General features: G+C 38.9%; 1 protein-coding gene and 1 pseudogene across 1 annotated transcript; both read right to left on the minus strand.

Annotated features, from left to right (window-relative positions):
• Nucleotides 1-3,225: 3,225 nt before the first annotated feature.
• LOC121508874 (LITAF domain-containing protein-like) lies at nt 3,226-19,001 on the minus strand. Its single transcript, XM_041785998.1, has 5 exons — nt 18,960-19,001; nt 6,067-6,162; nt 5,868-5,942; nt 5,561-5,708; nt 3,226-3,829 (listed from the first exon to the last, which is right to left on the minus strand). The coding sequence occupies exons 2-5, from the start codon at nt 6,152-6,154 to the stop codon at nt 3,724-3,726; spliced, it is 417 nt and encodes a 138-aa protein (XP_041641932.1). The 5' UTR covers nt 6,155-6,162; nt 18,960-19,001; the 3' UTR covers nt 3,226-3,723.
• Nucleotides 19,002-21,057: 2,056 nt separating this feature from the next.
• Nucleotides 21,058-24,143, minus strand: LOC121508849 (annotated as a pseudogene).
• Between the last annotated feature and the right edge of the window lie 34,232 nt (nt 24,144-58,375).

Below are 58,375 nucleotides of genomic sequence, written 5' to 3' on the forward strand. Positions count from 1 at the left end.
TCAATAAACCTATCAAAGGCTTCGAAAGACATGACATCGTCATCTGGGCTTTCCCAGATTGTTTAAAGGCATAGTAATCTTAGTGTATGTAAACTTCTGACTCTCAAGAAAATAATAAAAAATTGTCTAAAAAATGATCTCTCTCATTATTCTGGCATTTAGCAAATAGAAATAATTTTGGTAATCCTAATTGACCAAAAACAGGAAAAGTTTAATCTGATTTAATGTTAGACGGTGAGAAAAAAAGTTTATGTGCCTTTTTATATAGTGTATGTAAACTTCTGGTTTCAGCTGTATATCATACCACTCTCATTGGACCATTTTTGCAATCCCCTGTATTTGTCTTACCACTGCTCTGTATATAATTTGTTGTTAATAAGTTTACCATGTCACTTTACACAAACACATGTCACTTTAATTGCTATTGTCTGCACAGAATGTAAATGATATAAACCCCCTGTCCTTTTGTATTTAATTTTTGTTTAGTTTTTATTTATGTTGCTTATTCTTATTCAGTTCTATTGTATTTGACCACCTTTCTCCTTTGTTGTGTTGCTGCAATGACGGAATTTCCACTCTTGGGATCAATGAAGTATTATCTTACCTTACAATATAAGTTATCTGGTTAAAGTAATAAACATTTTTCATGATATGGGAGAAATGCAATGAAAAGTGCACTTTCACATTCATGCCGGAAGAGATCCCAGAATGCGCATGTGCCCTGGGATCAAAGGGTGTGCATGCACAGAGTCCTCAATTCAAAACAAGAAGGTATTGAGAAGAAGGCCGCAGAGGTGGGTGGCACAGAGCAATGCTGGTCTCAACTTGCTGGAGATGCCTTGTGTGGGGGGTTTCCATGTTACAGAGGTGAGTTTGTGTGATTGAACCTTTGGCAGCCACCATGACATGTCTACTTACAATTGTAGAAATTAATAATTTCTTGTTTTTTTGAAAACTTAAGGAGATATCTGAGAAAACTGTAAGACCTCAATCAAAAATAATATAACGTAGAACCAGTCATTTAAAAAATGTATATAGATATTTGAGTGCAAAGTCATTAGAGCAGGGGTGTCAAACTCAAGGCACGGGGGCCAAATCCAGCCCGTGGTACAGTTATACCTGGCCTACAAGATCATACGATCTTTCTGTTATAACTGGCCTGGTCTGCAGATTTCCTCAAGGATAAACTCTTAAACTTAACCTTGATGATTTAAAATATCCTTGTTAAGGTATAAAAATCTGGAAAAGTAAGGAGAAAAGTAATTAGATCAAAAGTCAGGAAGGTGGGGAAATAAATTAATGTTGTCATTTCATATTTTCAGTTTTGCATCTCAAATTCTGACTTAAACTTATGATGTTGACTTTTTTCATGTTTTGACTTTTTGCTGTCACATTTTGACCTTCAAGATTCACAAACCTTCAACTTGGGATTTTGACTTTCTATCTCATGTATTTGCTCTTAAAAATCATTATTTTGCCCTTAAAATTCGTGTTTTGACCTTTTGGAAAAATTAGTTTGACTTTTTATCTCAGACTTTGAGCCTTCAAACTTATCATTTTGACTTTTTTTCATCTCAGAATGATTTATTATCAGTTTTATTCATGTTTTTTCATATTTAACAAATGGTGACAGTTGACAGTTTATGTTTAGATTTTGACCAAGTTAGGCTCTTAGGTTAGGCATAAATTCAAAATCTGCGATTGACTTTAACACTCCTGGCCTAAATAGTCCGGCCCTCAGGACATCTCATTGGAGCAAATCTGGCCCCGGACTCAATATGAGTTTGATGCTCTTTTATTAGAGTGTATGAACATGTATGTCTTCTTCTCCCATTTCCTCCAGATGGCACTGTGTCTTTCTGTAAGGTTATTTATCCCATATCAAATATGAAGCCTTTGTCAGGGATCTGCTGCAGCTGTTTGAATCCAATAGTTCAGGTTTTAAGATCAGAGATAAGGTATTTATTTGTGTATTTTTTTGCACATAGGCTGGATGTAAAATGCTACTACTGGACTTTTTCCCTCTAAAAATGTCACAGCTTACAATTCTTTGATGAAGTCTGTTAAAAAAGTCAGAAGGAAAGAAAGAAAAGGTAATGACTATTATGAGATGTAAAATTTCAAAACAAATATGCTGGTGTTCATCTTTTTCTGTGTTGATTGAAATCAAAAGAGGTCATTATTTTTTCCTAGTCTGACCTGCCAGTAATAATGTTTGGTTAATATGTTTTTCTTTCTTTAAAGTTTTATTTTAGCTCTTATTTTTGTTTAATGGAAATAAATTTTATGCCAGTAATAAAACACTGACTTGATTATCTATTTATTAAGTAATCTTCAAAACAGTGTTGGGTTACGCAACCATCTTTCATTCTCACTTAGTAAATCTCCACCAGAAAATGTTGACCATCAAATCCCTCGTTTCCCGTATTCCCCTTTACATGTGTGAGATAAAAACTTTAAATGTAATAAATTATATTTTAAAGTAAAAGATGAGTTGAAGTTGCTCCATTAAGTGAGCATTTTGAAATGATTTCAACAGCTTGTCTTTAACACTTGTTGACCCCCTGGTTGATTAATGATGCTGTAATGAATAAAATCACAGGAAAAGAAGTTTAATACTTAACTTTATTCAGCTGAATTCTTCCTAAATCCTGAGGAAATGATCTTTAAACACTCTTACCTCATTTTCTTCCTGTCCTGGTGAACAGGGAAGTTGCAGAGTTGTTATCTTATTTTAAATTAGGGGTGCGGTACAGAAAAATTTTGATTCGTTACCCCAATTTTGAAATCACTAACTTGATTTATTAATGTTAATAATAAGATAAGGAAATATTTCCCCTTTAAAAGCAATAATCTCATTGCCAACAGCATTTAATTCACAAACACTGTCACTAAGAGCCGAGCACAAATAGAGTGAAGCATACATTATTAAGTTGGCACATTAAAGCACAGCTGGATACACAGAAAATTCAACCTGCTCAAGTGGCCAGTGGGGGTCACTGTGGTACCTGCCACAGCAGTAATCCACCTGCAGCTGGCAGGCGTTCATGTCCAACCCTCAATACTGTAAAGATTTAGTCGTTTAAATGTGTCTAAACAATACATAACATCAAATGGTCCTATTATAGTTAAGTCATGCAGTTATGAAGTTATGATTCATAAAAATCTGGTTTCTAGAACAACATAAAGACAGCAACTGTATGTCATTTTTCATCATACCTAACTATGTTTTGTGTTCATTGTACATTATGTTATGTAAGCAAATATGTGAACTAAAATATTGAAAAAAACATTCAACATGCAGTATAAATCCTACCAAAGCTTTTAATTCAATAAATGACAAACAGGTTCATTTGAATTTATTTGCAGTAACATTATGTAAACTAAAGTTATTGGAACATGTGTCATTTTTAAACTCAATTTATCTCCAAGGTATTTTTTTTTTATCACTCAGGTCAGAAGAAAATAGTGTATTTTTCACATTTTTGCACTAGTCTTTAAAATTAATCATCAGATCAAAAAACCTGAAATAAAAACTTCTACTATCTTTTATACACAGTGTAATCAGTACAGAGTAAAGCAGAGACTGCACTCATTTGACAAAGCAAACACAGGGATGACATCTGACGTATTTGCATAGAAAGGTTTGCACATGTTTGTTGAGTCATGGATGATTAATTCCTTCTCTTGTCATGTGAGCAGAGTTTATCCTGCAGCTCTGTTTCACCTGCGTTTGTGGATGTGCAGGACTTGGTCACAGTTTGGACAGGAGTGTTCCACATCCTTACAAGAATCCACGCAGAAGGGGATCAAACAGCAAGGCCAGCAACTGGTGTGAGGTATCAGAAAAAAAAAGTCCACTTCATCAGTGTGTACTCTGAAAATCACTCTAAGTGTTCAATAGTCCCCAGGCCAAGCCCTGATGGATTAATGGTTGACAGTACCTGAGCAAATTGGGTGGGGACTGAATTCTGTTTTAGCCTTCAGATCAGTTTACATTGTTATTCTTATGAAATAAATTAACTATAAAAACAAGAGCTACTAAGGATGTTAGAAAAAGTTTCTAGGAAGTAGTTCTATTCAAATGACAAAACAAGATATATATCTGAGAATTAAAAGCTAGCAAGGAGCCCTGTGTTTATATTTCCAGTGGCATATTGTACCACTGTGAAAATTTTAAGCTTCTCTAATGGTAAAAAATTAGAGAACAAGTTTATCAAACAGATTCCTTTCAGGTTGTGACCTTTATCTGGGCATCAAGAAATGGATTGCAAACATATTCTACTAATGAAGACATATATTTGCTACAGCAAGGTAATAATGGCTCTCTATTAATCATTTTCCTGTTTTGGCTGATAACTGTGCACAACATGGAAAAAGGAGGTGAGGCCTTGATTCTCTACATTCTCTGCTCCTGAGACATGTATCAGGCATGTGTGATGCACTGCTCACACAGGCAGTCTGAAAGCCCTGAACTGTTAATATGCAAACAAACTAAAAAATCAAGCCGTGTTGTGGCCGAGAAGAGCGGCTCAGGTGCGAAGAATTTAGAGAATCAAGGTCATGCCTATTTTTTACTGTAAATAATCACATATCAGTAATTACAGTAGCTACATGTACCTAGTTGGACATTTAACCTGTAAATTTAATTTTCAAGTTACAAATTTACTAACTCACAAAAACTTTAAAAATTCAAGCACCTTCCCTCGAGTCTTAAGACATAGGTGTTTAAAAATCCCATTTTACAAGAAGTAGGTCAGACCAAGCATGATGGTCCAGCTCGATGTGCAAGTGCAAGCACAGCCAGCAGAGTGCACATCCCTACAAGCATTTCTTTTTTTTTTTTTCTTTTTATAAAATGCTTCAAATCTTATGCATTTGGGTCTAATTTCTACTGCAGCCTGTCCCTTCCTTTTTAAAATATATTTTCTTTGTTGTATGTGGAAAAAGTGGTACCTCTGACTGTCACTGTGATTTTTTGCTTTGGAAAATGCAAATGAAGCATCACTTCATCTGACACCTACCCGTTTTAGACATTTAAAATAACAATAGAGATAATCAGTTTTGGCACTGATAGTCTTGTTTGTTTGTTTTGTTTATTTTTAGGTCATAAAGAGGTACCATTAATAATTTCAGTCTGTTTCATACTCAGCTAAAACTCCTTACAGGAGCTTTAAAGGGATATTCCTGGATTTTTTAAGTTGTGTCATATGAGGTGCTTGGCTATAGTAGTGGCATTAGCCTCAGGTGATTTCTGTGAAAGTTGAGAAACTTCATTTGAAAGTTTTGAGCTTGAGAGATTCCAAGCTACCTGGTGGTGTAGAAAATGCTGACCCATGCTCGGGATCTCTCCTGCTAAAAACGTTCAAATGAAGTTGCCCTGCTCTCCCTTTCAGCCCGCTGACACTCAATCTGTGTAAGTTATTCTTTGATATACTCTGGTTCATACAAATACCCTCTTGTGTCCACAGTAAACAGCACATCATCAAAAATCCTGAAATATCCTTTTAATTTCTGAATGTTATAAATTTACAGGACATCCACGCTTGTGTATACTCACATGAAGACTCCCAGTATTCCACAGATTAACCAGGTGAGCAAGCCATTTACATACTTCACTTTGGTTACAACAGTGTTGTGGCAGTGAGGACACACCATCTGTCCTGGGACATCTTTGGGCAGCTGCTGCACCACCACCACCTGGCTCACTGTAAGAAACACACAACAAACTGAAACCTTTACCCCATGATTAACTCCAGCACATCAACCCAACACTGAACTTAGAGTCCCCTGACTCTGGCTTCAAAGCCTATTTATGCAAACTTAGTAACTGATATTGTGAGAAACCCTTAGAGAGAGACCCTCACCAGGCTGGACCATCTGAGGCTGTTGTGGATTGTACTGGTATCCAGGTTGTGGAGCTGGACCAGGGTAGGAGGTACCTTTAAAGAACAGAATGAAAAATAAACTGCTAAAGCTTCTATAGCTTGAAGTTATTAAGAGAAACATTGCATTTCAAGAGAAAAATATCCCCATCAACAGATAGATAATGATTTTTTTAGTTACCAGGCTGTGGTTGGTAGATTCCAATGTTGGGGGGCCCAGGGTACGGCGGTGCTGCCATCTCTGGTGGAGGGAACTGACCTTTTTCCATGATGTTTGCTAAAAGAGAAGAAAAAAGTTTGTAAGAAAGAGAAAATACAGATACAGTCAAAATAGGCAGGAACCTCATTTATAGCTTCTCATGAATACAAATATCTAATTAGCTTATTACATAAAATCAACCAATGCGTTAAGGCAGGCAGACTTGTTCAAGACAACGGGCTGAAGTTTAGAGTATCAGAACAGAGAAGAAAGGGGATTCAAGTGAGACTTTAAATGTGCTGAGGTTGTCGGTGCAGATTCACTTGGCTCTTTTACAAATTAACTCAAGAGATATATATATATATATATATATATATATATATATTTTTTTTTTATTTTTTTTTTGTTTAATATGGCCTCTTGATTGCTCTCAAAGTGCACAGAATCAAAGCATTTTCCTAAAAAATGTCTATATTCTTCTCCTGGGGAAACATGACAACAGACTCCTGGGACAGTTCAGAGCCCCCAAACCATAGTCTCTGAAAATCCCATGGGAAATACTGTAGCTATTAAAATAAAGTTATTATCATTATCACTGTCATTATTATTATTACTATTGTTGTAGGGACTTTCATGCACAACAATCACTGGGGTTAACAGAGAACGGTCTGAAAAGAAAAAACAGCAACAGTTCTTTGGGCTTAAATGCCTTGTTGATGTCAGAGGTTAGAGGAAAAGCTGAGTGAAAGGCAACGATAACTTCATTACCCACTCATTCCAACCAAGCTATGCGGTTGAGCATCTCTGACATGTCATACCTTGAGACAGATGGTCTACAGCAGAAACCTATCCAGGTGCCACACCTGTCAGCTGAGAACAGAAAACTAAGGCTAAAGCTCACACAGGTTCACCAAAACAAGAAAACAAGAAAAATGGAAGGATGCTGCTCAATTTGATGAGTCTTGATTTCTGCAGCAACATTCAGATGGTAGGGTCAGAATGTAGCATAAAAACACAACAGCCTGCCACACCACTAACAACCAACGCACATTCAAAGTCAGTTAAACATACCAACCTTCCCTGTTCTGATGCTCACTTTCAATGGCATCAGATCATTATGGCCTTGTCTGCATGCCTAAATGCTTCTGTTGCTGCCAGGGCCGTTTCTTGTGGTATGTGGACTATGCAAATGCATAGAGCCCCACTAGGGGGCCCCAAAGCTGAATGTTCAGCTTCATCCAAGGAGAATTAAAATGTCTTTATCCCTTATATGTTTAAAAACAAATGTAGGGTGCAAGAATTAAATAAGCTTCAATGATAAGCTGTGTTGTTGTGCTGATACAGCGCCTGCTATGTTATCGTCCAGTGGAAAATGTTTCTCATATATTTGCCACTAAACATTACTTTGGGATTAATTCTGATTAATTGATTGAGTTTAGTGTGTATTTTATATGCTATATATGACTGTTAGGTCTGTCCACAGAAAAACAAAAAAACAAGTTAAGACCATAAATCAGGGGTCATCAACTATATTTGCCAAATGGCCAGCTTTATTCTTAGCACACATTTAAGGGCCGGACTTTCAGAGGAACGAATATGAACATTTTGGTCTAACTGATAAATTATTGGCAAAATATTTTTATATTTTTGTTAATTAAGCCTTTAACTTGGAGATCGCATATACTGCAGCCTGCCACAAGGGGGCAATTAAGATATTTTTTCCACATTTTTGGGGTTGTTTTGCTGCTCATGACTACGTTTGCTGCTAAAATGCTGTGTGTTGATTAGTGGAAAATCTGTGCAGGAAACAGATTTTGGGGCGTCAATTCTTATGCATGGATGTTGCACCCCCCCCCCCCCCCAAAAAGGGAAAAATGACAAAAAAAAATTATGAAAAACAAAACAAAAATGACAAAAAAAATTATGAATGAATTATGAAAAAAAAAGAACGTTAAATTTAAATTTAATGCGCTTTGGTAATACTGAATTGGGGATATGTGCCTAAAAAATCTCTATTTTCTGAATAACTGGTGGCAAATTTTGCAAAAAAAAGGTTTAAAACCATTTGAACCCTTGTAATAGCATAGTTCTTTCTATGCTATATTCATTTTTCTGTATATTTTAATATTTTGATGAAAAACAGTGGTTACACCAACTGATACAGGGCGGTTACACCACCTGACCATGGTGTTCTTCTATGGTTAAAGGCCACGTTTGTTTAAGAATATGATACTGACATCACACAGCATATTCAGAAAGATCAACTGAACTGATTTTATATATTTATTTATTCATTTATTTAATTATTGACAAACTTATCTGACAACAAAAATAGTTGGACTGAACTCACATCTTCTGGTGTGATCAATGAAAATCACATACAGAATCACTGACATGGGACAGCCCTGGCAGGGCCAACATGCACCAGGAATGTGTCTGACATTGTACCGAGGATGTAGACATAGGGTGTGTCCGAAACCACTCACTCATTCCTTACTCCCTATTCACTCTATAGTGGGCAGCATAGAGTGGACTAGTGGGCGATCACGTCATCACCGTCTCACAATTAAAACGTTTAGCACCAGCGGCTTGTAGATTTCCATGACAATGGCTGAGGATCGAAATTAAAGACAGAATTTCACTGAAAACTGATACTGAACGTAACACATTTTCACAAAAATAAAAATACTAATAGAAAAAAAGGTTTTGTGACTTTGGTGGCAAAAAAGATTTTTTGTGTGTATTATAACTTACTTCTGCATAAAGATGATGGTCTCATGTCTTATAATCCCCATAGGGGGGAAAAATTACTTCATTTTATATCCTTAACATTTTCTTACAGATTAAATACTTTGGTTAAAACCAACAAACAAAAAAGTATAAACAAAGTTTTTATATGTGTTCCTGTGCTCCTCTCATTTGTCCGTCATGTTTAAGAGCAGCAACTGCGATGCATGATGGGTAATATTTGCTGGGCTAGTGACCATCAGCTATTCACTATTTTTCACAATGCATTGTGGGACAGAATGAGTGTACTATGTAGTGAATAACAATGCTCACTCAGAATTCAGACACCAACACAAAATGGTGTTTTCACTATATAGGTAGTGCACTATATAGTGAATACGGAGTGATTTCGAACACAGCCATAACTTTGACTACGAGAGACAGGATGGCTCACAGCAACAGCCCCAGGGTCCATATTCCCAAGGTACTCCTCACATGATCCCTTGAGGGACATGATTGTAGGATTTCTTCAGGTAGATTAATGAGTTCCTCAAAGTGATCTTTGGGTCAACAGTCCAGACCAGCACTTCTCCACTCCTGCTGAGAACATGTTTATGTTGTATATGAACATGTTCTCTCAGACAATGAGATTTCCAGAACATCCTTGGAGAACCCTAAAAGTTCTCCCAATAAAATTAATCACACACCAGGCTTTTTGTTTCTACAACTGCCATTGTAGCCATTACATCCTGTTTGCTGCTTTCAGAGACACCAGAGTAGGCCAAACCCAGAAGGCCTCCTTCTTCAGCCTGATGACCTCCACCAGTGGGTTTTCAGGCTACTATCATGACAGGCACCAATGGTCTTCTCTATGCAACCACTCCCAATATGGAAGCTTTAAATATCACTTGGACTCCATGTCCCCAACCTCCCCCAGGTAACACCAAACTTCTTATAGATGGAGGTTGAAAAATCTTCTACAAGGGACCTCCACCTGAAGTTTTCAGTTCATTTCATAGCCTGTTTAGGATTACCAGATCTGTCTGATGGCCTACTCCACCATCTGATCCAACTGGTAGAAATCAGCTATCAGCCCTTCTCCCTTCTTCACCTCAGCCTCCAAGACATACGGGGGGCAGATCTGATAAGACAACTACAAACTGTATCATCAGTCTCTGGACTAGTATGGTCAAATATAGCGTTAGTATGGGCAGTGGACAGTTAGCAGAAAAGTCTGATAACAGAACACCACTCAGGCATTCCTCCAAAACGCCCCACACAGTTTCTTTATCATTGCCCACATGAGGGTTAACACCCACCAGTAGGACTGTCTGATCCAGTGGCTGGACTTACTCCAGGACCCCATCCAGACTCCAAGAAGGTTGTGTACCCAAACTGCTGTTTGGTGTGTAAGGAAAACCAACAGTCAGGGCCCTGCTCCCTGCTTCTTTCAGTCAGAGACACCCTCTCATTTCTTTCAGAGAAGGAAATTTAATACCGAACATTTCCCAGACAAATCATTTTATCCTAGTCTAACAGAAATCACATAAAGATGTGAATAAATCCCATATTTAAAAGATATTCAGTGATTAACTCTTGAGTTAATAGTTCTAAACAGCAAGTTTCTTCTTACTACATCTTTAATCAGCATCACAAAGTTCTGATTATTGATAAAATATGGATTTTGTAATAGGTGTCAAATGGTGTAACTGGTTACACCATTTGACATTTCACTCTAAAATCTAATTTAACAGGCATTATCACAGACACCTATGGAAGCTCATGGTCTTAGTATAAAGATTTCAAAAAGTACTTTAATGTAAATAATGTGTTTTTTTTTTTTTACAAAGATCATGAAATGCAAATGTTTTTCTTGGGTCATACCATTTGACATATGATCATTGACATTCCTAACCATGCCCTAGCAATGTCCAATTATATAAGCTTTTAATCACAGATACCAACCTTGAGATGTACCAGTTATGACCATCAGATGTTCATCTCTGTGACATCATTTCCTTTAAAAATGTCTTTTGAAAAATATTAGCAAAATGGCCCCTTGAATGGTGGTTACACCACGCTGACATTTTAGGAAGTCAACCGGAGTCCAAAGATTCCCTAAACTTAAAAAATACACAAAACAATAATTGTTCAAGACATTCATCTAATAGTCCACAGTGCTACTGTAAAATTATACCAGACTAGTTCATAGAGTGTTTTGTTGGGATTTTCACCTTTTTCAAAAAAGTTGAATTTTTTTGTACCAATTTTTTTCTGTTACACCACATTGACATTTTTGCCTAAATTGCCCGACTATTCTCTCAAAGTTTTCTCAAAGTCTCGAAGTTGATTGAAACCTGAAAATTTAGACTAGGGCAGTAAAAGGGGCATAAGTGAAAGGAATTAGTATGAATCTTAATAATATTCACTCCTTTTAGATATTATTAAAACTTTCAAACTTTCAATGGCTCACGTCATTGACCCCTGTGCATCTGGCAATGATGCTGCCCAAGTAAAACTCTGAGAGATCCCCCAGTCTTCTTGTGTCTGTGACATTTCTGAATCTTCCTCTCGTGCTGATACATTTATTTCTGCATAACGCTTAAAGCCTTGACTGAATGGGTTTTGAAGTGCTTGATGACGTTTTCAGAAATGGCAGAGCCCTTGGATTTCAGTTTAAGCCACGGTCTTAACTGTCACCTTTGTCATCTTGTCTCTCATTTCTCCATGGGATATTTAAACTCAGACATAAATCCAAACCTGTCTCGAACATGACTTGATGACAGGATCTGATGGATTTACGAGTTCCTTTTAAAGGTAAAGTTTATTTCAGCAGGGTTGTCTAACACTAAAAGAATGAACCAACTGTGAGCCATAGCTTCAATTATTTTCCTTTTATTAAAAGGTGTGTTTCACTGTTTTAGATATTACTGTGCTGTAAGAAGCACAAAGTAAAGGAAGACACAGTGGTCCCATTTCACAATCCCATGTCCTCATGTAGTACCCACATAGAACTTGGAGACTGAGATGGATGTTGTGCATTTTGCTCCATCAAGCCCTACCTAACACCCAGGTAAGTCCTGTGGGAAACCGATATGGGTATTTGGCATGGGGCCGTTATGGAATCTGCTGACAATCCCACATAAAACACATTTTGCAATCTCATGTAGTACCCACATAGCACTTGGAGACTGAGATGGATGTTATGCATTGTAAAATCCTGTTTGAAACCCATGTGGCTAGTTGGCACAGGGCCATTATGTAAGTCAGACAATTCCACATAGAAAACATTTTACATTCCCAAACAGGACCCACTTTTTGGCTCCAATTACAAACGTTGGCTGGGGTTGATGCCCCTGCATGTATTTATTGTATAATAAAAGTGTGTGTAAAGTGTGTAAGTGTGTAAATGAGGCTTGAACAGCTCACCTCACATAAAATTATTTGCATCAACAGTCATTGCGCTAAGTTTTCCAATATAAAATAAAACAGCACAGTAACAACCAGATGACAGACAATTGACTCTGTAAAGCAGTAATTTTTTTTTTTCTAAATTTGCCTTATACTTTAAAATTAATCTGCTAATTGAACAAATTGTTTAACTGCAGAATGGCTCGATGAGACAAGCTTGACACATGCTTGAAATACTGGGGAAAAAAAATTTCAAAGGTGAAAGCTCCCCCACCCAATACTGATGATAAACTTTGTCAGCATAAATCTGCTTATACAGATAATGCTACAATTACAGCATACAGTAGCTACCTGAATGTGGGCGTGTAAAAGGAGGAATATGAGGCGGATCCATGTGCAAACATTTCCATGTGGATTGGGATTTAGACGGGGAACATTGTGTGTAGGTGTGTGTACTCAGGGTTCATAAATCCAAATTGTTTTTGGTTCAAGCTGTTTTCAGCATTTTGTTAAAAAATACATTTTAGTCTGGATATATGGAGTCATTATTGCAAAAAAATTATATTGCATTTTAATGTATTGAAAGCCTAAGTTGTCATAGTTTTGTTTTTTTTTTCATTTGTTTTAAATTTCAGTTTAGTTTTATTTAGTTTTTACCACTCGTTAGTTTTGTTTTAGTTTGCAAAAATGTTTAAGTTTCTATTAGTTTTAGTGTTAATTTAAGTTTTTGGCAATATGGGATACCTGCCAGAGTGAGTCCCAGACTTTCCATTAAAACCTGCCTTTATGCTCCAAACCAGCTCACCTTATCTAGCACCAGGACCCATAGCCACCTTCTCATAAACTGTGACCAAAAAATCTAAAGGGCACATATTATGGGGTTTCTAGACATGCAAAAATCCAATACTGGAGTGTTTTTTCAGCAGCAAACTTCACAGGCATGTTTTGGTGACCTCTGAGACCAATATAAACCTGTCTTAAAAGGGTAAAATATGCCTCCTTTAAATTTTTCAGTCATTAACTGACTGTTTTAATCAGGGCTGTGTCTGTTTGGACTTAAAATGGAACTTCAACTCTGATAGAACAAAGACATGGAGACATGTCCTTCATTAAAAAAGCACACCATAAACTTTTGTGACACATATATATTTTTCCAGGCACACACCTTAGACCCACTTTAATAGCTCTAAGCTGTCTCCTTGTGCTTGGATTTTCTCTGTTTATGCTCAAAATCTCTACTTGCTCTTGAATCTTTTGTTGCTTGCTCAAATTCCATGTGTTCATTTTCAAACTATTCTCCTGTCATGCTTTTGCTTCGCTTGTTTGTGAAACTGGCACTGATTTTTCTCTGTGTACTCAAATCTTCCTCTGCACACTTACAAACCTTTCTCTGCCAGTGGTTTTATTGTGATTTTTGGCTCTCAGACTTTTACAATGTGTAAACAGCACAGCGACAACTGGCAGAACAAACATGATTATTTGATCCTATTCCTGTTTCCTGTTGGTTGGCTCTTCAGGAAATCTAAGAGCAGGAATGTGTTTCAAACGCTCAAAGAAAGCTTTAAGCACATGTAGAGAAAGTTTTGAAAAATCAGTGGCAGTTTAACAAACAAGCAGAAGCAGCCTGCATGAGAGAGTGGTTTGAGCATGACAATGACATTTGAGCAAGCACCTAAAAATCTGAGCAGACATAGCAGACGTACTGAGTACAACAAAAATCTAAGCATAAAGAGGGAGATCTGAGCACAAAGGCAGGTTTAAACGGAAAGTTTGAATAAAAGTCCAAGCCATGCTCTCAAAATGTTAAAATGGAGTTTTGCAACAATAATGACTCCATAGAATTCTGTGCTGTTTTGTAAACAAGACTGCTGTTTTGATGGTTAAGTGTGAGGTGGTTTGTTAAAAGATCAAACCCTCACAGACTTTTTCTTTGCACCATCACACCTCTCTAAAGTGTGAAACTTGCTAATCGAGATGAAGAGAATTTTAGAAATACTCTGCATACAAGCTAGCTGGTTTGGTTGCATTTCATTTTGGCATTTTAAACACACTAGAAAGACTGTTTAAAGTGAAACTCCTAAAAGCTGTAACTGTAAGAGTGCTGCCTCTTAGATGGTGGGCAATCCCATCTGTCTTATCAGCTTAAATCACGGTTGGTTAAAAGGGGCCAGATAAAGGCAGATGTCTACTGCTTGCAGGCTGTTGAATGATGTGTCTACTCCCATTGCTGTCTCAAACTGGGTGTGCTGGTGTTTGATTGTATGTTGTGTAATGTTTCAAGCCAAGTATCAGCCTAAGCCCTGTGTATGGAGAGATGAATGCTCCACGCCTTAAGAAAACACGAGCAAATACACAAATTTCAAGTAAATGAAGAGAACAATGAATGCATCATCAGGATGCCTGTCACAGAGAGAGGGAAAAAACAAATATACAAAGGACACAAGTCACAAACGAATGAACAAAGCAAAACAGAAAAAAGAAATTACTGAATTCTGATTGGCTGAAGAAGATTCAGCACCTATTTTTTAAAGGCAGACATCCTGACTTGCCCTAAAGGGAATAGAAAGGTCAGAAAATGTAAGCTTGTGCTGTAAGAAAATAGGTGATTGGTTTGTTGGAAATACCAAGAAGATGAAGTTTTATAGTGATATTAAATCCTGAAAACAGTTTCAGGAAATGAGAAAGTCCTTGTATTTTTACTGACATAATGCCTTCCTTTTTCTATTTGTCACTGACATTGTATTTCTGCTATTTTTAACTGTAACACAACAAGAAAATTCATCAGGAAAATAAATAAGATGTTTTTCTTGACTTGCCAGGTAAATGTGGTTTAAAGTAAGAGTAACCAGAAGTGTTTGGCAGGAAATCAGACAAATACACATGGTAAGATGGAAGTTTGGTAAAGATCTTCAGAGTTTTTTTCAGTTGGTAATGAAAAAGATTTTGGACACACATACAGAACAAAATGAAACTGACAGAGAGATTTGAGGAAAGCCCTCTGATTGACTGACAACCAGTCCAGGGTGTACCCTGCCTCTCATCCAGTGACAGGTAGGATAGGCTTCGGCTCCTCTGCAACCCTCTGGATGAACGGTGAAGAAAATGGTTGATGGATGGATTTGAGGACGCACCAGAATCAGTGCTAGGCCAAAGTTTCTTGCAGGAGCTCTAAGATGTCTTTCTCCCATTGAGTTACATTTCAAAAAGCTCAGTCAGTAATGAGGCTTTTAACAGTCGAGAGATTTAGGAAACTAATGATGCAAAATGACTTATAAAGGTACCAAACGACATGCAGAGGGAGCAAAAATGACTGCTGACATGGGGTATTAAAATCTCCAAACCCTGCTGGATCGCCAGTGATTCCTGGTGGTAGTGCATGCGTTGTTTACAATATGTAGGAACCACAAGACCAATCTCTCTGGAGTCAATTGTGATCAGAAGCTTTTCTTTTTGCTGATCTATGGAGTGCTCCTGGTGTTTACTGTGTACCTCTACAAAACTGTGTTTGACTATGACTACAGATGTTTGTCGACAGCCTTTTTTCCATCAGAAAGACTAGACTAAGATGACTAGGCCAAAACTGTCCAGTATGGGATTGGTTCAGTGATCCAAAAAATTTGAAGTCCCAGATTTATGATTCTATCCTTCTCTGATTATTTTTCTTTTACTAACATTAATGCAGCTAATACTTTTTTACATGTTTGAAATATACATTTGAATCAATCAATTCTTCTTTCCATCCAGTGTTATTAAGAACTACGAGTAATATTTGGTCCAGTCTGTGATATATTAAATATTAGATTAAAAAAAAGAGAAAAACAAAAAATATTCAAAATGAAAAGCAAAAGAAAAAAGCCCATGCCGTCTAATTTGATAAACGGATTTAACCACGCTCCAATTTCTTTTTATATTGTTTTCTTTGTGGTAGCCACAAATTTGGGCCAGCCAAAGGTCAACAAGAGACAAGATGGCTATTTGCCAGTTTAGAAAGTTACAAAAATACAGTCATCTATGGCCCAAATAATGAAATGTGGTTGTCAGTGCTCCTTAAATGGGACTCATTCATGTTTACACTCTTGAATACCCCATATGTGCAAAATCTGGATAGGCTTCATGGGTAAATTTATTGATCATTTCAGTTGTGTGTTGTAAGTATTTTTCCCCCTAAAGACAAAGCCTTAAGGAACTAAATGCAGATGAGAAAAAGCTTGTTCATTACGGATCTGGGTGTGGTCAGAATAACACTACTAGTGCCTTTCTCAGCTTAAAACTGCAACTCTACGTCTGCTTCTGGCATTTTCTGGCAGTTTTCGGGGCTTGCCATGAATTCCTGTGAAAAGTTGGAACGTGTGAAGTTCCCTGGAAATTTTCAGGGCCGAGAATTGTTGGGAATCTCTGTTTTCATGCAGTGACTTGTGTTAGGCCTATTATTCAATTGCACAAGAAGTTTTCATCAACTGCTACTGGATCACAGCTGTGATATTAAAGGACAGAGGTAAAGCCAATTATAAGTCCTATAACTGATTAGAATTCATGTTCTGTTACACTGTTTTAAATGCTGGTAAATTAAAAGAACAGTTTTGGTATTTGAATATGTAGATATCAGTGTTTATATCTATTTTGCTGTATTTTGCTCATGATTTTCCACCCTGTTAGATTCAGGTTCCACCCTGTTGGGACTAAAATCTAACAGGTGTAAGTTTTTACACCAAATCAGCAATTTCAGTGGCAGAGAGCAAAGTTATGTTGGCTAACTTTGCAAAGATAAACAATATTTTAATGTAATGATCAAACATTTTGTAATTTTTACTTCTGCCAAGGAGGTTATGTGATCGGCAGGATTTGTTAGTTAGTTTGTTTGTTAGCAACATAACTCAAAAAGTTATGGACAGATTTTGATGAAATTTTCAGGAAATGTCAGAAATGGCATAAGGAAGAACTGATTAGATTTTGGGAATGAATCTGGATCACCGTCTGGATACAGGAATTTTTTAAGGGATTCTGTACTATTTGGAGATAGGGTTAATGCTGGAGGTCTGCGCTCTCCGAGTGCTTTTCCAGTTGAAAAATGTGGTTTAATTCTGTCATAATTGAGCTTAACAGGGTCACTTCCTGAAAGTGGATTCATGGGAACTGTATGGGGGTTTTGTACAGTAGGTGAATAACCATAAGCTGACAGGGTGGAACTTGATTTTAGGTACAATTTATGTCTTATGATACTGCAAAGGTGTCTCACTGAAACTAAAAAATATGTACTGGGGACATCATGAAGCTGAGCATATATGTGGAAAAAAGTTAACCAAAATGATTTTAGAATTAATTTACATACATTTTCGTGGATAGTTATACCGAAGACAGTGATCTTTTAAAAAGTCTTTGGAAAAGTACGCTTTATTTACTATGAGTTAAAATACTGTACTATGAGTTTAAACCTGGGGACAGAAAAGTCACCAATAGCAAGGCATGACCTTATAACTGGCTTGGGGCTCCAAAGGTGAAAGGTTAAGGTTATTTCTAAATGTTCTTGCTCTGCAAATATTCAAGCCATCATGACCTTATTGATGAACGCAAGTATCCATGATTATTATGTAGGTGGAGCACGCAAGATAAGTGTATTTAGGGCAGTATGATAGATGAACTTTGCCTCCTCATTTCATGATAACCTTTTTATCACATTGTAAACAAAAAAAAAGCAAATAGGTTCAGTCAAGTGGTTTATGATGCTCCTTGTTTTGATGAATACTTATGAATTGCTGAAACATTGTCTTATCATTACCTGTGTTAAATCAGAACTTTATGATAAGAATGGCTAATTAGAGCAAGGAAAGTTTAACAGACAGTTGTTCTGTCTTTAAGAGATGTCTTCAGATCCTGTTGTTCTCTTGTGTGTCTGTCTTGTTTCCACATCCAAACTGAGGTTGGGGTTTGTTCGTCAAACCTCAGTTTCTGCGGTCATAAACAAACTTCCACACCACATAACCAGTGACATGTGATCATGTATTCATCCTTTCTTCAATAGAATATTTGTTCTTTTGTGTTCAGCCTGTGATGTTGTGTGTTTTCTTAAGTGTGCTCCGAGCTCTCTGAGTAAAAACTTGTGAACACAGGGTGTTACAGGTGGCTTACTGGCAGGAGCAGATCTTGTCTGACCTGTTTTCTGAATCAAAATACATTGTCACACAAACACTTGTGCTTTCAGACTTCTGTTTTATGTTCCTTGTCCAAACCCCAAGTAATGATTGATGGTTGTACTGGGTATCAGGTTATGTAATGAGCTGAGTCAGATTTGACAATCATTTAACATGTTTGATATGTGACGGGCCAAAGTCTTCTCATTAAGTAATATCCACATGAAAGATGACCAGTCATGCTAATATTAACATGATATCTGGTCTTTAGGAGTGCAAATCATTATACAACATAATTTTGTACCTGGTGTTGTGAAGTGTCTTTCATGTTAAGAATTCTTGCACTAGTTCAGCTGATGAAATTCAGTTATTTATTCATTCCACTTAAAAGACAAATTATGTTTTTATTTTCCTTTAAAGAGCAAAGTAGTATCTGAGTTTAAGAGGCATTAACTAGATAGATGACACATTTTAAACTAAGGAATAAACTTACTAAACAAAAATGTGATTCTCTGATTTTAAAAAGCAGAATCACAAAACTAGAAAATTTAAGATTCAGTAGGCAAGTATATTTTTTTCTCAACCCAGGATTAAAGTAAAGCTGCCTACCTTGATGAAGGCTCAGAAAACGTGAGTGGTAGTCTGCTTCTTTGTCTGATGTATGAGAGAAATGAGGAAGACAACCGGCACTGTAGCTGTAATGTGCCTGAAAGGTGGGGCAACATTGCGAAAGGCTGCAGAAGCAGGGGTGGATCACACTATGCTGAAGAATTCAGATAAAGTTAAATGGCCTGTTGTTACTATTGTTTCATGCCACCTTATCTTGTTTAAATAAGGTGCACATAAAAATGTTTATTTTATGTGCACAGTGGAGTATTAATTTATGTTCCTCAGAGTAAATAAAAACTGTTTTTATGCTGCAAGAGGAAATATTTTTATTTGCAGTTCAGGAAAGGCTACCTCCAGGTGTAGTGCAGGGTTATGGAATGTAGGTTGTTTCAGTCATGTGACCCCATGTCCATTGGGATTGGAGGAAAGTTAGTACTTAACATCTGTAAACGGACATTTACAGTGCAGTTATAATCAGAACACTTCTACATAAATTGAATTTGATTCCTACATTTCACAAAAAAAGTGATTTTTACCACCGTTTAAGATTTACCTGGCATATACCTGGCAAATACTTGGTCCAGCAGACCTTGCATTGTCTAGCCCAGTGGTTCTCAACTGGTGACTTGAGACCCAAAAGTGGGTCGCAGAGCCCTTTTCAGTGGGCTATGAATGTGTTCCTGAAAGCAAAAGTTGCACCAAAAAGTCCATGGAACTCATTTAAACATGCTTGTTTTGCCCTGTCTCTTTGATTTGTCGCTTGTTGTACTGTATTAGGTCCAAACTGTTCAATTTTTATCAAATAAATTCAACTGATCGAAAAATGTTCAACATTTCAGTTGCAGTGTCTCAATAAAGAGTTGATGGTGTGCTCTGAGGTTTGACCAGTTGAGAACGGATGGTTACACTGTAACCTAGGTTCTCTGAGTGGAGAGACTATCTCTCCACCCTACATATTCCATATGTACGGGGACTGACCCCACGAGGGCAGTTGGCGTGGATACTCTTTAAGACACACCACCTGTGGTGGCCATGCACTGATTAGCTAACCGTGGCTATATAAGCCACACGCATGCGTGGCCTCTTTGTTTAACTTTGATTGGAACACGTTTCTGAGCGGCCTCTTAGCTGGAGAGATAGTCTCACCACTCAGAGAACCTAGGTTACAATGTAACCATTCGTTCTCTTTTGTGTCAAGACTATCTCTCCATCCTACATATTCCATATGTACAAAGACTCTGTAAGACACACTGCGAGGAAACCCAGCAGACGCCGCTGCTCCTGCGGTAGTTTGAATTCGAATGAGACGTCACCACCACCAGAATAATCACCCATTTGTTCAGAAAAAGGAACTATTTACAAATATACACTATTCACACACCCATCGCCTTGGCGCAAGATGCCACCAAGGCTCAACTTGCCCTGCCAGACACTAATGCCAGACATAAATGGGTGGAAGGCCACCTAGCCCAACTGTTACAAGGCTAGCTTTTAAAAAGGGACATCACTCCAAACCACTGATGCTTCTGTGAGAGCTGTGGTTAAGGAGGCTTGGTAATTTCATGTCCTGTCCTGCTGCACTGAGCCAAGCACCCTCTCAGTGAATTGTGTGCCAGCTGCAACATTCATGCAGTAGAACCTGATAAAAGTGGATTGGGTCGACCAAGAGGCTGCTGTACAAATCTTTGATAGAGAGGCACCCCGCCATGGGGCCCATGAGGTAGCCATGCCTTGGGTAGAGTGGGCACATACCCCTTCTGGGGTTGACCTGCCTGCCTTCTCATATGCTTGTTGGATTGTGTACCACCCAGTGTGAGAGTCTCGTCTTGGAGACTGGCTGCCCAAGACAATCCGGTCTGTAGCAGACGAAGAGCTGGTCTGTCTTCCTATAGACACCTATCCGCTGTAAATAAACCGTTAGTGCCCTGACAGGGCACAACAGCGACCCTGCCTCACCATCCTGAGAAGGGCGGAAAGGGTGCAGTTCAGGGGACTGACTGTCCTGGGTTTTTGACCTCACCTTGGGGTTGAACGTCGAGTTTGGACGCAGTACCACTCCGGCGCCCCCTGGCAAAAAGCGGCAGCACTCCTCATGCACTTAAAAAGCATGGAGTTCTCCGATTCTCTTTGCAGACACGATTGCCATCAAAAACGCTGTCTTCAGGGAAAGCCATTTAAGCCCAACTGTTTCTAGAGGCTCAAATGGGTCATTCTGTAAGGCCAACAACACCACCCCCAAATCCCACGAGGGGACAGCTGTCCTTCTGCGGCGTGGTGTAACCCTACAAGCACCCTTAAGAAACTGAGCAATGAGGTCACAGCAACCTTCTGCCAGTTTCCGAGAACCCACTCGAACTTCCTTTATGGCTGCCACCATTCCCTTCATAGTTGATAAGGACTTGTCCACCTCCAGCATGTCCTGAAGGAATTGCAGGATTATAGGGGCCATGCAGGAGAGAGGATCCACCTGCCTCGACCTGCACCATGACTGGAACACTCCCCAACGATAAGAGTACAGAGCTCTGGTTGATGGAGCCCGAGCTCCTTGCAAGGTGCTAACAACAGACTGTGGCAACCCCATAGCCAAAAACTTGGCCCTTTCAGGGGCCAGGCCCAAAGCTTGAGCCCCTGTGGAAAAGGATGAAGAAGAGTCCCGTGGGCCTGGGACAGGAGGTCCCACCGGATAGGGAGCTCCCATGGATGCCCCTGAAGCAGAGGAGCAATTGCGGAAAACCAGATCATCTGAGGCCAGTTGGGGGCCACCAGGATGAGTGTGCTGTCTGTTTGGACAAGTACGTGGTGATCTTCCAGCTCTGGCAGGAAGTATAGAAGGGCCAGCTGAATGGCACGTAGTTCCAAAAGATTGATGTGTTGGGTCCCTGCCATTGGCCTCCGATGCCTTGCCCCTCGTGCACGGCTCCCCAGCCTATGAGGGAGGCGTCGGATGACACCGTCTGGCGACGCAATACTGGTCCCAGTGGGCTGCCCTCTGCTAAGTTGGCTGGCTCCTCCCACCAGCGGAGAGCCAAGCACAAACGGCGTGTCACCAACACCCTGGCATGCAGGTCTCTGTGGGGACAAAGTCCTAGGCTCAGAAGGCACCGCTGCACTGGACGCATATTCAGAAGGACCAGGGGCACAATGTGCACTGTGGCTGCCATCAACCCCATGAGTCGGAGGCACAACCTCCAGGTCACCCTTGCCTCTAGGCGAAACTGGGGGAGGGACTCCCTGAGGGTGGTCTGTCTTCTCAGTGTCAAGAAAAGAGTGCCCGCCCTGGCATCCAGGCACATGCCCAGGAACTCTATTGACTGTGAGGGCTGCAGCCTGCTTTTCTTCCTGTTGAGGCACAGGCCCAGGTGCTCCAAGTGCCGCAGGGTTTGGGCCACATCACTGTGCCACTGCTCCTCTGGGTGAGCACATATCAGCCAGTCGTCTAACTCATTGGGGATGCGAAGACCTTCCTGCCTCGAGGGGCTCAGGACCGCATCCATGCACCTTGTAAATGTTTGAGGGGCCAGCGATATCCCGAATGGAAGGACACAGAACTCGAAGGTTTTCCCACCAAAAGCGAACCTGAGGAAACGCCTGTGTCCCTCCCAAATTGGGATCTGGAAATACGCATCCTCTAGGTCGATTGTTGCAAACCAATCACCATGGAGGATGGCCTGCCTGACCCTTGGCACAGTTAGCATCTTGCATGGTAAGGGCCTCAAAAACTTGTTGAGTCCCCTTAAATCCAGAATTGGTCTGACTTTCCCATCCTTTTTTGGAATGAGGAAGTAGCGTGAGTAGAACCCAGCCTGCTGATCACCCTGCTTCACCTCCTTGATGGCTTTCTTCGCAAGGAGAGTCTGAATCTCCCCCACCAGAATCTGCCGGCGTTGTGGGTCTGTTACCACTGAAAATGTTGCAGACCTCGTCACAGGGGGTGTTTGCAGAAATTGCAGATGATAACCCTGAGCCATGGTGAAAATCACCCAGGGATCCCCCCTGAGGGACTCCCATGACACGTGCTGTCCAGAAAGGTGGCGTGGGGAGGCTGGGTTCTGAAGACTGTCAGGAGTGAGGGGGGCCTTGGGGGGCCCCCGGCCCCGGCCTCACCCCTTTGACTGACTACGTCTGGCCCACCGTCGCCAATTGCCTTCCAACTGAACCCTCAGGTCCCCTAAAGGTGCCAGGGTTGATTGGGGCGGCCCAGCCTGTGGTGCTGCAGAGGTATGTCGCTCATGGCCCTTATGGAGCATCCCTGACATCTCCTGAGCACACCTGCGTGCATCTTAGGCCTGCTGGATCATCTTGCTTGCATCCGGCCCAAACATGGCAGATGGCACATGGAACTACTGGAGGCCTGAGCAGACAGGCACGGTCCTCCCCCTGTAGCTGTGACTGGCATAGCCAGAGGTGACGCCTCACTTATGAAGGAGCAGCCACCGCCTGCTCCTTCATGAGTTTTTGCAAGGAGAGAAGACCCTGCATTTCATCAGCAATATCAGAGCCTCCCTGTTCCGACTGTTTGGACATCTGGCGCTGATACAGGGATAGAATAGCTCCTGTATTATCAGCTGCCCTTGGATTGCCATCACTCCATGCAGCCTACAGAGCATGGCATCCATCATTTTTGTATTTTGGCTTGGACAGCTCAGTGTCCCCAACATTGACCTTGTTGGAGACACCAAGGCTCCCAAGGATTGGTCCATGGGAGGTTGTGGTCCACAGCCGACCCTCTCACGACCATCCACACATGCCAGGCGCTTACACAGACCTGACCAGCGGTGGGCCTCAGATGGTTTGGCAAATTGTTTAACAATCAGCTCCTCCAAATCAGGGAGCAGTGGTACTGAAAAGGAGTACAGCTCAACTGCCTCCTCCTCATCAAACTGTGAGGTTATATGGCCCTGCCCAGCTGGCATTTCAATGTCCAAAGCTTGAGCAGCCTGACTAACAACTTGCTGAAGGGGGGGCGTGTTCATGCTCCTCCTCTACCTGCTGCACAGCCATCTGACCAGGGGGGAGATCCTCCCCCTCTGAACTAAATCCCAGAATGTCCACCTCCACCTCCTCCTGCTCTTCCAAAGCGGGGTTAGGGGGTTGGGTTGGAGGCGGTGCAACTGCAGCCGTGGGATTTACACCTTCTGCTGCCTTTCCTGTGGCATGAGCAAGTGAAACAGGCCCACTCCCCATGAGGTCACTCCAGACCACTACCCTAGGCTGCTTTGCCTGTCGCTGCTGCTCAGTGGCAGTGGCTGGGCGTTTGTGGGAAACTGCTAGAACCCTAGCCTCTCTAACTCTAGCAGGCAGTATAAAATAGTTCATGCAGAAGCTGGATCCTGACTGGCTATGCGTGCATGGTCCAATCCTAAACAGTGCACACACTGATCATGACCATCTTCCATAGGCATTTTTATCCCATAGGCATTTTTATCCCACATTTTTATCCCACAGGTCAAACATCTTCACACAAAAACCCTTTCTTAGCTATTTATTTGCTTATTTATTTATTTATTTATTTATTTATTATTTTCTACCTGCCAGGGCTGACGTGCTTGGTACTAGTCACCCTGCTTACTCCAAGCAGCTGCTATGTCGGGTGCACTAATCACCCTCTATACTCTGAGCCGCCTGATTGCACAGGTGGTGAGGGAGAACCAAAGGAAGCAGTATCCTTCCACTCTCTCCTTCTCCTTCTTTTTATTTTATTTTATTTTATTTACTAGTTTCTATTGTGTCGGAAAGCACGCTCTCTTGCTTTCTGCGATGAGGTCAGGTTTCGCGAGGAACTATGCTCGCGGAATCAACAGCGCTACTACCGATCCCATGCAAATACGCCTCTGCCACAGTTCAGCAGTAAACTGTGAGGCCAGACCAGAGAACCACTGGTCTAGAGGAGTCTGCCACTGAGCTAAGAGGCTACACTGTTAACCTGAAAGTTGTTTGTGATCAAATAATTGAAGTAAATATTACTTTAAAAAAATATATATTTTTTGCATTAGTTAAGTCATTTTGGTGTATTCTGGTATTATAATGTGACCGTAGAGTGTACTTGTTGCTTTGAATTGAATAAATTTAAAATTTAATTTTTTTTAACTTAAACTTTGGGTTTATTTATAAAATCAAATGCTTCAAGGTGTTGAATTCTGATTAGCTGGTTGAATTCAAACTTGTCTTGGCTTGTTTGAAACAAAATTGCACAATTTCCTTGTAAGACAGAAGCTAAGAAGACCAGTTTCTCTCTCACTTGGTTCGAAGCATCTTACACCGTAAAACGCAACATCATATGACAAATCTGCAGTTTTCCCAGAATGCCATTGGGCACTTAACCTTTATGCACTCTGTTTGCTGCTGCTGTCTTGGCCGGAACACTTTTGAAAAAGAGATTTTTAATCTCAAAGAGGCTTTCTCCTGGTTAAATAAAGGTTAAATAAAATGAATAAGTAAAATGCACCATGAGTGAAGTTGCTGCCTCAGTTACATAGAAGCTGATGTTAATGTTACTACAGTCTATGGGGGGGTTGGAGTTGGGCGGAAGGCGGAAGACGTAGACCTGGTTGGCGGTAGGATTGAAAATTGTTTGGCGGTTTTGCATAAACTGTACTTTGACTGTAGCGTTATGTCCTCATCCTCAGGGGGAAACTGTGAGAATGAAATGGAGTGAATGATTTCTAGATCTGCTAGAATGAAAAGAGGGCAGGAAAGAGCGAGGAGTGGGTCAGAAGAAAGTGAAAATTCGAAAAGGCATAACAAGAAGACATGGACTTCTCCAAAAAAGCCAGTGCATGAGGAGCAAAAACAGACAGATGAGATGAAAGTAATGATTGAATTTGATCAGGAGGGGGGTCACTTCCACCTGATCAAACTAACAAGGGCAATTGAACAGGAAATAGGTAAGATCAAGTTAGCAAAACTGCTGAATAAAAAGAGAGTGCTAATTCATGCAGTGAGCAAACAACAGCAGGAGAAGATCATTAAAATGACATCGCTTGTAGGGGAAAAGATGACGGCCAATATACCTAGAGCACTTGCCAGGTTGAAGGGAGTAATCTCAGGGATACCACTGAGCGTGTCTATGGATGGCATTAAAAAAGAAGTCAAAGGAGGGAAAGTGATTGATGCGACCAGGATTAAGAGCAAAAGGGATGGTATTCTGAAAGACTCAATGTCAGTGATTCTGCAGTTTGAGAACAGCATCCCAAAATCAGTGCAAATTGGATACCTAAACCAATCAGGTGTTTTGTATGTCAAAGAATGGGACATATTGCTAAAGAATGCAAAGGGAAACTACGGTGTGCCCAATGTGGAGGGCAGCACGAGTATGGAAAATGTGGAAAAGATGCTCAAGTGAAATGCTGTAACTGTGGAGGAGATCATAGGGCTGCATACTCTAAAGAGAGTAAGAAAGGAGGGAGCACACAGTATGGATGTCAGTGAAAAGGGACAGAGGGATACAGTGCAGAGAGCAAGCACTCAAGAAAATCAGACCCAAATGCGAGTGCCCTCTGTACTGGGGCAAAGGACATGTACACATAAATGTAAAGTGGATGACAGTACCATGGTAGTGAAAAAAGAGAACTTTGTGGCTTTTATCTGCTATGCCATCAGTGTAGCAGGAAACATGAACAAGAAAAGTGACAAAATTAAGACAATTGTAGAGGCAGCAGGAAAATTCCTTGACATGAAAAAATTAAAGCAGATCAGATACATACACTGTTGACAGTAGCAGAAGCAGCAGAAAACACAAAAGATGTGGCTTGATGCACTAATCATGGTTATACACATTCTTCAGTGGAATGCCAGAAGTTTGCTAGCTAATGGTCAGGAGCTTAAAAGATATATTTATGATCTGGAAGTAGTTCCACATGTTATCTGTGTTCAGGAAACTTGGTTGAGACCTCAGATAGGATCCCTGGATTCAGCGCAGTTAGACATGACAGAGATGATAACCATAGTGGAGGAGGTTGTGCCACATTTATCAAAGATGGGTTGGCCTACAGAGAGATCACCTCGCCTAAAGAGATAGAGTGTGTTGTAGTAGAGCTCTGTTGCTCACAGAAAGAAAGAAATTTGAAGATAATAAACTTCTATAATCCATGCAGGAACTTATCATGTGACATGTTTAAAGAAATAGCAGGTACAGTATGCAAGAGAAAAATTTGGTGTGGGGATTTCAATGCACATAACAGCTTAGGGGGCAGTAAACTTACAGACAATAACGGGAGTGTAGTTGAGAAAATGATGGATGAAAGAAATCTGGTTTGTATTAACGATGGAAAAGGAACCAGAATAAATGTAAACAGAGGATCAGTATCAATACTAGATCTTACTCTGGTGTCAGATAAAATGGTGAATATTTGTGAATGGAGTGTTAAGGATGATACTACACTAGGGAGTGATCACTTCCCAATTATTACCACAATAAATGATCATGTGTGTAAGCAAGAAGGGTAGGAAGTCACCAGATGGTGCTTTAGTAAAGATAACTGGGAACATTTTAGATTGTACTGTAAGGAGACTGCACACATGGTAACACTTGAATGAAACATAGAGGAATGCACTAGTGAAGATACGGAGCATATCTTAAATGCTGCAAATCTTTGTATTCCAAAAAGAACAACAAAAGGCGTGGTAAGAGTAGTTCCGTGAATGACGAATGCAGCAGAGCAATAAAAGAAAGAAACAAGGCTCTTAGGATGTTAAGAAAGAGCATGTCAATAGAGAACCTTGTAGACTACAAAAAGAAAAGGGCTGTGGCCCGAAGGATAATAAAGAAAGCAAAAAAGGAAACATGGAGGAACTATTGTTCAGCTATAGGAAAAGAAATAAAATTACAAAATGTTTGGGCAATGTTTAAGAAAATGAGTGGGAAAAGAAGCTCTGTTAAAATCCCAGCGCTGGTCAGTGGTCAGAGATTAGCTATAGCAAACAAAGAAAAGGCAGATGTGTTAGGTGAGACATTTGCTGCTGTGCATAGTGGTGAACACCTCGGTGCTAAGCATAGGCAGCAAAAGGAGAGAACACTCAGAGAACTTGGAGAGGTAAGGAAGAAGAAAGAAAGCTTTACAACAACACTAGACATGGAATTAACAATGAAAGAACTTAAAGTAGTGCTTAAAGGTACTGGGTACACAGCCCCAGGGGAAGATCAGCTCTGTTATGCCATGTTCCGGCAGCTCCCTGAAGTGTCATTAAATAAAGTGTTGAAATTCTTTAATAAAATCTGGAGAGATGGAGTTGTTCCAAGTAGTTGGAAAAGGGCAATTATATTGCCATTTAACAAGCCAGGGAAAGACCACACTAACCCTAGTAACTACAGACCGATAGCACTCATGTCACACCTGTGTAAATGGATGGAAAAGATTCTTGTACACAGACTTTCATATGCATTAGAACAGAGAGGGTTAATAAATGATATTCAGTGTGGGTTTAGAAAGAGTCAATCCACTACTGAAGCACTAGTTAGGGTAAGTAATGATATTGAAAAGGCATTAAAGATGAAAGAAACAATGGTAATTGTATTATTCGACATAGAAAAAGCATATGATTCAATGTGGAGGGAAGGTTTACTGATTAAGTTAAATCAAATGGGCATTAATGGGAGAATGTATAATTGGATAATGAGTTTTCTCTCAGACAGGAGAATAAGAGAGAAATAAGAGTGCTAAGAGTGAAAGTTGGGGCAGAGCTGTACCCCATGGTACCCCACAAGGGAGTGTTATCAGCCTAGTGTTGTTCAACATAATGATAAATGATATTTTTGCAAATGTAGAGGAGGTATTAGATCAGCTTTGTATGCAGATGATAGGGCCATCTGGATGAGGGGGAGAAATGTTTCTCATGTGACGGAAAAAATAGCAGTTGAGAAAGTAGAGAAATGGTCATACAAATGGGGTTTTAAGATGTCAGTATATAAGTCCTGTTATATGATGATCACTAGTAAGAGAAAGATTGAGGTGGAGAATATAACAATGTATGGTCAGCCATTAGAGATGGTGGCTGAATTTAAGTATCTGGGCCTATGGCTAGACAGTAAATATTCATGGAAAAAACAATTTGAGTTCATGCAGAAATCACCTCTTGCCCCACATGGGGAGTTGGAATAGAAAAGTATGGGATATAGCAGTGGTTACCAACCTGAGGTCCAGGTTGGGACGTCAGGGGGCATGGGGTTCTGTCTGCTCTGATGTTTTCAAAAATAGATGTACATATATTCAAAAATCCTGATTAGAAACATAATATAAGATGCTGTATTAGATAAAACAAAGATAAAAAATAAAGATCAGGTTTAAAATTGGAGGAAAAATGACACAACATTTTTTAGGGATTTTTTTTTTAGATTGAAAAGTTGTAATTTAAGAAGGAAAAACTAAAGATTTCAGAATTTAAAAGTTGTTAATTTTGACATTAGAAAATCAAAAATGTGATTTTTTTTAGCATCATAAATGTACAACTGTGTAAGGTTAAATATTTAAAAAAAAAATCTAAAACAGTTGTTGGATTTTCAACTTTTTGACCTTATAATCTCAACAATTTTTTTCTCTCATAAATCAATTACTTTTTAACTTGAGAATTTCAAGTTTTTTTTGAAAATCATCAGATCCTCTTTATCTATCTATCTATCTATCTATCTATCTATCTATCTATATATTTCTTCAAGGCTGGACCCTTATATGCTGCCATAATAATAGTTAGTTTATACATTGATGTTTCCTCAAGAACACGTGTATGTAGGCATATTATGTTGGGATGTTCTCAATCGAAACAGTTAAAATGGGTGTAAATTTTGTCCATGTGGGTCCCAGGGGGTCTTAGCTCATCTTCAATACGAGTAGAGGACCCTAAGGAAAAAAGGTTTGGAGACACTGGAATATAGAATGCGCTGCAGCAAACACAGATGTCAGGGTAATTCATGAACTATCAGAGGTTACCAGGTAGTATGGATCACGTGCAAAAAGTACTTTAGTCAAAAAAGATTTGGTGATTCCAGGAGGCTTTAGAGTTGAGGAGATGGACACAAAAATGACATGGATAAGACAAGCATTCCACATTGAGAAACTAGAATGGCCGTCTGAGGCGGCAGACCCACGCCTGAGCAGCGCCACAGAGGAACTCATGCTCCCATTGATTACTATAGTGTTCAAAATGTCGAAGTCCAAGGAAAACCGAACGGGTGCGCGGATCATCACCAAAATCTAATCGATTCTTCCCTGTCACTATCCCAATATTCCCTGAAAGTTTGGTGAAGATCCAACGGCCCATTCTTGAATTATCTTGTACACATACAAACAAACAAACAAACAAAGATAGGGAACCCTTTACATAACCCCCTGCCGATTTCATCGGCGTGGGTAATAAAAATAGCTTGACTGACTAAGCCAAAAACATCTGGTTTCTGTTTTTGGATTAAAATAGAATAGTGAGAAGAAACATCATGACCTGTAGTACTATTTTTATTCAACAGTTCAACAACAAGCATATGGAAGTTAATTGTTAAAAATAGCATTGTTTCTAACCATGACCATGCTCTGAATAAGGTCCTGTGTTTTCATAAGGTCAGAGTGAAGCCCTATTTTGTCAGTCCTAAAATGAATATGAAGCTTAATCCCAGATTGCAATACGTTAAAGGACTTCAAATATTTATTTGGTGTTTGAAACTTTTTGTCAAAAGCATTTTTGTATCTTGTCTTTATATTTTTTTCTGGTTGTGTGACGCAAGATAAATTACAACCCATCAGTTTTTGATTTTTAGCCGGTCAGTCAGCGTACTGAGAAGAGTTTTTGCACACAAATGTAAATTTTCTCACGAGTTAAACAAAAATAAACATGTACAGCAACAAAGTGCACATGCATCCATTGATGGTCAGAATATACTTGTTTGCAGGATAAATCTTTATTTGAACCTGACCTAACACAGGCTCCTGTCGACTTCTGGTGGTGGTAAATGCTGTTAAAAATGTGTGAAGCAGTTCTTTAGCATACACATTTAAGTTCCAAACACATTTTTAAAGAGCTGTAATGCATTTGAAGTTTCCTTCCACGCGCTGTTCTCCAACACACATCAAATGTCCAACAGAGAATCACCTTTTTCAGGAAAAATTTCTTGCAACAGTACAACACTGCCAGCAGAGGGTGCAGCCAAGCACCGGAAGGGGACTTGATGAGGATCACTGAGGTGCTGCTGAGCTGGAAAAAGAAGCAGGCAGAAAATGAAAACCACAGAGTCAAAACAGTTTTAGTGAAAATCTGACTTTCTAGGACCTCTGTTGTATTGTTTTCACCTTTTTGTCTTTTGCTGAATTTCTGCTTCATTCTCCATCACATGGGGGTGGAAAATACTTTCTTACTCTTACAGATGAGGACGAAATTATTAGCCCCCTTCCAGTTTTTCCAAAGTATTTCCCAAGTGCGGTTAAAAAGAGCAAGGAACTGTTAACACAGCTTTCCAAACATTTTATTTTGGATGCTAACATTATTTTATTTTGCTCACAGAAACAAAATTCTTTCACAAAAACCAAACACTACCATGGCCTATATCAGTAGCCCCCTTTAGAACAGACCTTTTGGTTTAGCCATAGCACAAACCACTATTGTATACTGATGTGCTTTAACTTTGTAATGCTCATAGCTTGTAACATCAGGTTTAAACTGAGGTTCATCTTCCAATTTACACACAGTGTAACTTAAAACAGTGTAACAGTGTAAACTTAAAAAGTAAGGCAATTTGTGTTTGGTACATTATTTCTTTGTTGTAACAATGCTTCTTGGTAATAAATCTTATACCGTTGGAAAACCTGTTTATTACCCTTTTAAATGATGCCACATTTGTAAGGATCATGCTTTTGTGGGATGAGCAGCAGATCAGAGTATGTGGGTTGCGCCCCTGAAAAATGTGCCAAATCTTCTCTGCCAATGCCAAACAGCTTATTTTGCTGTTGCTACTGACTCTTGTTTTGAGCTTCTGGTACCCCCTGATTGGCAGCACCTGTGAATATGGGCCCTGCTACAGTGGTCAGTAGATGTCTGCTTCAAGAATCGGCATGCCACGTTTGACTGATCTGGATAGGGCCCGTCGGTTGGGCAACTTCAAGCTGGTGTTCAGCAAAACCGAGTTGCGGCATTGTTTGGAGTGAACCCTAGTACCATCTCCAAACTGAAGGCCAAGTTTCATATAATGGGGAATGTCAGAGACAGGCTGCGAAGTGGGCGTCCCAAGAAGACAACACCCTAAGAATACTTTTTTCTCACCCTGTCAGCAAGAACTCTATCCTCCAAGATGACAACACTCGCCCCCGCAGAGCGGGGTTTATCAGAGACTACCTTCAGAATTTGGGAGTGGAGAGGATGAAATGGCCTGCCAGCAGTCCTGACCTTAACCCCATTGAACACTTGTGGGATCAGCTTGGGCGTGCTGTTCGTGCCAGAGTGACCAACACAACCACGTTGGCTGACTTCCGACAAATGCTGGTTGAAGAATGGGATTCCATCCCACAGCAGTGTGTGACCAGGCTGGTGACCGGCATGAGGAGGAAGTGCCAGGCTGTTGTGGCTGTGTATGGTGCTTCCACACGCTACTGAGGCTCCTGTTAGTTAAATTAATAAATTGTTAAATTGTCAATTGTCTTGTTTCTTCAAACTTCAATCATCCAATCCACCAAACACCCAACAAGAATCAATGGCAGAATCAGCTGTTTGGCATTGGCAGAGAAGATTTGGCACATTTTTCATGGCTGTAAACCACATACTCAGCTCTGCTGCTCATCCCACAAATGCATGATCCTTACAAATGTGGCATAATTTAAAAGGGTAATAAACAGGCTTTCCAGCGGTATAAAATTTATTGCCAAGAAGCATTGTTACAACAAAGAAATAATGTACGAAACACAAATTGCCTTACTTTTTGTTTTAAGTTTATATGCCTTCTCCTTCTCCAGTCTAAGACTTGCGTCACTTATGCAGCTTGAAACATGACCCGCACTTGCCTGTAAAAGCCTATAGACTCTGATTCAGGACACTAATGAATAACTTAGCCAAGTCCAGAGTTGTAGTCTCAAAGAAGGTAATCAGAATGGACCAAGAAAAAGTCCACTTCTGCAGAAGAGACACCTTCAGCCAGACTGAGGTGTGCTAATTCAATTCAGTTCAATTCAATTCAAAACTTTATTACAGACTCTAGGTCCAGAGAATAAAAAAGAACAAAAAACAAACAAAACAATACAAAACACATAAAAAGGACAGAACAATACATGCATGTTACCGTGACAGCACAATAAGTTAATGAATCAGATTCAATATAAGCACAAAAAATAAAATTACATTAAAAACAGGCATCTGTACCAGTGTTTCCATAGTGGAGACATGTATTTAACAGCACTATGTTTGATGTTCGTTAAGGCCAAAATAATTTCATTCCCCGGAATCAAGTCGACACATGAATTTATACACAAGATTTCTTAATACAGCATGTAGAGTATTAACTCCTGCACCTACAAACATCTCACTTGCACTGCACCATCTTGGTCTTTTCAGTAGTAATCTCAGAGCATCATTGTAGGCTACTTGTAGCCTCTGCATACTTGATTTCTTATTGTCTAATGACAACCTAGAGAAAGATTATGCAAACTGGAAGCATGTTCTTTGGTCAGATGAAACTAAACTTTCTGCTGTAAGAGAGAGGCATTTAGAGACTGTAGGAAAGTGAAACTCCAGAGAGAACTGCATGCTGATGACTTAAAACTTCCAAATATTTATACCTGAAGGTCGCGAAATACTGTAGTCATTTTATACATATCCCATGGCAAAACCTGTGATATATCAGGTATATTTGATATATTGCCTGATCCTATTTTAAACTATAGCCAACCAGCCAAAGTCAGTTGCTCCAACTTCAGATTATAAATATTAAACATATTCAGAATTAACAATCCAAAATTCTATTGGGAGACACAGAGAACAGCTGAGCTGGCAGGACCGGGATTATTAGGCTTTGTGGAATGGTGCAATAGCCGATAAGGAAGCAAGTGCAGTGAAGGAGGAAGCATGACAAGTGAAACGGACAACAAATTGATGGCAACAATAGTAAACATGAAGCGTACAGGTACAGTAGATCAACATCAGAAATGGTGGGACCAACTTGTTGATTTGTGGAAACAGACTGAGGGTTTATGCAGTGTGTCCTTTAGAACATAACTCAATCAAATAGACAAGGAGGGAGCTGGGTCAAAACTGCCAGTGCTGTGGATGTAGCAGGTGGTTAACAGCTACCAGCATTTAGGTTGTTTATTGTCAAGTTGCATTTGACCTTGTGAGTTCTGAGAGTGGAGACTTGTTGGTGAATAAACTTTTTAGTGAGTGGTGAACATTATAATCATCTTGTTGCAAACCACACACTATAAGAACAAAACTGTTAAATCTGTCATTGTTGTCACCATTTGTGGGGGTTCTAATATAAAAAGTTGGTAACGATTCTAAAATATTTCAGTGTGGGAAAGTCTGCAGGAGCTCTCTTAAAGTGATGATGATCTGTGCATAGCTTTTTACTCTACTTGTGTTTGTGGATGACTTCACCTCCCATGGCAGCCTTATAAGTAAGAACAGTGGTACCCAGGAAAACCTCAATGCAAGGCTGGGAAAGGCCCAGTGTGCCTCTTCCGTACTCTGTTCCATCTGTAAGTCGAAACAATGCAGCCTTGAAACAGAGATGCTCATCTATATCAGCCACGTCAAGGTTGTCCTGTATGGTTCAGAGAGCTGTTGAGAAGTGAAAACAGACATAAGGAGACTGTAAGTTTTTCACAAAGGATGGCTACTGTACAAGAAATCAGGTAGCCGGAGCATCATCGAGGAATTTACACACAGATGGTTGAGATGGCTGAGAATGGAGCATGACTGGATTACAGAAGCTGCCTAAAGATGGACACAATCAGAAGCAAAAGAAAACTGGGGAGGCCCAAAATTAGGTTTGGTCAGACATGGGAGCACATGCCAACCTTGGTTCGGTAATGCTCTGACCTCCTGATGGCTGTCCTCTGGGCCTTTGCCAGGCCCATGCCCCATCTCTCCAGGTATGCCCTCCCAACTGCCTCATCCATGGCGCACCCGGTCACCCCCAGTAAACAAGATTGACCAAGGCATCCCCTCTGGGGACTGAATCCACCACTGAGTTGAGTATGGTACAGAATGCTTCATTTGCGGAGAATTCACCCATCCCTGTTGAAGCATAGTCTGTAACAAAGGAGACCGAGCCCAATGAAGGGGTCAGTCTGACAGGCCTTACCTCTGATATCAAGGTGGCCAGTTGGCTAGCAACTGCCAGCGCCACCCCCTCAGTGTGGCGTCCATAAGTGCAGCCAGACCAGTAGTAGGTGTATCCACCCACACTAGCCTTGCCAGTGCCAGGGTGCCTCACCTCAGACAAGGCAGCGACAGCAATCCCAAGCCTAGCCAGCTCCCTTGACAGGGCAGGCATAAGAGAGTCCTCCTGAAGAGAAGCCACATCTCAGGTACTGACCCAGAAAGACTGCCTCAAGTTGAGCCAAAGCAGTTGAGATCCACCAGCAACAACCAACCTGATCGACGCTTGTTGCACACGGATTTTCTCCTCATCTGGCAGCGAGGGTCCCAAGGGCTTTGCCCCCCCCGCCTTCATGAGATGTGGGGATGTAAACCCCCAAGCCTCGAGGCCCCATAGGAAGGGACACCAACCCTGTTTCAGCTGTATTATCTTGACCAAGACCACCTGGAACAGGACTGTGACACGTAAACTAGAACAGATGAATCTGTCATGGATAGGGGCAAAACATGCAAAGGATCAATTACAATGAAGAACGCTCATTGAAGCCACATGTCCCATAGGGGATGAAGAGGTGTAATAAATGTTTTTTTTCTTTTTCAGCAAGGTTTAAGCCTTACCTTTAAAGGTACATTTTTTATCAACATGTAGTTCAGACATTTAGTAGAATTTTGTCATAAAGAACAACTAATTGCATGAGGAAGCAAATAACACCCCAGTATTTTTACTTTTAATATAGTAAATTGTATTCAAAGTAACTAGTTTTGATTGCATACAATATCCTTCTCTCTACCACTTGGGTTTTTCAAGGATTAATTGCATCCTCCCCTGACAGTTAGACAGCATGGCCTCTGCTTTATATGCAGTGTTATTTACTGGATATTGGTGCATGCAGTCATCTGGGGATATGCTGATATTCATGCTGATTAAATGTGGCAACTGCTCACTCGATTAGCTCTGCTTTCAAGGAGGTTACCGTTTTACTAGTACCAGAGCTATTTAAGTGTTAAAAGGAGATCTTTGTTTAGCAGCAGGGTTATATTCTCAGACATTGCATAGCATGGATTTCAATTTGCTCAGGGGAAATTAGATTTGGTTACATCAGAAAAGGTCAGCTACAGAAGTACCTGCACTTCACTGGGGTTATATCCAAATTATAAAGACGTACAGGTCAAGAAGAGCTGATCCTACCTAAAGTCCTCCTGATCATTGAAAAAGATTAGCATTTCCTTAATGACTGAAAAGAAAAAGCAAGTTGAGTATATGTATTTATATACTTGATGTTTTTTTGGTGAGGACTATTTTTCATTTCTTCACAGTTGAAACAATTGTTGTCTGTCTTTTTCTGCAGGTAAATATTTTTTTAAGACAAACCTCAAAGGATACTGTTCCTGTGTTTATGTCTTTCATATAAAAACAGCAGAATTATAATAGAGTCATCATCTCCATTGAGCTCTGGGGCATCTTTTCTCTCTTCTTTGTGCTCCCACTGGTCATGCCCAGGACCTCTCCACAATGTTGAGAATGATCGAGGTGATAACTTAGAATAGAAAAAGAATAACATTTAAGTGACATCAGGTTAGAGAGGAAAGACTCAGTTCCATTTACATGAAAAGTATGCATTTTTTGTGTCTAATCAAAATGATTTAACCACTTCAATTATATTGCTGGATTATTCAGTGCTTACATAAACTGGTTGTTTGTTCTATAATAGTTTCGTTATTACAATTGTGGGGCCATAGGAATGTGAAGCATGGTAATGGACACTTGTGCATTTAAATGGATGCAAGGAACACCCTCCTTTAATATATTTCTATTTTTCTATTACTTTGTAAATTAGTTAAGTTCCCATCTGATATATTCATGCACAACGACACTGGTAGAGTTTTATTACAGGATTATTTAGGGTAAAAGCAAGTAAAGGTTACACAGGCACTGTTTGGGGCAGCTAAGTGGTCTTGCTGAAGCACAGTTGCGCATGTGTTGTTCAGTAGACCAAGATAACCTGCTGGTGTGATGCCACGCTAAGCTGATGTGCTTGTGTTCTTGTATTTACAGGTGAGCAAAGGGATAAACTGTGATAAAACTATGTGTAAACATAACGAAACAGATGTGTAATGAGTGTGTGTGGAAACAGACGCCTGTGAGTGAAATTAAGTTATGTTATGTTGAAGTTTTCAACTTATTTGATAGTCTTTGAAGTGCCGCACCTGGTGTATTTTGCCTGCAAAGATGCCAGTAGTTTATCAGACTTCCTGCTTTAATTTGTACTGATGAAAATTTTCAGTGTGTGTGAATGACAAGCTACGGACATTCATCAGCAGTATGTGTCAGCGAGCAAGTAAGTGCACGCATTGTTCAGTAGACTGAGATACCCGCTGGTATGATGCCATGCTAAGCTGATGTGCTTGTCTTCTAGCACTTACAGTCAAAAGTTTATTAAACAAACCCATGCACGTCTGGAAGGCCCTGTTTTTGTCCAAGTGTGCAACACAGTCAATAGCTGGGTTTCCATTACACTTGGAAATGCGCAAAATCTAAATAGCGCAATAAAAAACTGGAAATGGAAACATCTGAATTTCTAAGAAACCCTAAAATATTGCTAAAAAGTTTTTACGCTTTCATGAGGAGGTTTTCAGACATTTTGATACAGAAATATATCACAAAAGTATAATGGAAACAGTTTTTCCACATTTACAAGTCATGGGACGTGACGTACGGTGTCACGTGACCAGTCACTGCGAGACTACATGGCGGGGTACGTGTGGGCAGAAGAGACAAGACTTTTCTGAACATCATTCTCATACCCTTATTTATGGCTTTTGCCATAATACGGACTTCACCTCTGAACTATAATCCGTTGCCTTCGTCTTTTATTCAAAATTATCAAGGCAACCGCCGTAGATGTAACCAAAACTGTACCAACACGCAACGGGTTTTTTAGTGTCAAGCTTCCCTGCAGCGGATTCACGCAAGAAGAGATTTTACTAAATTTGCAAGGCCTATGCCCAAAACTCCCTTTAATGGAAATGCAGTCAAGGCACAATTGTACTTATTGATTTTAAGAAATATCGCCTTTATCTTGTGAAAAACTGTAATGGAAACCCAGCTACTGGCCAATCACATCATTCAGGAACACTGTAATACCTGGTCATTGCATTGATGGTTGACTGATTGTAGTTAATAGTTATTTTACTGTTAAAAATGAAAAAATAATAATTTAGTGATTAATTAAACTATCATTAATTGCAGTTTTTAGGATACTAATGTAACATTTTCCCCCTTTAATGTGACTGACCTTATTCAACAGTGATCCAGCCAATTGCCAACAGTTGGTGAAATATTGATCACCTGAGTGCAGTGAATGTGTCTCAAGTGATTGCAGTATAATGACACCTTTGTCTGGAAGGTCCAGTCACTGGTTAAGCAGTATTCCTGGCTTCCATTACACCATGAAGACACAAGAACACTCCAAGCAAGAAAAAGTTACTGAAAAGTATAAGTCAGGAGACGGATACAAAAATAGATACACACAAACTTTCTAGCGATTAGGAAACAGCTCCCCCTCTGAATGTCTTGATGATTAATAAGGTAGGTAAATATTATTTTGACATTGCTATCAGTAAGCCATAACCAGACTTAGTGATAGCAACCCAGGTCCTCTTTTATCCATGTGTGGCACTGTTATGCATGACGAGGATGTGAAGGTTGACGGTGCTGTCTTATAGTTTCCATGTCTTAGAGTGGTACATTTCCATGCTTACTGGAGACTTCACCAATCATGTCATGTCATAAAAACCAAAGCTACAAATAAGGTGGGACAAATAAAACAATGTGCGGGGGAAAGCTGAAGGTGTGTGTGCAGGGGTGGTTTCAGTCATTTGGAGGCCCCAGGCAAAAACCATTGTAAGGCCCCTCCCCCCTTTGAGTAAAAGAGAGATCACAGTGAATGGAAAAATTATTTCAAAGCATTGCTTTTCCAGCAACTGACAGAAAACTACAGGACATACCTAAATGGGAAATACAAATACCCAAACAGTCAACAGCACTAAAAGAGCATCACGTTAGAATAAGCACATCATAGTATTTTGACATGTGTGTTGCAAGGTGGAACTTTAAAAATAAGAAAATACATGCTCATTATTGGTGACACATCCATTCTTCTGCCACAAATCATACATTTTTGTTTTTTCATGCCATTTTACCTCATAGTAATCCACCAATGTGACATCAGTGGGCTTTATGAGGTATCTGGACCTTGCTGTTCAGGCCTGGTCTCCTCCTCAGTGAGTTTTCTAGATAATGAAATTGGTCCTTGGGTTGAGCGGCACTGTTCTAAACCTTTTTCTTCTCTTATTCTTCTTTATTCTGAATGCCCGTGACTCTTAGAAACTTTTTACTCCATCAGGCACAGTAGCCTTTTTTAAAATGGTAAAAAGTATGATATTTCTTTTTCAATCCAAAAAATGTAAAGCTGGAGGAACCTCAAACAAAAGATTTACATATAGTATTCTGAAATGCTCTTGAAATCAGTTCAGTTGTTGGTGTTGTTTGTTATTATATACAACATTTGCTGTGATCACCAGATTTAATAAGTCCTGGTGACAACTGCTTTAGTTTGGTTACTTCAGTTTAGTTTGGTACAAACAACAGGCTGACAACCAATCCATGGCTGAAACAAACCTGCTGACCCTGGACCTCTATTCTTTCTACCATTGCTATGGGTAAGAAATCTAAATGCACTTTCCACCCCATAGATTTGGCCGTGCATCCCACTGTGCAGTGCCAGTAAAAGGTTAACACCCCACTCAGTTAAAGGAAGCCGTAGAGAGCTGTTCTTTGTGTTTCGAACCAGCTTGATTCTTTCTCTCTTTTTATCCACTTATGTTTGAACACACCACCCTGATGTGTGAGCTTCCTCCCAGGAAGTCATTGATTTCTTTGAATGCTGGGTAAAAATGTTCCCTTCACTCTATTCTGAAAATGAACTAGAGTTTGTATTATTATTGGCTTCATTTCATAAAGAGCATGATGTGTTCTTGCCTTTAATTTCATGAGATTATATGCACAGTTAAAACTATGAGAGTATGATAATTGTTGGTAATGTAAAAAATTACATAATTTCATTATTTTGATAATAATTATTAACCTATAAAATCCAATTAAAGTGTTGGTTACCTCCTCAGAAGACTACACACTGTGAAACAGTAGGTGGTGTTGTAGTAGGTAACTCACCATTAAACCCCAGAGAAGAAGAAGCCTCTAAGTGGAAAGTTACTAATTACATTCACTCAGATTTTTGTGTACTTTTACTTTTTGAAATCAGGATTTTTACTTCTACTTAAATAAGTTTCAACCAGAGTAACTGTACTTTTACTTGAGTGTAATACTTTTTTTCCATCTCTTTTGACCACCCAGTCTTTATGGTCATGTTTTCAGTGGATTGTTGCTGATTTTGTTGTTAGTCATATTTGCACTGTGAGTGAAGTTATCCCCTGAGTTAGAGCTCCTGCCTGTGAACTAAGATGCTCCTGGTAGAGACATTGTGCATCATTGTGCATTGCCTTGCTATTAAGTTGACTATCTGCTTTGTTCTTGCCAGAGGAGACCCACCTTGCCGCAGATTTTCCAGAGTTTAGGTATCTCTGTCATACTGTAAAACATTTATCACTTTGAAAGTGTAGTTTATATGCACTGTGGACCAACATAGATATTTTTTAAGTGTTAAATTTAATCCTGCACAGGTTTAATAAATACTGCAAATTTTTCTGTGTATTTGACTTTATTGTAGAGGTCTGAATTTACCTGAACTACTTGGTTGGAGATCTGTTCTCTTGGTGTTCTTGCCAATAAGAGAAGATCATATTTTACTGTGCAACTCTGAAGCTACTCAGTACGTAGAAATTTAAGTAAACTTTAAATTAAATACTTTTTAATTGAGTAGATTTATAGACAGTACTTTTACTTTAAAATGATGTGTAGTTTAACCAGAGTAACTGTACTTGCATACAATACTCTTGCACTTTTTCCACCTCTGGCACAGACTAAATAAAGCATTGTTACTTAAGTAGACCATAGCATTAATAGTGCGGCTGCGTATCTTCTCTATATCGGTGCTAACTCCAAACTTTTAAAACAGTACTGGTGCCAGAAGGATGCCTGAATTTATACTTTCAGGAGAAAAAAATATAATTTTGACCCAGGTAAAAGACGAACAACCTTTTTATTCTCCATTGATCATTGAGCGGCTCCTGAGAGTCTCTGTCTGTTGTCATACCTTTAAAAAGTCATACTAAGACCTAAAAATCCCAGATCAAACTTAGAAAGGACAAGAGGAAGTGCTTAAAGTTCCTGGTGGTCTGATCATTTATGAAATACATTTTCTGCTGAGACGAGCCATAGAGAGAGCCACGTTCATCGATGACCTCTCCCTCCCACTGCTATAAACATACACAAATAATGATCCATCGAAAAACAAATCATGATGATCGGCACCATAAATACTATTCTTTGCACTGTAATAGCAATACACTATAGTGTGCTCATGTGAATCAATTAGTGGGACATGGGATAAGAAGAATAAATTTTGACTTATCTGTGTAAAGATTCAGACAAAATTCCTGCATTGGTGCCGTGTCAGAGACAAGTCATGAAGTAAATAAAATACAGAGGCCCATGAACAGAGCAGAGGCCATCATGCAACCACCTGCTTTTCTTTCTTTCCATGCAATCCTCTTTAAAATCATTCATCTACCAAAGAATAGCAGACCATGCCTATGCTGCATTTGGCCAATCAGTGTCAAGTAATTAAGCCAGCTGTGTAATTATAAAGCAGTAGCAGTTGAGCAGTATACTGAATAACAGCACTACTGTGGTGATCTTTGGCCTGCTGTGTGCCAATAACTGGATCTAAGCAGTACAGAACAATTCACTCCCTTTCCTGTCATATTAAATTTATTTTCATGCTTTTTGCTGAATATTCAACTCTCCCTACTTGAATGTCCATCAGTAACTGAAGGACAATCAAGCATGTAACACCTTTTATAGAGAGTCTAGTGACTGAGCAGCAAAAGAAAAGTAGTGCTTTAAAGAAGTAAGGCCAGTTTTCCACATTTATAGAAGGCACAGAGATATGTTGGATTCTGTTATCTAGTGTATCCTTCAAATGTGCTGTTTTTAAAGTACCTGTAGACAAGCCTCTGTTTAATACTGTAGTGCAGACTGATTCTAGAAAAAGGCCTGCTTTCCTTTAATTCTCTTAATTAAGGACACACGCAGGACATGAGCACTAATTATTATATAAAACTTAGGAGAGCCACTCCAATAAATTGAAGTACTCAAATAACTTTTAAAAAAATATCATAATGACTGACAAATGTGATGACATGGTTGACTCAGCACTGCCGCTCTCCAAGGGTCAATGCTTTCAACCACTCAGGCTAATGGAAGACCATCATAGCAACACTGTTTCAGTGGCGGTCTCACAATTTAAGTCACACCTTGTGAACAAGAAGGACACATCTTGTAGGTAGATTGCATCGCTGGCAGCCCGACAAGAGAATTTGGCAGGTAAAGTCCTCATATTTTTGTGGAGCTGATGCAGCCACAGTTCAGCTGCAGTCAGAGGTACAGTATATATGGTGGACTGGAAGCTGTAATTTGGAGCTCTCTGTCTTAACCTGAGCTACAAGACTATTTTTATCCATGTAATTTGCAGCTCATGACAGTGCTGTAAGGTGTAGAAAAGTGATGCTCAAATAACTGCAGCAGGAAAAGAACATCAAAAGCTTTCAACAACTTTATAGTCTCTACAAGTATCATTAACTGTGGTATGCTGACTGAAGCTCAAACCACAGAAGCCAGACAATAGTGTCATTAAATTCAGAACATCCTTATGCCATCAGTTGGTGCAGTTCAAAAGATGTGCAAGGTGAAGTAGTGTCTACGAATCTCAGCTTTGATTAATCAGGGACGTTCAGATGTCTGTCAGCAGGAGGAGGAAGTAAAAACTTGTGTTTTCCTCACTATTGAAGACAGAAACACCAATCATTCATGCGGTCTGTTTCACTATTGAACTAAAACCAAAGACCACGTGATCATTCATGAACAAAGAACAGCAAACTACTGCAGCTAACTCAAGGACACACAGTTAACAATTATTAATGACAGTTATACTTACAAGCAGACTTCATAACATTTAATCTATTAGAGTACCAAAATTACAATAAAAAATGCAGAATTATAGAACTCAAATAAATCAATTGAAAGTTAAACACATGAGATGATTTATCCTCTGCTGCAATTCACAAACAAGAGCATACCACATATCATGTTGGAGTTGATAAAAACTGAGCAGCAGTTAATGTTACTGCAGCTACAGTGAGGAAGACGAGAGAGGAGACATCAAAGTACACTGAAATTATGCTGCTGAACCAGCCGAGGCAGAGGATGCGGGAATGTCTGTTATATTCAGATGCCAGCAAGCAGATTTGACATGTTGTCTGCAGCCATTTACTCTATTCAAAAGCGCACACAACCTGGTCAGTGACTGACATGCCAGATGGATGTATTTCACACATCCATCTGGCGTGTACATGGTGACTATAGACATGTAAGTACTCGACTTTTGTCATTTTTGAAAAGAAAACAACTCACTGCTGTTCTTTGTTCTTCTTTTAATGAAGAAATGTCATCAAGTTCTGATAAAACTGGCGCTTTAGCAGCATCCACACTAATCTCTACCTCCATAACTGCACCAGCTCTCGCTGCTGCTTGTTTACGTCACGACTCTGCTGTGCCTGAAAGTACTGTCCCTTGTTGCTGATTAGTCCTGTCACTTTCTAACCGGGCCAAAACACTTCAGTTTTCAAGATGGATTCGCCCCTGAAAAACAAGGTAATGGGCATATCCATCTGCTTTGCAAGGTTAGTCAGTGACATGATGTGCATATTATTTTTTTTTGTGTGTCTGAATCTATTATTTCCTTTTGAAAAAAAATCATCTCATGGCATGTCATTTTGTTATATGAAACCTACTTTTTGAATACTTTTTCAGTATATTTGAATGATACAATTAATTTAATATTTTGGGATCTCAAACCCTAGAAATGTCAGGTGATATGACCCTCTGAGAAAATGAACTGATTATTAACACTTTAAAAATGACATTTCTATTGTGAGAAACTTAAACTAGAATACTTTGGAATAATTTGTAAAATAATAATTCAACAGCTTTTGTTCAAAGGTATCATTTAGAGGCAAGTAATATCACTGAAGAACTTTTGTCCCTGAAATTGTAAGTTCTCACATGTCAGGATGACACAACCGTATGGGTATTTTATTCTGAAATAAGGAGATAAAAACATATAGCAGCATATTTATCATTCATTTGACTCTCACTGACATTCATGGCTGACTGAAATGCTTTATAGATCCTTTAAAACTTCTTTTCAGTCATGGGTTCACAGGTACATTGTCCATGACAGGTGGTACAACCAATATAAAATATCTCAAAATGTATTTTACCATAGAACATTTGTTTGTTTGTTTTTTAATTTCCCCTTTCTAACAAGAACAAAAGTAACAATGTGTCAAAGCTTTTAGCTTATTTAGTTTGAAATTAGCTGCAAATGTCAGGTGCTGCAACTAGTGTTTCAGACGGTGCAAGTGCCTATAAAGTTTGACTGTATGAAACAAATGATATTATTTAAAGCAATAAAAATATTGACTTTACCTCCAATAAGGTACAGGAGGTATTACAAATGAAAACCTCTCATGGTGGGGCTAAATGAAACACTGTGTCCCCACTAACCCCATTCATGGTGCACAAAGATAGGAGAAATGAAAAATGTAAGTGTAATAGCATATAAATCAAAACACTTTTTCACATTATCTTTATATTATGTATATGTATCTTATTTTATATCAATTTATGAAAACAATTTTGATCTATATAATTATTAGTAAAATAATATAATATAAACCATCCATAATATGCAAAAAGACCTCATAATCATATTAATTCATATGATATTCATATTAATCACTGATATAATAATAGCAAGAAGATGTATTTTTAACATATATTTTCAGATCAATGTTGATACATCATCTTAATTCCTGATTATTTTCTCTATATTATATTGGATGCTTACATATTTTCTTAGTATCAGGATAATATCTATATAACATGATAACCATCTAGTGTTTTAATCTTTTCAAACCAGATGGATGGTGTAGATAGACATGTAAATATGTATCTATCATAGATCCACAAACATTATCTACCTTAAGTACATATGTGATGAGAGCTCTGTTAAATTATTTGTGTTAAAACTAACTACTGACAAGTCTTACAACCAACATTACTGATGTTACAATTAACCCTGTCTATGAGGTAGGTTGTAACATTTCACTACAGTCACCTTCAGCACAATTTCCCAAAAAGTGGTTAAACATAATAAGAAAGTTCCTGTTTTCATATGTGACAGAAATGTGTATGTTGGTATTATAACAATATCATTAATGTAACTGATATTTTTTAAATTATTGAGCCAAATCTTAAAAGTGTTTGGTTGTGTCCCGCTCTCCCCATTGAACTAATAGTTCAAGAAATAAAATATTCTTTTATTGGTCCCACAGAGGACATTCCCAATGTACAAAAACTCCTATTTTTAACAATAAAAGTCAAATTATTTTGTCTGTAAAGTACATTTAAGACACACGTTGTATATAATCATTGATTAATTTGATCAAAAACAAAGTGCCTAGTGCATAAAATATCATTTAAAAACTTTTTATAGGAAAAAAATCCCTTTATTTAATCAAATCATCTGCACTGGATTTCTGTTTTGAATTTAACATTATATGAAAAATGTTTCTTACAAAAAGAAAAAAAAAAAGATGATGAAGTGCTGGGAAAGGAAAGTGCCAAACTGTAATTTCGCTTAGGGTGCCAAATTGGCCAGAGCCATTCTTGTCTTACTGGACATGGTTTGTACATTTAGACAGACCGGAGCAACAACAACGTCAGTGTTAATTTTCACAGCTATTTTTAATTTTACACCACTTTCCAAATTATTATACAAATGACAGCCAGTATAATTTTCAATTTATCAACCGTTAGAGCATTATTCAAATTTTATCAAACAAACCTCCCAATGATAACTTTTTTCAAAAATAAAAAAAATTTCAAAATGCACTGTTCCAAATTATTATGCACAACAGTTTTAAAAACATTTTATAGGTTTTTAAAGAATGGAAAATTGTCATTTGTTGAATTGGCAGCATTAGGAGGTTGTATTTACTGAAATCAAAAGCTATTTCAATCAAAATCATCTGAACAGGCCAAGTTACATGTTAACATAGGAGCCTTTCTTTGATATCACCTTCACTATTCTTGCATCCATTAAACTCCCAGAGCTGCTGTTTTGATGTGAACTGCCTCCCACCCTCATAGATCTTTAGCTTGAGGATGCTCCAAAGGTTCTCAACTGGGTTGAAGTCAGGGGAGGATGGGGGACAAGTTTCTCTCCTTTTATGCCCATGACACGGAGGTATTCTTTGTTGCATGAGATGGTGCATTGTCATGCATGGTGATAATTTTGCTACGGAAGGCATGGTTCTTTTTTTACCATGAGAGAAAGTGATCAGTCATAAACTCTATATACTTTGCCGAGGTGATTTCCACAACTTCAGAGACCCTAAAGGGGCCTACCAGCTCCCTCTTCATGATTCTGGCCCAAAACATGACTCCTCCACCTCCTTGCTGATGTCACAGCCTTATTGGGACATGGTGGCCATCCACCAACCATCCACTACTCCTCCATCTGGACCATCCAGGGTTGCACGGCACTCATCAGTAAACAAGACTGTTTGAAAATGAGTCTTCATGTATTTCTGGGCCCACTGCAACCATTTCTGCTAGTGAGTATTGGTTAAGGGTATCTGAATAGTAGATTTATGCACAACTGCAAACCTCTGGAGGATCCTACACCTCTAGGTTGATGGGACTCCAGAGGCACCAGCAGCTTCAAATACCTGTTTGCTGCTTTGTAATGACATTCTAGCAGCCACTCTCTTAATCTGATGAATTTGTCTGTCAGAAACCTTCCTCATTATGCCTTTATTATGCTGTTTTCGTGAAATATCTAATGTTTTCGTACCTTGTCCAAGGCATGACACTATTGAGGCTTTTCAGGAGCAGAGAGATCCTTTTTCTTTCCCGTATTGCTTGAAACCTGTGGTCTGCTTAATAATGTGGAACATCCTTCTTAAGGAGTTTTCCTTTAATTGGGCTCACCTGGAAAACTAATTATCTCAGGTGTCTGAGATTGATTTCAGTGATCCAAAGAGCCCTAAACACAATGCCATCCATGAGTTTGAGTGAAAAACAAAAAACTGAATGTTGACAAAAACTAAATTACATTTTAGTCTAGTTTTAGTCATCTTGATTAAAACTAAACTTACTTTTTGCCAGTTGTAGTCGCCAAAGATCTATTTTTGGTTAGTCTTAGTCTAGTCTTTGCCATGGAAAAAAGGCTGGCAACGACCATTTTTAGACATAGTTTTAGTCACTGAAATCAACACTGATCCTTAAAAAAGTTCTCCTTAAACTCCCATGAGTCATTGCTTTACATTAAAGCAAGTGAGACTGTTTTTATATTCTAGCATCTATTCATGGACTTACTACAGTTTACATTCTGAGTCAGCACAGCCAGATCAGACAAACCATTAGAGAGGAAACAGTGCAGCACAGGAGAAAATCTATCAGCAGCTTCTTGAGATGTAAAGGAAGATTCAGTAAAAGGGATTCAAAAGTTTATCCAACTATAAAAAGGTGTGAAACACAGTGAATCTCTTTTTAAATGCGTGTGTGGGAAAGATGTGAGTAGAAGAGAAATCAAATTGACATAATGCTTACATAACTATACAATAATCTTTTAGTAAGTGGTGTGCTTTCTGTGTCAGCCACCCCATTAGTCCTATGTAATTAGATCTGTCATTGTCATAATTAAGGGCTAATTATACATCTCGAGCTTTTCAGCAAGAGAGGTTAGGAAAGTAAAGGAAACGAGGACCTTTTGCTGAGTACAGCAAAGAGAGCTGACAAGAGCCATGAAGATATGTGAAAGGACCAGGAGAGAGTTTTATAAGGAGAGAGAATCTGATGCTGTGTGGCTGTAATAATGCAGGCCCCTGACTGTGTGGCCTTTCATATTTCATTCCCCTGCAGACCTCACTGGCTGTCCCTAAAGTCTCATAATCTCACTTGGGGGTCATGAAAGGGGGCAGGGGGGAAATAAAACAAAAAACTCTGCTCTGCCTGAATATGTGTAGTAACTCGTACAAACAGGATTTTTACAGAGCATTCAGGTGGATTATAAGAGACAGACTGATCTTCAGTACACTACATAAAACTTGAAATCATTTGAAATATGAAATATATACTGAAATATAAATATACATTCATCTTTACAAATAGACAGTATGATGCTATATAAATATGATATAGTCATGTATGTTTTGCTCTATGTGATGCTACTTCCTGGCCACCTGTTTACGGCTTTGGCGCTCAGATCTGCGCCAACAGCCTTCCATTGACTGTCCTCCTAAGTTGCACATGCTCATTAGTCCCTCCTCTCTGGGGCGCAGAAACGGTGTGCCATGGTTCTGTTCAACACGCTGGCAGAAGACTAAACACAAAAGCAATTGTGAGGACCTTTCCCGGCACGCTTTCACCTGGAAATTTTCACCTGTATACATTTTGGCTGTATTTTTACTGACCAGTTGAATTTTTTTCCCTCTCCATTATGGAGAACAAACAGCAATCTCAGAAATCACTGGGGGGACTGATGACAGTTTAGGAACTGATCATTGATGAGCCGAGAAGACTCAATATTTCACAGATTGACTGAACCACTACAGCTCAAAAGACACTGACCTGTTACTGATTGGTGGAAGGTGATCATTTGGAGCAGCTGGCATTATAAAGGACTGAAAAAATCATGATACAACCATGCCTCTTATCTCTGCACCCACTCCCTTATACAAAGAAATAATAATTTAAAATACTCGTTCTTGCCCAAGAACCTCTTCATGATCAGGTAGTATCATATAAACACTGATAGTGTCGTAGCATCCAGAATGAGGCCTTCTTTTGCTACATTTTCTAAAACTAGTATAAGAGGTGGGGCCCTCAGTTACCAGCCCTTCTTTGGAATGATCTACCAGCATTCTGGGAAGACAACTTGGACATCTTCTACTGTGCCCATAAAAAGTTTATACCCCCTTGGATGTTTTACCCTTTAACTGATTAAATCAGTCATGGTCTATATAATTTGGCTTTCTTTGACAAAAGAACCCTCTTATGTCAAAGTGAAAACAGATTTCTACAAAGTAATGTCAACTGAATTAAAATATGTAATGCAACATAAGTGACTGTAAACTGACTGACCTAATTTAACAGAGGTCCAGCCAGTTTGTGTTAGTAGTCTCACAATTAGTAAAATGGGGATCGCCTGACAACAGTGAACATGTCTCAAGTTATGATAGTATAAAGACACCTGTGTCTGCAACCAGTCACTGGTTAATCAGTATTCCTGGCTGTCATTATGCAATGAAGACAAAAGAACACCCCAAGCAATTCAGAGAAAAGGTTATTGAAAGTATAAGTCAGGGGATGGATGCAAAAAAAATGTAAGGCATTGAACATCCCCCAGAGTTCAGTTAAATCCTTTCTTTTTCAACTTCCTACATCTCATCTGCCCTGCAAGAGCAAATACACTGAAAAGATGAAAACGGTTCCTACTAGGCACAGTTCTGACAGATGTCAGTTTCAGATTAAGGGAATAAAAGGGGGAAGGAGTGTCTCTAGGAGCATGATTGACAGCACCATCAGCAGGCCTTGATGAACTTGATTGCATCAGGTCATTTTCCCATTATGCTGTTGAACCAAGGATTTAGGTTTGATTGTGTCACCGGCAGAGACACAAGAATGATCCACATGAGGATCCATATTTGACTGAGTGGTACTGAATGCCAGGAAGTTCTGGTACCACAATGTGTCAAATAAGAAGTAGGCTACTAAAAGAATTCAACACTGGTCTGAACATATTAAAGTATTCTGTGTAATCATGTTATGGTGCTCATATTGATAATAATGCCTGCAGTCTTGATTTAAAAATATTAATAATGTGATTGATCAACATTCTGGAGGTGACTTCAGGGTTTAAGAAAAGCCATGCCGCCTCAATCTGTCAAAGAAATATTTGTTAACAATTTAGGGGGGCTAGATGGATAAATTCTTTCTTTTTATTTGCTCATGCAGTCTTACACAAAGTGGAGAACCATAGTTTACACCAAATATCTCACTGTGCTTTTTCACTAGCACTAACATTGACATTAACTTTCATTAATTTAGAGTAGAATTGATAAATTAACTATTTCTTATGTTAACCTCTTAATTTACAAATAAACAGTTAAAAAGTTGGATTTTTGATTCCAGCTGATTTCATAACCGTCTTCCCTTCAGCTTTGTGTCTCTGTTCTCTGGTAGATTAATGAAAGCAGCTTTACATTTCTCACCAGGGACGGCTGTTCAACAGTAATCCAACTGGATTCAAGCTGTCAGAGAGGATCAAATCTTGAAATCAGGTTAGAAAATATAAAAGGATAATGTAATCCAATAAAATCGAGTAATCCCATCCTGGTTTTAATCTGGATAAAACTTTCCGTTGGTTCAGATCTTTTGAGCATCGTTGTGAAGATCATCCTGACCTTTGACATGGACTGGAATGAGACGACATTACAAGGTGAGAAAATGTGAGAAAATTATTAAATTACTCCAAAAATTTTCAAGGTAAATAATATTTCAAGCCTTCTTGGTGGTTAATTTCACTTTAGAATTCTGCTTTGTTTCAGTGAAAGTATACAAATGGACGATATTTGTAAATATTTTTACCAAACTGCACCTCTCTGATGCTTGCATTGAGCTGACATCATTGCCCGCTGCCAGAGTAGTGTCCAAAATCATTTTTGTATTTTGCAGTTGAATCCAGTTTATAGTCCTGTATGTGCTGCTCACTAGTGGATAGAGAGTAGGGAATGAGTGTGTGGTTTCAGTCACAGCCATTGTTATTTCAACCTTTTTTTCTTGTCCCCCCTCTCTTATCATTATAGATTTACATATATTATGTAAATACTATCATTATTATGATGGAGTATAAGGACGACTCTAGAAAAAAAGAGGATCTGCTAATCTTCAATAAAAATTTTAAATTCTGAAGTTTTGAAAGTTGTTAATTTATGGAAAAAAAAAAAAAAAAAACTTCAAAGTTGGAAACATATGTGAACCAAAATGTAGAATTCAGGAGACTATAAAGTTGAAAATCTAATTACTATTGTCAGTTTGGTTTCTTGTGGATTTTTTTTCTACATTGTTATAAATTTAAGACTTTTTAAACTTGGAAATTTCAAGTTTTTTTCTGTAAATTTACAATTTTTAGACTTATTGTATGTTTATTTGTTTATTTTCTACATTGTTATAAATTTAAGACTTTTTAAACTTGGAAATTTCAAGTTTTTTTCTGTAAATTTACAATTTTTAGACTTATTGTATGTTTCTTTGTAGTTTTATAACTTAAAACAGTATAAACCTGTAGCCAACACTCATGTCTCCAGAGCTGTAATGTGAAAAGGACAATGCAACTCCTTCTTACCTTCCAGCAACTGAATTACCAAAGCTACTTTTACTGTCATTGTGTAAAACTGGAGCATAAATTGTTCGATATTGATTGTAAGCTTCTATTTTGAATCAAATTTAAATTTCATCACTGTAGATTTTGTGATATCAGAATATATTGTATGTGTCCAGAGAACTGACACTGTATATAGCAGTGGTTTTCAAACTTTTATTTCCCAAGGCACACCTGAGATCAAACCAGATTCTCAAGGCTCACCATCCATGCCCATACACAATAACCTCTTTGAGACACCTTACAGTAACTGAAGTTATTGTTGTACAGTCGTCATAATGCAGGGTTGTACAAATCCCAAGGCACACCAAGACTTGCTCCAATGTCAAGCATGACATGTCAGACACTGTGTTGTAGGATGAAACATCAGACAGAAATAGAGGAGTGTGTAGTGAGTTACAGCTCATAATGACATGTTTTAATTGTATGTGTTTATTATGACTATGACTCATTGCTTTGTTTTTTAATGACTGATTCACATGCTAATATGTAAAATGAGTGAACTCTGATTTTTGTAGGTGAGAATACAGTGCCTGAAAGAGTAGAGAGATTTTTTTTCTCAGTGGTAATTACTCAGATAATCAGTGGCTGTTATTTTTAGACATTTCACCCTCATTTATGCCTGAAAGAAACACAAAGACACAGACATCTGCCAGCACTGATTTATGTTACAACCTGCTGTCAGCCTCCACATCGTCTCCTACTCATTTACAAACTTGGACAAATATGAACCTAAGACATTTGATGACGACCATTCTTTTGCATATCTGTCACACTTAAATGTTTCAGATCATCAAACCAATTCCAATCTTAGACAAAGATAAGTAAAGTTATTAAATACAAAATCTATTTTTCAAATGATGATGTCATTTATGGAAGGAAAAAAAATCCATCCAAATCTACCTAATCTACTAATTGTCCTCTATAATAACAACCCTTTGCAGCAACAGCTACAGACAAGCCTTTGCAATGAGTCTTTCACGTCACTGTGGAACCACTCTTCTCAATTCAAACAAACATTTAATTCAAACCCTGGTCCATGCCTGTACCAAAAGGCTGCTATTATATTTGTTTTAAGAAGTACTTGAACCTGTTTTGAAACTTGTTTTTTTTAAAATATTAAATTATTTTGAAAGCAGTACTGTAAACAATTAAGGTTTTGTATGCTACTAGATTTTTACAGCATGCTTTGAGTAAAGAAATTTGACCTTAAAACTGTCATTATTCTCTGCATTTTCCTGGACAGCCAAGCAGGTAGACTCATGACACCATTCATGTATTGTATTGTGTTTATACAATTCATATTGTGCAGTATAATTACAATCAAACATTATTATCTAAGTCATGCAGCACTAATCCACAGCCATCCACATTAGTATATATTCATGTCTAAATGTGTCACGCTGTTGTAGAAGTAAGAGAGGCACCTCATGTAAACACACAGCAGGAGCTCCACAAACACACACACACTGTTCTTCTCTGCTGGTTCTGATGATGCATCTCATCACTGTGTCTCCTTGGTTACTACCCTGAACAGGAGGTCAGAGGCAGAACATCACCACTGGTGAACTGGTGTGTTGATGTTAGTGATGGACATTTCAATATATCGATATTTGAAGTACTCTTTTGGAATTAATCACTCTAACAAAGTATCGATACCAAATGCTTACTTGAAAATACAGTTTTCTGCTGTACTGTGTGACTTTGGGGACCAATCATACATGTGTCATAGATCTCAGCAGCTTATACAAACCTGGCCATCATTCACACTCAGTGTGGCCTCCAAGTCTATTTCAAAGTTGTAAGAAAACAAAACAAAAAGAACTCTGAGGCCACATGCCAATACCTCTAGATGTATGGAGACCAACTCATAGAAACATGATAGGATGAATAATTTTATGAAAATCTACTCTGTATCTTACTTGAAGATGGTGGCTATAGTTGGCCAATCTATCTCAACTATCCGAATTTAGAAAAGGAAAAGCTGGTTTTGTTTTTACATTATTTATTCAATGTATACCTGCTTGCACAAACATTTCAATTTAATCGAAGTTTCTCTAAATACCTGGAAACATGTAAGAGCCAGCTGATAACACTGGTAGTCATTTGTCTTGTTTGTCTGCATTTTACTTCTGTAAAATGATATTCAAAAGCAGTGTATGCTGGTATTCATGGTTTTGATGAGCTAAATCTTCATTTCCCATTAACAGGCAAACATATTTAAATTTCACAGGCTGACTGCACCCCTACCTCTTGCGTCTATCCTGCAGTACACAAGCTGACTTTGGCTTCAGGACCAGGATGCCTCAGTAAGGAACTGATATGAGGTAGAGTCTGTGGTTGTACAGATTTTCTGTTGCAGAAAGGAAACTAAGAACCGATTAATTTCTTCATACATAGTGCCTATTAATCCTGCAGGGCCACATCTCCAGATCTCCTGCCAGATGACATCTACTATAAAGCTTGTTCAAAAGCCATGTAGTGGAAGCTTGTTCTTGCTCCTTCACCAGCTTTGGCCTTCTTAATTTCCAGACATGCTGAACTGATTCCACTACCCTTCACTTTCTCTTTGTCCTCATAAGAAAGTATGCACAAGCCAGCTTGCTGTCCTTTGATCAAATGCTTTGCAGATGTTCTCTCCCCTTGATCATAATAAATTCCTCCCTTAAAAAACTGAATTTTGGCTTGTTGCTACTCTCATACTACCCTATGCACAGGTCATTCGGTATGCCCCACCACATGTGAGGGACGCTTCTAACCCAGAAACAAAACCCCTAAACCATGGTCATGGTGACCTCACTCTCTGAAGGAGAGCCCCGATTCTGTCAGCCTCGATTCTGTCACTGTTTTAGATCAGCCTTTTGGCGGTAGCTGTGGCCTTTCGGCTGCACATTAACTTTCCAAGACTCTTCAACAAGACTGTGAGAACATAAGCCAACAATTCACCCTGAGTAATCATGTTTCAAATCAACTGGGGCTAAACCTCAGTGCTGCTCTTAAATAGATGACATCCACTTTTTTTAAATGTGGGATGCTGTTCAGAAAGTGGTTATTACCACTCACACTGCTCTAGACAGTTCATTAAATCAAAAGTCTACCTGAGGAGACTCTGCCTGGGGTTTACAGGTAATAACACCACCTGTGACCCCCCCCCGTTCCCAGCTTTAGCTTAAGTTTTAGTGCAATCAGCAATGATCTGGTCAGTTACAAGAGTTCTTTCCTTCCTTCTGCGCCATGCAGGAAGAAGAGCTGTAGAGAGCTGACCTGTATCCACAGAAGGACATACAGAAGGATGATATGAGTCCTGCTCTCCTCCTAAAGCTGAATCTTGATGCCACAAGACTTTTAACTTGCAGGAACCGTGAAAGGAACATTAATGTACTGACCGCTGCTCATTCCTGGATCTAGTTGGACATCACTTCTCACAAGTAAGAGGCTTTAATTCTGGCAGAGCTTGTTGTAGGAAGTTTTTCATGTGCATTCACTAGAAAGCTGCATTTTTTTGTCCTATTGTCTGCTTATGTGTTGTTGATTTACTTTGCTGTGTACATTTAATCAAGCACAGTAGCCTGAGCTTTTCTTTGTTCTCAGTACCATCTTTCACATGTAAACCAACATGTGGTCCAACAATTTTAAGATTGTCAGCCATATTGTCCTTTTTCTATTCTCTCTTTTCTTACACACTTATGGCCCATTGTAATGGATAAAAAGCTTATTTTAGGATACACAGGATCAACTGACTTAAGTGGAGAAAGGCGAAACAAGAGGGAGACAGGGAGAAAGAATTAGCGTAAATTGAATACCTGGTTTCATTTGGCATTAAATTGCACAGCTTTAAGTGCCTGTGTCAGTTAGTGCAGGCCAATGTGAATAAGTTGCTATTTGTAATGAGGCTTATTTGAATATTAGGGGAGCAATTCTGTGCAGAATTTTTCAATATTCTCTCATTAACATGCATGCAAATAGGATAGGGCACTGTTTGCTCAGCAGAGCAGTTTGAATGCATTTTGTGTGCAGTTAGTGTGGATTTCACCTTTGCACATGCTCTGTGGATCAGACAATATCCAATTTGCCATTTGCACAGCTTCAGAACGCACAAAAAGCTCTCTATTCTTCAGTGGATTTGTCCCTGATATTCAGAGCAAGCAGCAAAACCCAAGCTGTAACTGGGGGTCTGTAAGAAAAGTCCAAAAGTGAGTCCTCTCCTATCCACTTTTCTTTGACCTTGATGAAGGGTCAAGGAAAAGTGTGAGTAAGAGGACAGGAAATGACAACCACAGTGATAGTTGAATTTTATTGCTTACTTAGTGGATGTTATGGATGTGACTTGTGTTTACTATATTAGAACTACAATTTTCCATTGATAGGATTATGAAATGTGCATCTATCCTGCAGCAGTAAATAAAACATGAAAACCTCAGTAATAACAATGAGCTCATTAAGGTTTGTACGGATATCTTCTCAAGACAAGCAACATCTGACCACATCTGGAAAGTTTCATATCTCTTGATTTGGACTATCTCCATAAGAAAATCCCTGATTTAATGAACCTTGTAATTTCATATTTTCAGGGAATTTGTGTAGTTATATTGTCTTGCTTGATCTCTTTCTATCCATTCTAGTTTCCTTTGGTTCTCTTGTTTCTAAGATATTTATATTTTCAAAGTCTACACAGGTTCTCTTTCAGCTGTTGTTATGTGAGACTTTGAACTGCTAATTAAAGACTTCACCATTACACATTAAATTTTTATCTTATTCTTTCTGTTTTTCCAGTCGCTTGTTTGGCTGTGTTTATGGTGTTGGAACAGTGTTTGATTCTGAGCACAGTTAAGACTGTTTTGATGTGATTATTTGATTTTTACCGCAGAATCAGATGTTTCGTGAATGTGGCTTGAAAACTGGGTTTCATATTCAATGTTTAGAAGAAAGAGGAAAAGTTCTAGAAATGTGTATGTGAAATTATGCCAAGAATTGTGGGTCGGCTTTTCTTCAATTTAAGGCAATCTGAGCAGCAAAATGAAGAGCGTGGATCTACCAAGGAAAAAAAAACTGAAATCTAACCTAAATCATAAAACTGAAGGAAATAGATGTTTTTAACCAGATGTATAGTATATGTAAGTGGTTGTAGTTCGATAAAAAATCTGAAAATATATCAATAAAAATATAAACAGAGGTATATGCAGTGGACTGAGTAAAAAGGTGTATAAGTGCAGTTACAGCAGTAGTCATTGACTGGTCATCAGAGTAACTGTGCTGTTGAGTGGTTCATACAGAATTGTCTACTATGAGAGGAATCTGAAAAAGGAGGTAGCTGAACTGTATGATATGATGAGGATCAGACAAGGTGATCACTCAGACATTGCTCTCTTTCCCTCTCTCTTTGTCTACACTAAAGGTGTGAGCATGTTGATAACATAAAGATAAGATGGGTGACCTATTTATAGAAATAGTAAGGGTTGCAGGTATCACATTATCCAGCGAACTGAAACATGGCGACCTCCTGGTGAGTTTATAATTTCAAATTTACTCAAACGGCAGATATCTAGTGAGTTTTTCTCTTAAATACACTCATTATCAAAATTTTAGGACCAGTTAAAAATGACGTGCTTGATGCAAGTGTTAGCTGCTCCAAGAAGTGAAGATGACTTCACAAAGGGCATCCACTGTCTGGAACTGATGTCCCTTTTTGTAAATTTCCCTTGCCATCCATCACTAAATGTTCTCTGTTGGATTTAGATCAGGGGAACACGCAGGATGATCCAGGAAGAAGTCCTCTATCAGGCAGGCGTTGTGAACTGCAACGTTGTCCTGTTGAAAACCCAGTCATTACCACACAGACGAGGGCCCTCAGTCATGAGGGATGCCCGCTGCAGCATGTCCACATATCCAGCTGCTGTCATTGGCTGTCTTGACTGGGTCTACAACTTGACTTTTTTGTTCCATAACCCTCAGGATCTTTTAAGAAATTCAAAATTACTGTCTGCGATGGTGCGTTACCAGAGGCCTTGCTTATGCAGCTCAACAAATCGACCAGGTTCAAAGACAGAAAGCTTTTTTGCCTTTGCCATCAGGAGGTCATGACAGTGTGAATACCTGACAGAAAACGACATTGAGTCCACATTTTTGCACAGATTTTGTCTTTTAAAGGCTGTGGTCTTAAACTTTTGATCAGCTGATGAACCGTCTATTCACTTTAACTGTTTTTTTTTTTTTCCAATAAATTGCTGACTCAATTTCTGTTTTCTCTCACTCCCATTTCTTCTTTTTGCATTTTGAAGCTCTACTTAAAACCTTCTTAAGATCCAACAAAGCAAAACGAAAATTCTTGCAGTTTTTCAACAGATCTCAATATTTTGTTAAGGAGTGTACATGTATGAAGTA

Source organism: Cheilinus undulatus, linkage group 4, assembly GCF_018320785.1.
Source record: "Cheilinus undulatus linkage group 4, ASM1832078v1, whole genome shotgun sequence".
Lineage (NCBI taxonomy): Eukaryota > Metazoa > Chordata > Actinopteri > Labriformes > Labridae > Cheilinus > Cheilinus undulatus.

Bases quoted from the DNA above. Each gene is read 5' to 3' on its own strand.
- LOC121508874 (XM_041785998.1), bottom strand. From the start codon at position 6,154: ATGGAAAAAGGTCAGTTCCCTCCACCAGAGATGGCAGCACCGCCGTAC. The intron at 5,943-6,066 runs GTAACTAAAAAA...TGTTCTTTAAAG, and splicing joins AATCTACCAACCACAGCCTG to GTACCTCCTACCCTGGTCCA. The intron at 3,830-5,560 runs GTGAGTATACAC...ACCTCACACCAG, and splicing joins GGAATACTGGGAGTCTTCAT to TTGCTGGCCTTGCTGTTTGA.